The sequence below is a fragment of the Talpa europaea genome (genome assembly GCF_964194135.1).
Source record: "Talpa europaea genome assembly, chromosome: 12".
NCBI classification, from domain to species: domain Eukaryota; kingdom Metazoa; phylum Chordata; class Mammalia; order Eulipotyphla; family Talpidae; genus Talpa; species Talpa europaea.
This window is the reverse complement of record NC_140079.1, coordinates 22,590,723-22,662,811: the sequence shown is the minus strand read 5'-3', so window position 1 is coordinate 22,662,811 and position 72,089 is coordinate 22,590,723. Positions and strand designations below refer to the sequence as shown.

General features: G+C 43.9%; 1 pseudogene across 1 annotated transcript; it reads left to right on the top strand.

Annotated features, from left to right (window-relative positions):
- The first annotated feature begins 42,058 nt into the window (after window positions 1–42,058).
- LOC311181426 (E3 ubiquitin-protein ligase RNF138-like) lies at window positions 42,059–61,876 on the top strand (annotated as a pseudogene). The gene is made up of 3 exons: window positions 42,059–42,205; window positions 60,920–61,231; window positions 61,528–61,876. The product of its transcript is annotated as an E3 ubiquitin-protein ligase RNF138-like (transcript).
- The last annotated feature ends 10,213 nt before the right edge of the window (window positions 61,877–72,089 follow it).

The following is a 72,089-nucleotide window of genomic DNA, read 5'->3' as shown; positions in this document are numbered from 1 at the left end:
GCTTCTTCGCTTTAAGACATATGAGTTCCTCTTCTGCACTGTTGGTGGGAGTGCAAACTGGTCCAACCACTGTGGAAAGCTGTGTGGAGATTTCTGGACCTACTAAACATAGAGCTTCCATATGATCCAGCAATTCCACTCCTAGGTATTTACCCAAAGGACACAGAAACATCAATTCCAAAGAACACCTGCACCCCTATGTTTATAGCAGCACTGTTTACAATAGCTAAGCTTTGGAAACAACCCAAATGCCCAAAAATAGATGACTGGATCAAGAAGATGTGGTACATATATACCATGGAATATTACTCAGCATTCAAAAAAGATAAACACATGCAATTTGCAGCAACATGGATGGCGCTGGAAGGGATCATGCTCAGCGAAATAAGCCAAAAAGAAAAAGAAAAATACCGGATGGTCTCACTCATAGCAGGAATCTAGAAAACTTAAATAAGGGACCAGGAAAATGAATATAAGAAAGTGAAAATCAAAATCAACAAAAAACTATGAACCAGAGACACTTTTAGGGGGGCGGGGGCGGGAGGGGAGGGACTGGGGTCAGAATGGGGGGGCTGCAATTTATGGGGATATAACAGTAAAATTTATAAAAAAAAAAATAAAGTAGACCAATTTAAAAAAAAAAAAAAAAAGACATATGAGTTCCTAAAAGCACTTCATAGGAACACTCTACTTTTGGATAATGGGGAAATCTGTACTTTGAATTTTTCAATGATTTGAAGTAGGTAGTTACCTCATTTCTCTCTCTCTCTCTCTCTCTCTCTCTCTCTCTCTCTCTCACACACACACACACACACACACACACACACACACACACACACACACGACTGTCGTCTGTTCTTGGGAAAACATCTGCTTAAGGATGTGGAGAAAGAAGGCAGAGACCAAAAGCCTTAAACCCGGTGGCGCAGCGGTTGAGCGCTAGATTGCGAAGCTGCCCGCGGCCTCTGCGGCGCCAGTTCGATCCCCGGCTGCTCCCCGGCCACCGGAGGAGGGTCCCACATGGCTCACAGACCTCTCCTGCCGTGCCCGCTACTCCCCTCAGCAGTGTACTTCGGTCCTTCTGCCTGCTCTGCTCCCCGCTCTGGCTCTGGTGAATTCTCTCACCCTCCCGCGCTTCTGACTGTACCCAGTGCATGTATAAACAAACAAACAAACAAATAAAACATGCCTCTATTAAAAAAAAAAATCGCATGATTCTTTAAAAAAAAAAAAAGCCTTAAACCTGTCATCTGCAAGGGCCCGAGGGTCTGCAGATAGATGCCTGGACCGGCCACCAGGTGGCACCAGTGCTAAGCTAATGCAGGTTCTGGCCTTCTGCCCACCCTTGTGGAGAGGCCCCCCACATTTACCAACAGAGGCCTATAATCAGAGGTAAAATAAAAACGGGAGTGGGGAAATATGACTGCTCTTACAATCCCACAGCGAGCCTTTTATGTGATTGAAATTTTTATCATTAATAGCACATTTGTTCTGCACCAGAGGCATATATTAGCAGTGGTTTAAGAACTGAAACCAGCCTAATGTTTAGACTACTCTAAGCAAGGTCATGAGGGCTTTCAGTGAAATGACCTGAGCAATCTCTCAGCAGGATTAGTGTAAATGAAGCTTTTCTTTGATTAGCTTTGTTCTGCTGCCCTGGACTTTGAAAATTACAGGTTTTCTGAGGATCACAGTTTAATTACATAATTGTACAAAAATAATACTTAATAAAGCACCAAGCAAACATAAATGACAGCAACATTTTCTAAGCTATTACCAGCTCCTGGAGGCAGCCTGCTGTAAGTAAAGGAATTGGTCTTAAAATTGAACTTGGGTTTGAGTCATAGGTTGCCTTTCTCACTGCATATATTTAAGCAGGTTTTTAAATTTCTCACAGCTTGGTTTTTTTCTTTTAATCTATTAAAGGAGGATAGTGAGGTACACTAAGGTAATGAGAGAGAGGTTAATGATGTGCGGCACTCTCAATGCCAACAACGGTGAGTGGCTGCGTGTGGCTTGTGCAGTAAATGAAACCCAACCCCACTCTTAGGTTAGTTGAAGTGGATAGGGAGCCTGCTTGCTCAGGATTTTGTTCCTTTGAAGTCATTTCTCATCCACCATTCTATTTTGGTTTGCAGGTTTGGAAACAAAGCTACTTTGGGCAGAGAACTGTGTGGGAGGAGGGTTTTGTTGAAAATGCAGATAAAGGATAAATTTAATCTGCCATCACGGTCTGTCCTGGAGCCTCCTACATGGCTTACTTTCAAATGCCTTGTGCTGTCCTGAAGACAAGTTCTCTGCTGGGGCAGAGGAGATGGGTGTGTTTGCCAGCATCCTGACTGTGTAGGCTTTCTTATTGTCAGTGGACAGAAGTTGGATTGCGGGTTTGGTCTGGTTTCAGGTGGGCAAAGGGGAAAGACAGGATGTGGTTTTGAAATAGCTGAGACCTCTCCATGTCTTCCGGAGGTCAGAACATACCACGATTCCTCACCATCTCCTAAACTCACAGCTAGAAAGCCAGGCAGGAACAGGGCCCTCTTCTCTAGTATGGGGCTCAGGATGAAGCGCTTGACCAGGATTCTGCGGGCGCAGGTTCAAGACCTGGCTCTGCTACTGCTATGTACAGAATTTGTCTGCTCTTTGTTCTGGGTTCGGGGATAGAGCTTCTAAAACCCTGGGAATGTCCTGAGTTATGACTGTTACTCATGAGCCCTTAAAGTGATCCTCAGTTTATGGCAGTGAGATGGCACAGGATGTGGGCTGGCTACTAAAAAGACCACCCATCTATATGACTAGCATGTTGGGACTTGGAGCCTGGAGAGGGAGGGAGTCTGGAGATAGAGTCACCAGTCCTGCATAAGAGATAAACCCCAATAAAGGCTCTGGATCCGAACTCAGTGGCGCCCCCTGTTGGTGAACACATCCATGTGCCCAGGTGACTTCACAGGGAGAGGCACAGGAACTCCGCATGGGGACCCTCCTAGACCTCACCCCTTATGTCTCTTCATCTGGTTGATTCTGATTCATATCCTCTAGAATAAAACTAATTGCAAGTGAAGAGAAAAGTTTTCCTGAGTTTTGTGGCTTGGCTAACAAATTCGCAGACCTGAGGGAGTTCATGGAAATCCCCCAGATTTGTAGCTAGTAGGTTAGAAGTGTGGGTGGCCTAGATCCTACTTGCAAGTGAAATCGAAGAGAGGGCAATCTTATTGGGTGTCAGACCTTTAATTTGTAGGGGTCTGTGCTAACTCCCAGGGGCTAAGGCAAAATTGGCTTGAAGTTCACCATCTGGAATCAGAATAGAAATTAACAACTGGTCTCTAAGCAGTCACTTGTCAGTGACTTAACATCAGGTTAGTGATCCTTTCCCTCAAGTATGGATGGGCCAGTGGTTTTGTTTCTTCATCCCTAAAGTGAAACTGGCTGTGATCATTGCTGCAACTGCTCACCCTGACTGCCCAGTACTGTATGTGCCTGTTCCTGCTCCTGCTGATCCACCCTGGGGACTTTGATCAACCCTGGTCCAACCTCATTGGACCTCAGTTTCTGTATCAGGAGGATGAACCTCCCTATTCATTTACCTCACAGAGGTTTTAATGGGGTCAAACTACAATCATCAAGGTGTGAGAACTTTGGGAAATACTCCATATTTTATAATAGTAAAGTTTCTGATTTTTTCCTCTAATTTCTAAATACATGTCACAAAAGTCACTAAATTTATTTGCACTAAATCTGAAGTGTTTGGGATGGTCAGCTGATAAAAGATAAGCTCAAGGTAATAGGTGAAATTCACTTCAGACATCAGGAACTTTTCAAAGAGCTAGACGTCATCCTCCCACGGTTGATGGAAAATAAAGGCCAATGGAACCTACTGATTTGTGTGTTCAGGGTACCAAAGAGGTGGAGATGCCACGTCAGGAAAAAGCAAACAGGGGTTTTGAATTGATCCCCAAAAGGGTCAGACAGTTAAAAGTTACAAGAGTTAAATTGAAATTGGTTTGTTTTTTTACATGATGGTTAGCAGTTCTTTCCAGCAAGTCTGGGTAAACCAGTCAGCCAATAGATATGAATCTCATACAGTCACAGATTGGGATGGGTAGATTATAGAGTTCTCTAGATGTGAGATTTGTCAAAATTACAAGACTTTTGTGAAAAAATTAAGTCTCTTCCCCCTCGTTTCAGTTTGATTCTTCTTTTTTTTTTTTTAGAGGCATGTTTATTTATTTATTTATTATATTTGTTTGTTTGTTTGTTTTGTTTATACAAGCACTGGGTACAGTCAGAAGCGCGGGAGGGTGAGAGAATTCACCAGAGCCAGAGTGGGGAGCAGAGCAGGCAGAAGGACCGAAGTACACTGCTGAGGGGAGCAGCGGGTGGCAGGAGAGGTCTGCGCACCATGTGGGATCCTCCTCCGTTGGCCTGGGAGCAGCCGGGGATCGAACCAGCGCAGCAGAGGCCGCGGGCAGCTTCGCAACCCAGCGCTCAACCGCTGCGCCACCGGGGAGGCCCCAGTTTGATTCTTCTTAACGGCCAAGATGAAGGAAGGGTAGGGAGGTGGCTCTCCTTTCAATTTAGAAAAGCAGAATTGAAGTGGGCTGGTGTGTGCCCACATTTTGTGCTGGGACCTGTACATGCAAAGTGGAATCCTCTTCTGTCCCCTGCCAACCTGGTCTCCTCCTGAGGGAACTTGGAAACCTCTCCAGTCTGAGAGGGGTCTTAGCAAATGCCTCTCCTCTTGCTATTGCCTCAACATGTCCTGCTCATTCTACCTTTTTTTTTTTTAATTTTTTTTTATTAGAGGCATTTTATTTATTTATTTATTTATTTATTTATTTTGTTTTGTTTTTTGTTTATACATGCAGTGGGTACAGTCAGAAACGCGGGAGGGTGAGAGAATTCACCAGAGCCAGAGCAGGGAGCAGAACAGGCAGAAGGACCGAAGTACACTGCTGAGGGGAGCAGCGGGCGACAGGAGAGGTCTGCGCACCATGTGGGACCCTCCTCCGTTGGCCTGGGAGCAGCCGGGGATCGAACCGGAGCCGCAGAGGCTGCGGGCAGCTTCGCAACCCAGCGCTCAACCCCTGCGCCACCGGGGAGGCCCTCATTCTACCTCTTAAAGATTTTTCTCAAATCCATTTTCTCCTCTCCAGTCCTTGGTCTCTGACCCTCGTTCGGCCCAGGAAGGCCTGAGCCTGAGGTGAACTTCCAGTGAGAGGCAGTTTTGTTTGGGAGATTGGAGGGCTGAGACCACAGCTTTGGGTGACTTCACTGACTTTAGCTTGAGGGGCGAGAGTAGCTGGAGAGAAGCTATCAACATCCCTGTCTCTGTCAGATACATCTTGATGAAGCGAGAGGCTTCCTTGCATTCTGCATGAGCCTCAGATTTTGTACCTGCTTTATTCAGAGCATAAACCTTTGCTTTATATCCAATTATCCTTAAATCCACTCAAAGAATGGCACTACCCCTAGACATTTTTGGTTTGAAGTCATCCCAAAATAGATTAGGACTTATTGGGTGAAGGGTGTGAGTGTTGTGTGAGGAGATAGCAAGAAAATATTGGAGCCTCTGGCCTGCAGTGGTTGCCATGACGACTGCGGGAGCTCAGTCTCCACCCATTAAAAATCTGCCTGTTGGAATGGAAAGCCCGTTAATATAAGGGTTTAACCTAACATCTTCGCAATTACATTGATTATCTAAGCAACTTGCTAGAAAGTCAAAATGAGGTGTCAGAGGAACTTGGGCCTAAGGTACATTCTCAAAATATGCATCACCCCATGGAAATGAGTAAGAGGATTGAAATAGACTGGGGGTGGAAAGTGGCAGAAAACAAAAGGACACAATGAATAGGGGAGAGAAAGAGAGCAGGATGCAGCTCATTAGCCCAAGATTCCCCTGGATCCCAACCACAGGGACGTTCTTTTGTACCCTCGAGTCCTCCACCAACCTGTCCTGAACATCTACTAGATGTCTCACCCTAAGTTAGGTACTCAAGACGCAAAAATAAATAAAATTATCTCTGTTCTTACTGTGTTGTTTGGAGGAGAAGATAACTATCAAAAGAGTAAGAATCTATATGGAAGACACAGGACCCATCCATAGTTAAGTTCCCATATTTGGGACCAGTACTGCTACTGGGTACTTTCCATATATGTTACCAGCTGAATCCTCATAACATCTTAGTGAAATAATTATTTTATTCCCATTTTCCAGATGAGGTGCTGAGGGTGAGAAGTTATATTACTTGCCCAAGCCATACAACTATTAAGCAGAAGAGCTAGGATTCAATCAAGGAGGTTTTCAAAACCTCATGTTCTTTCATTACATCATTCTCCCTATAACATATTAAAACCTCCATTCAGTTTAACCCCATCTGTCCAGAAGTCTCTGCCCACACCCTCAGTCTTTGTGCCCATCCTCTTATTCCCAAGTATATCTCAGCACAGGTAATGCAGATTTGCTAGTTAGAAAGAGACCACAGTCATTCTCCAAGTAAAACTTTTCCTGGCACCAAAGTTTAGAAATGGAAGAGATGCCCCAAATCAACATTGTAAAGAATGGAGTTGACTTAATAAGACAAGCTTCTCCTGATACATGAGCCCTCCATTCTAAAAGAAAACTGCTCTGTCCTCTGTGAAATTGGAGCTAGTGACCAGAACCCAAATAGATGCTGCTGGAAACTGAGGCATAAAGGAAATCATACCCCTCTGGGTTCTAGACTAGCAAATAATCCAAACAAGCACCACACAGATTGATGATAGGAACAAGCCAAAAAGAAGTCCAATAATAGCATGTATTCCTCCTGTATCCATGGGAGACACCCAGCATGACTGATTAACTCACCCACGTGGCTTCATATGCCACCTTAAGTAGGTTAGTTAAGACAGGGAAGGTTGTGGGAACAAAAGGAAAGTCAGTGAGGGAGTTTACCCAAAAAGGAACAGTAAACAAAGGTATGCAGATTAAAGTCCTGACTTCTTCAAGAAAAAGAGGTAAGGAGATTAGGTCTTTGCAGTACCCTTAAATATCAATTGTCTTTTTTTAAAGATTTATTTATTTATGCATACAAGAACTGGGATGTAGGCTAGAGGTGCGAGAGGTGAGAGGAGTCACCAGACAGAGTGGGGAGCAGAACAGGAGGATCTACTGAAATACACTACTGAGAGGAGCAGCGGGTGAGACAGGAGAGGTCTGCTGCACCATGGGTTAGCTCCCTGGCCAGGGATTGAGCTCATTCTGCAGTGGCTGGTGATAGCTTGATAGTGCTGTGTCTTTAACTGATGCACCACCAGTGAGGCACAGTATTAATGTCTTTTTAAAAGCAATCTCCACCCAGACTTCAGAGCCTCTCCCAGTGGTGTTATCCTGGTGATATCCTTCGTGTCTCCCCAAATTAGCATAGGGTTGGTGAAAATGGTAATAGAAGCTTAGGGCAGGAGAAAGGAGAAAGAATAGAAAGGCAAGTCTTCTGCATTTCACTAGTGACCCTGGGGAAGTTTAGGGATAGCGAAAGCCTTTGTGCTCCCAACAGGAGCCAGTGACACCATTTGCCCACAAGAGGGCAGAGTCAAACCAGTTGCGAGTTCAGCCCAGAAGAGTGTGGCTCTAGGGAGAGTTGGAGACTGAACTCTGGAGCCATCCACCAGTTGATGTGTCTGTTTTGCTATCATTTTTGAAGCTTTATTTCAGGGCCACAAGAAGGTGGTGAGATGACATAGACTTAAAAGATCATCTGAACAGGGGGACAGCTGCTCCCCAGGGAAGAGAGGCCCCCCAAAGACAAAGAAGCCCATCTGGGGGCACCAGAGCTTGACGTTTGAGGCCAGAATTCAGGACTACTTCAAATCCTCAGGTCTCAACAGACCACAGAAACCATGCTCTATTTACTCCTAAATTCCTGGCCCCCAAAACTTAGCCTGAAAAGAAAGAGAAAAAAACAATGTGACCATAGACACGGAAGACACAATCTAAACAATTAAATTACTCTCCAATTCCACCTCCATGGTTGATTTCCTTCAGCTATATTTGTGAATAACAGAATAGTGAAACATATGTGCTCACACACAGAGCTTTTCCCTGGTTGTTCCCACAAACTCGCTATGCTGACCTTTACCTAGAGTCACCTAGAGTCAAGGGTCTCAGACTTCATTGTGCCTCAGGCTCACCTGGAAGGTCGTCACAACACGGATTGGTGGGCCCTACCACTAACGTTTCTGAGTTAGCAGGACTGAGGTGGATGTTGATGCTGCTGGTTGGGGGACCACACTTTGAAAATCGTTGTTATCGCTAGCACTGTACAGAAAGATTCGTCTCTATCTCTCTACACTACGTTTTCTTGGAGCACTAGAATGCTCAGAAACAAATACCCACCAAATAAGGGAAAGAAACGAATGTTTACTGAGACTGCCGGATGCCATTACATTCATTATCTCATTTTATTTAATCTGCACGAGTTCCTGGAATGTAGGTATTATTATCCCTGCTTTCAAGTGAGAAAACAAGACTCCAAGAGGTTATTTGACCAAGGTCATCTTTCTACCAAGGGTTGGAGCCTGGATGGGATGCGACTTTGACTTCAGTGTTCATGCTGATAGTCTGTCACCCCTTTGAAAAGTGGGTGAGTGGAAATGAACAGAAGTGTAAAACATAAGCAATGTTTAAACAAAGGTGGAAAAGCAAGCTGTGTGGGAAAGCTTTACAGTAACAATTAGTATACGAAGCAGACACTGGGGGTTGCCCCAGTACCCCCAGGAAATCTGCTGCTCCCAGAGGAAACTGACCCGACTCAGAAGAGAACTGGCCTGCCATGACAATGAAGTAGCTACTAGAGCCCTCACTGCCCCGTGGAATAGAACACTATATACATTATTCAGAATAGAGTCATTTCTATTTTTGTGTTCTCAGCAGAAGCAGTATTTGTATAAGAGGGTGTTGGGGAAGTTTGTTAAAAAGCTTTTTACAGATCAGAAATCCCCAAGCTGGAGCTTGATGAATTTAAAAAGTGGAAAAACAAAATGTGATGAAATACTTAAGTGCCAGAGAAACAGATTAACACCCCTTACAGCTTTTAGGTTTCTGCCTCAAAATGGAAGTATCTGCTTCCTTATGCATTTACTTTCTGTAACAATGGGTAAACAGTAAGCCTTTTGATTTGATTTCTTGAGTGTGTGTATGTGTGTGTGGGGGGGGTGCTAAATGGGGGGGAGTTCTATTCTAAGTAATACACCTTCAGGAAATACACCTTTTGCGTAAAATAACCTTGATATTCATAATGACTCATAGTTGCTATGTGTTAGAGAACAGCAAAACAGCATTAGTAGCAATAACCCTTGTGAAAAAAATCTAACTTCTACATATTTGGTTATACTTTATTTATTTATTTTTTATTGAGGTTACATGGGTTTACAATACTGTGTCTGATTCAGAGGTATAAGTTCATACCTCTTCAGATGTATGTTAACCACACCACATCCAGCCCCAAGGACACTTAGTCTTCCACCATAGTCCATTGGGCCCACTCCACACCCTGTTCTCTGTCCTCTTTCCCTTCTCTGCTCCCTGTCTGGCAGCCTATTTCTACTGTCAGATTTCTAGGGTTAGCTACAGGTTTCTTCTGTCTGGCCCTTTGTTTTGAGGTTACACACAATTTAATTCAACCAACAGACTTTAGGGACTTGCAATTTAATCAAAGTAGTATGATAGACTCATTAATAATGATGGTAACTGTTATGGACCTAATGTGCCATCTCAAAATTTGTGTGTTGCAATCCTAGCCTCTACTGTGATGATATTTGTAGATGAGGTCTTTGAGGGTGGTTGTGAGAATAGAATCCTTGTGAATGGGATTAGTACCTTTATAAGAAGCTCTACACAGTGTTTCTTGTCAGTGAGAATAGACATTGGGAAGACAGCTGTTTGCACAAGTGGATTCAGGCTCCCTGAATTCACAAGTCTCCCTGCTGCCTACAAGGTCCATGGAGACCTGTTAGCACCTTGCTCTTGGGCCTCCCATGCCCTAGAACTGTAAGAAATAAATGTCTATTGTTTAAGCCACCCTGTTACCTTATTATAACAGCTTCAGTTGACTAAAACAGTAACTACCATGCCACCAGGAAGAAAGCAAGCACCAAGAACTGCCTCTCCATAATCCCTCTCATCTGTCTCTTTCTAACCCTGTTCCAGCTTTTTCTCTGCTACTTGCCATTTAAGTTATTCAACTCTAATGGCCTTGTTACCTCTGACTCTAGTCCACCCAACACATTGCTATGAGACCTTTCTTCCTAAATTAAAGGCAACTTGATGTTCCCTCTGGAAGAACATCATAGTAGACTGCAAAGATGAAGTGATCCGGGCCATCAAATTCCTCCACAAGTCAGCTGCAAACAGCTGGCCAACCTCTCCCCCTTGCACTCCACTTGAGGCAAAGTAACATTGCCGGGGACCAGTCTCCGGCAAAACGTCGTGTTAGGGTTTTTGAAAGGATGAGACGGCCTAGGCGAAAACGAAAGAACTGAAAATTTAAGGTTTGAGGGGAGTAGTAAGTTAAAATTATAATAAGGCCAGTGAGTGTTTTATTACGTAATAAGGTAAGTAAGTGTTTTATTGTTGAAAAGTATTGGGCTATATTAAGTTTAAAAAAAAAATTTTTTTATTGATATAAGTATATTTGTTAAGAAAGGCCTTAAGGCCTTTTGTGTGTAATTGATTAGTTTTTTAAATTTTGTTGAAATGTATTATTTTTGGTTTTTAAAAGATAAAAAAAAATTATGGTTGTTTGTATGCCTAAAGGACATTAAAAAAAATTTAATTGACAGTTTTGTATTAACAAAATAGTATTAAAAAAAGTAATTAAGATTTTTAAAATAGTAAAATTGTTTTTTAAAAATTAAAAATTAATTCTAAAGCCAATAGTGACCTCTTTATAAAGACATCGGCTCCCAATTATGAGACCATTCCAAAATCCAGCCCAAATTTCCAGCCCTGACATGGCTAAAATTGTTAAAATAAAAATAAAAACTCAAAAACAAATAAGAGATAATGTGTCATAATCTTAAATAAAAAAAAAATACTAACACCTCACCAAATGTCAATGTCTCCTCATTCTACCTCATCCCCTTCCCCTCAGCCCTTAAGTTTCAGCCCTTTCGTTTTCGCCTAGGCCGTCTCATCCTTTCAAAAACCCCTGGCAAGACATTTTGCCAAAGACTGGTCCCCGACATAACATACACTCTCTATCCCTCAACACCATGCAAACCCTCCCACTTAAAACCTATCAACCCTGGCTGTATACTCTTCAGTATTTGATGTAGGCTGCCTTGAGATATTGTTTGCTTCAATGTGTCTGTCTCCTGGTTCTCACAGTTCCTAAAAGTTGAAAATGTGTGTTTGTCTTCATTGTCCTCAGTACTCAGCCCCGGCTGGGTACACAGCAGGCCCACAGTATGCCCGGCCAACTTTGATAAGGGCTTTCCCTGAAGCCCTTACAAACACTTGTTTACAATGATCCATTCTTACATCCATCCAAAATAAACCCAAATGTACAATACACAGCCACATCAACATTCCTTAGAGTGACATTAAACTAGAGTCAAGAGTTAAGCCACCAGTAAACTTTTCAAGTTGATGCCTCTGTTGCTCTCCAAAAGGATAATTGCCCTGCTCCTTTCAAAGTCCCATGTTTGATGTTACAAAACAATGTCACCACTGGGTAAGTCTACTCCTATGTGTTCCTTAGGTTAAGAAGGCTTGACCTCCAAGATGGGAATTATCTGAGGAGCTTCAGAGCACTAAAGTGATCTCAAATAGCTTGAGCTAACTGGGTGTGAAAAGCCTGCCAGTCTCTCCAGACTAATTAGCAATTCAACAAAGACCTCAACTCCAATGATCCTCATGATGATAAGATGATGATATGACTTGTTCCTCCTGCTCTGCCTCTTAATCTGTCGTGCTGTTAGGGCCAATCCAATCGGCTACTTCTTTATTACGTGAATAAAAAGTAAGATAGTTGTTTTCATCTGGTGTATAACTATAGGTTTTGGTTATTGTTTAGGATTGAATACAATAAATTAAAGTAGCAGAATGTACATATGCTATAAAATGCTTCTCCCTTTCTCTCTCCGCTCTCCCGCCTTCACCAAAATGGCTTATGAGCTGTTTATTTCAGTTTAGGAAAATGATTATATTAAATTAAGGGTTACTCTGAGAACCACAACAACATAATACTGCAAAGTGTCCGGGCAGGTTCCACCACCACACACCACTCACCACCAACAGCTGCATGGGGAAAATGTATTAATTATTCAAGAGCTGATGGGCCAGAGAAAACTTTAGCTGTTAATCAGTACTTTCACCTGTCATTGATTTCCAGCTTGGCAAAATGAGAGAATCACCATCATGCCGGGATTCTGGAATACCAAACAGTTGAATGATTCAGACAGGAACTGCTCAGAATTGTAGACTGGAGAATAGTGGAGGCGTCCTCATGGATTTTCAATGTTTTAAGTTTAGTATTTCAGATTTAGATTATTTTACATTTAGATTTCAGTATTTTAGTCTTTCAGGCTTTTCTTATTTTAGAAGTCTTGCTTTTACATATGTATTTCTCAAATTGTTGGAGACAAAATTCTTACTCACATGTGTGTAATAAGGAGATTCAGAGACTTGGCCCTCTCCTTCCACCCACAACTTCCGGTGCCTCAGCATGCATATTTTCCAAATTAGGAACTTCCAAAACCTGCTAGAAAATCATCAGTGCTGCCCTCTGCATCCCAGCCTACTGCTGAAAACCCAAACTCTTATCCAGACATCTCAGCCTCTCAACAGGTAACCTTTTAGGGGACCAATCTCTCTGACCTCATGTCCCTTCACTGGCTTTATGTCCCAATTAATAAGTCGTATCTCCCATCCCATATACTTATTTTGATCACTTTTATCAGTGGCTGCAGAGCTAAAAATTGTTGATGTGCATCAGACACCACACCAGACATTTTCATACGTTGCCCTTTAAATCCTCACAATAATGCCACCAGGTGTTTTTCAAATAAGAAATGAGACTCAGAATCTCGTAGCAGTATAGTAAGTGTTGAATTATTTGTGACTCTAAAAAACCTTCTAGATGGTACTTCCCCTCCCCCCAATGCTATTGATGTATTGTCCCTGCTCAGTTTCACCTTTATAAATTCTTTTTATGCTCCAGGCCCAGAACTAACTCTGCCTCCTGAAACCTTCCCTGCTCTTTAGAAACACTGTTCTCCTTGGAATTCACAGCACTTTTTGACACTTTAGAACTGTGCACAGGTCTTGAATCCTTTATGCATTTCATGCATGTGTGTGGTACTTCTCCAACTAGACTGAAGGCACCTTAGGCAGGCTTCATGAACTGTCAGTGGTGTTTACTTGTGAAATGCACAGAGTAGGTGCTGAATAATCACCAGTCAAGGAACATGACACCACTAGGTGTGTCTGATACCATTCCTGCTGCAGTCTGTCTCCTGCAGGTGAGCTAATTCAGGAAAACATCTAACTAGCTCAAGAGAAAGCAGACAGATGCTTAACAAACAAATTGAATCTTTTGAAGTGAAAACAGGGAAAGAGTCCTGGTTTGGAGGTGTCCTAGGGCCTTGATGAAGGCTTTGATGATGATTATAAAGGATACAAGTCAAAAGATATCCATGCTTCTAATCAAATGCTAAATGGAGATTTGGGCAAGAACAATGTGGCCCAAAGATTGTTCCAGTTCTTTTGGGAAAGTGCCCATCATAAATCATTATCTCTGAGAATATCACTCTTACTCTCATTTGCCTACAAACACATTAGAATCACTGAGGCTACAATGTGGTATTGGAGTTTGTTCAGAAAGGACCTACAACTTAAATGGCAAGAGAGGACAAATACCTACAAAGGAGAGCAAACATTCTAGCCACTGAACCAAGTACTATAAGTGCAGATGCTGATGGAGCTCAGAGGAGGAAGAGACCCTTGAGGTATCATGTCAGTAAGGCTTTAAGGAGATGGAACTAGAATTATATCTGGGATTAAGAGCAGGATACAGATAGGATATGGGCATTGGAAAGAAAATTCCAGGTGTAGGAGCTTTGGGATTTGATGAAGACTCAAGTTCCTCATGGAAGCCACATCAACATAGATTGACCAAGTACATAATCTTGCTAGGCTGTCTATATGATGACCCCAGGTAAAGTCTGCTTGATTACATTGCCTTTTAGATCATTGCCCTGGAGTCAAACAAACAAAATTGAACCAATCTTTGGTTACTAGTTTGTGGCACCTGACAGGTAGAGATTTAGTGATAGGTGTCCACTGGGGTGCTAGGGATTGCAGAAGAAACAAGACAAATTTAAAATGTGGCCCTTGCCCTCAAAAAGCTACATACCTACTTTTAGAGCATGACTAATTCCTATGGAAATGTTTAAACATGCTTAAAAAACAGTATGTTGGACCTCCCTGGTGGTGCAAGGGGTTAAGTCTCAGCACTATGAAGCTATCCGCAGCCACTGCAGCATGAGTTCAATCCCCAGCCAGGGATCTAATCCACATGGCACAGCAGACCTCTTCTGTCCCACCCACTGCTCCCCTCAGCAGTGTACTTCAGTAGATCTGCCTGTTCTGCTCCCCACTTTGTCTCTGGTGAACCCTCTCACCCCCCACACCTGTGATACATCCCAGTTCTTGTATGCATAAATAAATAAATATTTTTTAAAAACCAGTATGTCCATGCTAAATCATATCCTTCTGACTAAATAACATAACTGTATTTTAGATATTAAAAATATCAGTATGGGCAAGGGTATTTAGTAGAGATAACAGGAAAATTCCCTGAGACCATCCAAGAAAACACAAATCCAACCACAATTTAGCTTCTTCCAGGCACAGAGAATCTCTTATAAGCAATTTAGACATGCTCAATTTTAACCTGAAGCCTTTACAAAGGAGAACAATTTCAAGGCCAGGCCAGAGCCATCTGACTTGGCACTTGGGAAGTGGGAGAAGTCAGTGCTGTTCCCTTACTGGATTCCTTTTCTGCTGAGATCCACCAAGTGAGAGACGCCTGGCCAATTTACAGGATATTAAAAGTGATAGACAGAGTCACCCTGTGAGGGGCGTTCAGACTCGCAGAACTGAGTCAGTGTATTATTCATGAGGCATCTTCTCATTTCGTTATGGTTATAAAATCCACAAACCCAGCCTTTGGCAGAAGCAGCTGTGTGATGCTGCCATTTAAGTCACCGAAATTGTACATGTGTCTTATTTTAACATTTCCCAAAATGGTACAGCAACACTGAATTCCGCTCTTCAGCTTGCTAACAACTCTTCCCACACAGTTCTCTTCATCACCCCCATGATCTATAGGAATTCAACAGCCCAGCCAACATCTCCAGACTGAGTCAAGTGTGTAGGAACAGGATGCAGAGGACTCCCTCACCCCTAGGAGCGCGCTGGTTCCTGAGTGGCAACTTGACTTTTTCAGTTACAGTGACTTCTGGAGAAGAAATAATAATCTCTTCCAGTGACTGAAGGGAATGCAGAGTAGGTCTACAAGCAAAATGGATTCAACTGCTGAGATATTACTGATGTGTTGCTCTCTTACCGTGTGAGTGGAGCAGGAATGCAGCGTCTACACATGAGATAAATTTATGAATGAATGAATTCACAGTTCTCTACAAACTAGGTCCCAGGCTGAAACAGTGAAGAAGGCATCCATAATGATAAAAGCTACCATCATGGAAGACTACTCTGAACAGCCACTCTTCCAAGCACTTTTTCTGGATCACCTCATTTTGCCCTCACACACCTCTGGAAAATACACTATTATTACCCCCTTCATACAGAAAATAGAGAGATCGATTAGCTGGCTTGGCTCAACCTAGTAAGAGACAAAGGATTGGAAGTGTGACTTTCTCACCCAGGACCCAAGATCTTTAATTCAGTGCTTCACAGTCAGATGTACAAAAAACATTTAAGACACATACAGAGAAAGGAAACTACATGTTCAGCATTTCCCTTGAAAGCAGGGGTCCCAAGACACCTTGAGACCTGGTAGGAGCTAGTCAATGACTGCACCCATGACATGGCGTGGTGTAAGGAGAACTAGGAGTGCTGTCAGCCCTGATGCAACAGGAGCACAGCCCTGATGCAACAGGAGCACAGCCCTGATGCAACAGGAGCACAGGGGAGTTAGAGAAAGCTTCCTGGAAGAGGTAGTGAACTTTGAACTTTGAAACTTTGAACTTTGAAACACTGAACTTTGAAACATGAGTGTAAATTAGAATTAGAGAAGAAGCATATAGTAGAGTGATTATAAAATTGCCCATAAGTTTTCACTCTTTCCTTGCTTGGCCTTACCCTTTACAGTTGACTTTGCAGCTCTTCTTAGAATCTGTTGTCCATGCCTTGAATCTTGTAATTGGCTTTGGCCAGTGGAGTGTGATCGAAATGATTTTCAGCTAGTTCCAAACTTTGGAACAGGAAAGACCTCACATTTTTACTTTCTCTCTTGAGCCTTGTCACTGACATGTGCTAAGTCTGGGCTAACACACTGGATGGTGATAGGCCATGTGTTCCAGTCACTCTTGTCATCCTTGCCAGTGGTCCACTACCCATCAGATAGAAGAGTGAACCCTTGCTAGACAGCCAGCTCTCAGCCACCTACAGTAGACTGCAAAGTGAGTTCGGTCAAGGCAGCCAGACCTGGCCCAGATTAACAGAACTGCCTGACTGAGTGAGCCCTGGCCTTACAGGCAAACGCCAAAGTTTATTATTGTATGTAACTGAGGTTCTGTGGTTGTTTTATAGCAGTATTATCATAATAAAAGCAGTCTTTTAAAAGACCAAAACCAGTATGGGACAAAGTGCATTGTAATGCTGTTATACTTTGCTTGCTTTAGAAAATACAAGATTCTTTGATTCGTACAGCACAGGGTTTCTCATACTTAACACTATTGACATTTTAGGCCTAATCCTTTTTAGGGAGGACTGTTCTGTGCAATGTAGGATGTTTAGCATTATCAATGACTTCTTTTCACAGATGCTGGTAGCATCTCCAGTTGTGACAACCAAAATGTCTCTATACATTGCCAAATGACCTCTAGGGGGCAAAATTGCCCCCAAATGAGAAACACCCAGTCTAGAAACCAATGCAAGAAGTTTAGTTACCAAATACCCAAAGTGCCCCCAACTGGCGATCTAAAAAAGAGTTCCATTGTAGACTAAGTTCGCTCCCAGTGTGAACACAAGTGCCTTCCCTGGGAACATGTGGTATTGGAGTAGTCAGAGTCAGGGACTCAACAGAGAGATCTTCTAGGGGCAGTTTCCACTCATGTTACAGCTTGCTGAGTCTGGCAGGTGCTGGCTCAGCACATCACATGTTGCCCATACAGTGATGCTTAAAAATGAAAACGTAGGACAAGAGGCAGGTTTTTACAGGCCACCATATAGATCAGACAATTGTGTTCAGGACTTCTTCTAGTTTCCCTATGACTTAAACTTTTACTCCTAATGAATAGGTAGCAAGCAAAAGAGATAATCCTCTTTTTTATGTTTAGGTCATTGTGAAAAAGAGCAATACATCATCAGATTCCCATACATACCTGGATATTCTATATGAGGGATCCAAACTGCAACTCTACCATACTGTTAGACTTCCTTGGAGCTTAGAAAGACAGCATTTTGGAATAGAAATTCCAAAGTTAAAGTTTACATTTTCCCAAGAGCTAATTCCACCTCATGAGAGCATGCCCAATCCATGAAGAACCTGTGTTTTTTTTTTTTAAAGATTTATTTATGTATACAAGAACTGGGGTACAGGCCAGAAGTAGGGGTCGGGGGTGAGAGGATTCACCAGAGAGGATTCACCAGAGTGGGGAACAGAACAGGCAGATTGACTGAAATACACTGCTGAGGGGAGCAGCGGGTGAGTCAGGAGAGGTGCCATATGGGTAGCTCCCTGGCCAGCTGGGGATCAAACTCATGCTGCAGTGGCTGTGGACAGCTTCACAGGTTGTGTCTTAATGCCTTGCGCCACCAGGGAGGCCCAAACCTATGTTTTCTAAATACTACAGCTCAATCTGTCTCTTCATTCCTTCCAGAAGACAAAGGCAATAAAAGAAGGCTAGGCATTCTCTGACTTCTAACTCACCACCGATCTACACTTTCATTGATGAACATATTTGAGACATGTGTCCCTTGGGACTTCAAGCAAATTGCTTAGCTTCTACAGGCTTCCTTTTTCCTCTAATTAAGACAAATAATAATAATTTTTTTCTTTTCCTGCTCTAACAGAGGAAACTGATAGATGCAACCACAAATGATATGTTTCACAAAGCCATGGAAAATAAAGAGAACCTTAAAAAAAGAAGAGGAAGTCAAAGTTGAAAGTATCTTGAATTCTAAATTCTCCATGTCTCACAGGCCACTCTGCCTTCTGGATTTATTTAGTTTCTCAGGGAACCGTGCCCAGTCATGCATTTTAGGAGTAGGAGTGCTTCAGAAAAAAAGGTGAAGTCATAGATTCTTGGCACCTCAGTGTGGGATGAGGCCAGACTTTATGAAAATGAACTATTAATTCACCCTCTCTATAACTCAATTGTTATTTTTCCCACCAGGTTTTATGGTGATGGGTCAACTTTGTGAACACGCAAGTGTTTTGGGGTTGAGAAGAAGAAAGAGTTTAAGAGCAGGTGAGGTTTCCCCTAAGATTGCATCAAATTTAGATGTCAGATATGACCAATTAACAATAGGTTTCAACAGGTATGATTCCTTTGATAGAACTAAAAAATGCAAATCGTCTCCACGGCCAATGGCAAAGATGCTCCAGAATGTACCATTCATTAGAGGCAGCCAGCCACTATGTGAGGTTAAGGTGGCTTCAGGAAGTGTCCCTTGTCCCTGCACTTCCATCTGGGTCCCCCAGGTGATGCTGAAGAGGGTTTGAAACCCAGCCAGGTCATGTCCATGCAGAGACTATGGACTTTAAACTGGAAACAAAGAGGTAAAACTTAGGCCCTAACCCCTATGACACACATAGTCCAAAAGCCTGCTTCCTTGCTCCTGCCACCCTAATAAAATACACTGAGAAGAGGGAAAATGATGATTTCCAAGTTTGTTGTATCTTGCAGAGTTCACAGAACTTTTTCATAAATTACCTTGTTTACTGTACATAAGAGAGAGGTCATAACCCAGATTTTTTAAATAAGGCAATTGAGGATGGTAAAGTCCTGGCCTATGGGGAAAAAACATAGAGGGATCAGGGTTGGAGTCCAGTTTTTCTGACTCTGAATCTTGAGCTCTTTCGTCCACATTTGCTTCTCCAAGTAGATCTGGAACATTTGAAACTGTGGCCTCTTCAGGATGTTTCGCTGACCCTGCCACTTAGAGCAACACCATTCTTTGTGTGTGTGTGTGTGTGTGTGTGTGTGTGTGTGTGTGTGTGTGTGTGTGTTAACATTCACTTACACCAATGTTTGTGTTTTAGAACTCTAGGGTCTCCCCCTTCAGGTCTTCTTACTATACCACACCCACAGGCCATCCCCGTAGTCCACTGTGCGCTCTCTCCCTTCTTTGTTCTTGCTCCTCCTCCTCCACCTCTGGTAGCCTCAGTTCTACTGTCAGATTTCTAGGAGTTGTTACTAGTTTGACTTATCTGATCCTTTGCTTTGTTTCTCTATATGCCTCATATAAGTGACATCATCTGGTATTTGTCTTTCTCCCTCAGATTTATTTTGCATAGCATTTTCCCCTCCCGCTCCATCCATGTTTTAGCAAATGGCAAGTTTATCTTTTTTAATAGCTGAGGAGTATTCCACCATGTATATACTCCACATCTTCCTGATCTACTCATCTATTTTTGCTGCCCCTTTGTTCCCCCCATTCTTATTCCCAAACCAGCCCTAAGGAAGTTAGTGTCACAACAATCACCACCTCAGAAACAGAACCCAATTTTCCATCATTGATGGAAGTCCTTTTAGTCTTAGTTCTTTTAGTCTCATCCATTTCTTTGTGCATTGATGAACATACAGTAATTAATACTGATGACATTTAAATCCTTACTGATTAAATGTGGTAAACAAAACTAACCATGATTAACAAATCCTAACTGGTAAAAATCTGCCTCCAGATGGATTGCTGTGAATACTCAGAGGTGGCATTCTGTTGAGGGGGGTCAGTGGAAGCTGAAGTGAAGCCCCTCACTAAGCCTTGCCCTGGAAGGGCTGCCTTTATAGAAGTCTTTGCAGTGATCTGTGCCCTTGAAAGGTAGCATGTGCCAAGAGGGAGGCCATGGGCTGATTCATACCTAGCTGTTCTGTGGGCTAGAAGCAGGCTGGTACTACTGATATCACACTTACCAAAACCCTATGGGGTAGGTGGCATCCAGCATCATTTTACAAGAGAGGTAGGCAAAGCTTAAAGAGGTTAAACTCTTTGACAGAGAACTCACAGCTGGTACATGAAGAGCCTCTGCCCAGTCAGGAGGCAGCTATGCTCTCTGCCGTCCAGAGGATGATGCTCACTTTACCTCCCCCTGCGCATGTCAGCACTAGTCCCAGATGGGCAGGGAGCCATCCTGAGTGAGCTTCAGAAATGTAATTCGGGGATGCAACCTCAAAGTAATCATCAGAGGAAAAAAAAAAAAACCTACTTAAGTGCCTTATGCTTGCAGATCTGAGCCAAGATCCTGAGGCAACAAGTTTTCATAGGTGATGGAAGTTCATACTTTAGTATTATTTCCCTAGAGAACTAGGGACACTCAACTGGTGCCATTTTTCAATGCAATAAGGAGTCTGGGCTAAGAAGAATTAAAAATCATAATTACCTGGAGAGACAGAGAGAAGACTGGTTTCTTGACCCAAAAGTGTTCCAAGGGGCCTCCCAGGTGGCGCAGCGGTTGAGCGCTGGGTTGCGATGCTGCCCGCAGCCTCCGCGGCGCCAGTTCGATCCCTGGCTGCTCCCCGGCCACCGGAGGAGGGTCCCACATGGCACGCAGACCTCTCCTGCCGCCCGCTGCTCCCCTCAGCGGTGTACTTCGGTCCTTCTACCTGCTCTGCTCCCCGCTCTGGCTCTGGTGAATTCTCTCACCCTCCCGCGCTTCTGACTGTACCCAGTGCTTGTATAAACAAAAACAAACAAATAAATAAATAAATAAAACATGCCTCTATTTAAAAAAAAAAAAAAAAAGTGTTCCAAGGAAGACAATCCCTTCCCCTGCCCCCGCCCCATCTCCAGAATTGAATATTCTTTCTCCTGGGCTGTTGTCACAGTAACAGCTTGGGTCACATGGTTGTCACCTTACAACCTGCTTATGGAGCTGCTTGTAATTCTTACTCTGAGGCATAGTGACAGCACATTTAGAATCAATCAAACATTTATTAATAGAGAGAGAACCAAGGGGCAGAGTGTCTTGATTGAAATTCTCTGGTTGCTTGGCAAGGGCACGAGCAGAGGGAGATAACTCACAGGTGGGGGTTGGGGAGGCCTTATTGAGTAGGGGGAGGAGCCCCTACAAAAATTCAGAACTGCTGTTCTCTAGTTTCATGTTCTACTGCCCAGTCTCCATTTCTTTCAAGAGATTGTTGTGAGTCTTAGAGATGATGAAAATAAAGGCCTGACCCCTAGGGAGGACTTACTAACTAGCAGCCATGACAAGTGAGAGGACTGTAAGGATGGCAAGTGGCATGAAACCAGAAGAAAATCATGACTGAAGACTTTGAAGAAGTGGGGTTATTTAACCTCAAGCAGAAGTACTTTGAAGCACAGAGAGTGTGAGCAGGCAGAGGTGAAAATGGAAAGGCGGAATTGTAGAGAACTATAAGGAGGAACTCATGTAGGGGAGCTTTGTTTTTGTTTGGTTTGGTTACCAGAAACGTAACTAGGGGAAGGTCTTGCAATATCTTCTCCTTTGTTCTTTCATCCAGTGTGTGACATCATCTTTATGGCCTAGGTGGTCCTACAGGAAATCCAACAAACAGTACCCTGTACAGTGCCTGGGATATACCAAACCTTGTTAGATGGTGGTTGAATAAAAGAATGAATGAATGAAAAGTAAATTATTTAATGACCTAAGATCCCACAAGGAACACATGATGAAAAAGGGAGAAACTAATGCTAACACCCCATCTTCCCTCAGTGTCCTAGTTTCTTACATCTAAATATGTTAAATACTTTTCCTGGCAAAGGCATTAGGAAAAAATAAAAAGGCAGAAATATCCAGATGGATCTGACATGGGTGACAATCCCCAGAAGTGAAAAAGCTTGAAGATTGATGATAGATCTCCTCCTTCCAGACTGAGCCAGTGGCGTCTCATCCAACATTTTTCCATTTGAATTGTTTACAGCCAAAAAGATGGAACTGACTTGTCTCCTCTCAGTCAGCTCAAGAGACTGACTGAGGTCAGGGCAGGGCAGGCGACTATGGCCAGTGCTGGCCATGGCCCCCACTGTTACGGGAACCCAGCCGCCACAGCAGTGGGAGCCGGCAGTAGCACTGGTGTTCTTTCACCCTGCTGCTCCACCACAAGTCAGTTGTGGCAGTTGCTCCTCAGAGCCCAGTGACCACCCTTTTGTCAGTTGTGGCAGTTACTCCTCAGAGACCTTTTATGTAACAGTGTACTTCCTGGATTGTGGAGCGGACCAATCAGGTGCAAGATATATGCTGATTGGCACTAAATCGTCCAATCGGCCACAGGATTGAAAAATGGTCCAACCAGCCTTGTGGGTGGGACACCCTGAAAGAGGATATAAGCCAGGGTGGGAGGGAACTGAAGAGAGCACAGCCAGCTCCCCACCACCACCACCAACAGAAGAACCACTAGCAGCCCCCAAAGGAAGAATGAAGACAATTCAAGCCTCTGAAGGAAGAAGAAAGAAGGGAAAGACTCCATTCTTGGCCTCCAAAGAAAGAAGAAAAGAAGCATCCAGTAGCCAACCTCTGAAGAGGGAAGAGACACCAAAGCCCTTGGCAGAGACCGGGCCTCTGGTCCTGTCTCTGATGTTGCCTGAAAGAGCGCCAAAGACCCTGGGCCTGGTGTCTCAAAGAACTTGTTGTTGTTGGTATAGCCCAACAACTCACAAACTGCTGTTAACACTGGGTGTCTCCGACACCACCTAGGAGGTACCATTGGTGATCATCACTACTGACCAGTGCTGTCCAGCATGCCTGGTGACCAATGGGGACCATCACTGACACTATCTGGGTGAGGTTGCTGACACTTGTGGATACAGTGAGCTCTTTGTTTCCCTGTTTGTAAAATAAACCCCTTGGTTGTTGTTCGTGGAGCCTGAGGTCTCTTGTAATTGTGTGCAAAGGTGAGAACCCACAGACAGTGACCACTGTTATTGGGGCACTGTCCTTTGTTAGGCTATAGCCCACAAGCCCCTATCATGTGGATATTAATTGTATTGCTATAGCCCTTGGTTTTGGTTTTTGTCCTTTTGGGGCTTTTTGGTGGCTCTCTTATCTCAGAGCCCGGGCAGGTGGTTGGTCGTTCTGTCCTTCCATCTGCCTCCTGCCTTGTTGCCTCTGTCTGCCCGTTTTGCCACCAGTAGGACTTGCCCCAGCTATGACCCCACCTTACTGTCCCTTCTCATTTCTTCTCCCTAGATCCTTCCTCTTTTTAATCCCTTTCTTTCTTCTTTCCTCATTCCTTCATTTTCCTCTCCATTCTCATCTTTCTTTGCCTGTGCTCAGGGTTTGTTATTCAACATCAGTGTTCCTGAGGACCAAACAGCTTGCTGTTTTTTTGGCTAAAATAAGTTGTCTTGTCACCCGGGGTCCCTGAAGATTCCTACTGTAGGACCACATGGAAGGCCTTACATGGCTAATCCATTTAAATTCCACAGCAGTGAGAGCCAGAAATCCTTACGTGAGTTTCCTCCTGAAAATCTATCCTGAGTCATCGTGTCCTTCTCCTCCAATATGACTCCAGTCTCTGTCTCCCAAGACCGACTGTAAACTGCATTACAGAGAACATCAGCCCTTGCTCTGTAGCATCTGTACAGAATGATTTTAGTAAAGCCTGCTTCAGAGTCTATCCCAGAAATCTGTAGCCATCCTTTCTGAGTTGTAGCTACTAGTGACTTCTTCCACAGCTTGCCAGACAGAAATGTAAAACTTCTAAACCTACTATGGCTCTCCATTTTCCACAGGAAACCCAATTTACCTTCCCAGAGGCATCTTCCAAGTAAACCACCCCCCTTTCCATGCCTCCACATTCATTCCACCTTCCTGCCTCCTTGCCTTTGTCACCTTCATTTGCACTGCTTTTCCCTTTCCCTTCTCTGCCTGTGCCACTTGAGGACCCTCTTTCTAGGCCCTACTTAAAAATTCCTTCCCAGAAACCCTGTCTTGATTTCCCCAACACAAAAGAATTACATTTTTCTCTGCTATCCTATAGCTCTAAGGTTGGGCTTATATTGTCCCCGGTTGCCAATAACAGCAACCGCCACTGAACACCTGCTGTGGCTCAGGACTGCCCCAGAGAACTCACACAAATATTCTTTACCCCTCACATCAATCCCATTTTGCAGATGAAGTGACAGATATCCTGCCTAGGTTCACCCAGCTTGTAAATGATAGAGCTGGGAATTGAAACCAAGCTCACTGCTCTCCAAATCTTCACTTACATCACACTTGCTCAGATTTGCTCATTCTTATTCACATTCATTCATTCATTCATTCATTCAAAAGCATTTATGTGCATAGAATAGGTCCTAGGCATGATGCTGAGAGCCTAGTGTGGGAGATGGACAAGTAATCCAGGGCTTGGGAAAGAACCGAGATGTTGTTTTCAACAACATCTGTTTATCTTATATATGAGATAGTAAATTTCTTTGTGTGTGTGTATGTGTGTGTGTGTGTGTGTGTATACATATCCCATAATTCTTGTCCCTTTTTAAAAGTATGGAAACTTAGTTGGAAAGGATAAGTGAATATTAACTCAATTTCAGTGTGGGGTGTATGTGAAGCCTTTGCTCTTCCAACAATGCTTGGCCAGTAGCACAGTGTCTGGGGATCAACTTAATTTGGCTCTATTCTGACACTATCTACCTAGAGACAGCATCCAAATCCACAGTTTTGGGGCTAAGCCTCGCAAGATCATCACCCCCATTTCAGAAACCAGTTACAAGCCCAGACTGTTCCCTGTGCTTCTAACCAATTGGGTACAAATTGGAGGTTCCCAGGACTCCTCCTCAGGTTTGATTAATTTGCCAGAGCAGCTCACAGAACCTAGGAAACTCATTTACTCATTAGTTTACCAATTTATTACAAAGAATATTCAGGAACAGCAAGTTAGAAGAGATGCATAGGGCAAGAAATGAGAAGGCACAGAGCTTCCACGCTCTCTCTAAGTGTGCCATTCTCCCCAAATTTACAAAACTTCACCAACCCAGAAGGTCTCTGGACTCCCTCTTCTTAGTTTTTTGTGTAAGCTTAGTTATAGAGGCAAAATTTATTAAATCACTGACCATTGGCAATTAAATTCAATCTCTAGTCCTCTCCCCTCCCTGGAGGTTAGGGGGTGGGACAGGAAGTTCCAACCCTCTAATCATGTGGCTGATTCCCCTGGCAGCTAGCCCCCATCCTCAGGTGCTTCCAGGAGTCACCCCTTCACATAGCAAAAGACACCTTTATCTCTCTCACACTTAGGAAATCCCAAAGTTTTGGGATTAACTATGTACCAAGATGTGTGGATAAAGGCCAAATATGCTTGAGAAATATATTTTGGTTATCTGTATGGCCAAATATATTTTTCTTATAAATCATATTGTAGTAAGCCATTCATCTTCGTAGAGTCACACAACAAAATAATGGCAGGTCTTGGACCCTGGCTGGGCTATTTTCCACTTGCACACTGTAGGTAGAGTCTCATAGCTGCTATCTTGTTCAGGCACTTTGCATTCTTTCCCTCCCTTAGTTAGTTGTCAACATTTAATCCTGGCTTGTTTCCAGGCTGGAGCTTTCAAGTCCAGGTCAGCAGAAGCCTGTGAGTTGCAGTGAGAAATTTCAAATCTGACACTTGCCAGTTCCCATCAAGCTGCGGGTGGAAATGTCCCTGGTCTCGTCTATTTTTAATGTCACAGTCAGTCTAGCGGAAAAGATCACCTCCAGGTAAAGTCATTCAAAACAAGGATTTGTCACTTTAGTACCATTCAGCTGAGGTGGATCACAGAGCTGCTCTGGCTCAGGGACCCTGGGCTTCCTGGGGGGTGGGACTTGGGACCACGTCAAAGACCAGTTTTCCCTGCATGTCTCTCCCATCCCAGGATGCTCTGACAAATCCCCATGATGACAAAATTCTTAACAAGGTTTCCTGGACTCAACCCTCAAGAAAATCAGAATGGCAATTCTAGTCCTGGCTCTGCTGCTAACTAATTTTATAACCTTGAACCACTCAACGCTTCATATCCCCCCTTCCTCATCTTTAGAAGGAAATAGCTCTACATCACAGCTTGACTTTTGAGAATGAAATGAGATAATCATGAAAGTACAAACTATAAAGCACTATAGAAGCATAAAGTGGCACATTTGCAGGTTGTATTAGGCAAATGTCTGATTTCTTTCAGGATAAAAAATGTGGGGGCAGGGAGTTCAGGTTCTTGAAATAGAGAAAACAGGCTTCTTTGCAGATATCTGTTTAGATATATCTCGAAGTACCCAGTACACTTATATTTCTTAGAATGACCTACTTTTCTTCATTCTTGCAAAGAACAGAATGAAAGGAAAGTGTTGTCAGTCAAGTGTTACCATGTGTTCATTTATTCATTCCTTCAAAGTACATTTATTAAGAACTGAAGAAAAAAAAAAGAAATGAGATGCACCAGGCATTATAATAAGCTAAGTGCTAGGAACGCAGAGATTAATATTGACCTCTATGAATGAACATTTAGAAAAAAATCTGGTATGGTATCTACCAAAAGATCCCTCCCTCTCTCCTTGCTTTTTCTTCTTTTTTTTTTTTTAAAGATTTATTTATTTATGCATATAAGAGCTGGGGTACAAGCCAGAGATGCAGGGCGTGAGAGGATCCACCAGAGACAGAGTGGGGAACAGAACAGGCAGACTGACCAAAATACACTGCTGAGGGGAGCAGTGGGCGAGACAGGAGAGGTCTGCCTTGCCATGTGGGTTTCTCTCTGGCCGGCCGAGCATTGAAATCATGCTGCAGAGGCTGTGGATAGCTTCATAGTGTGATGCTTAACCTCTTGCACCACCAGGGAGGCCCATTTTTTTTTCCTTTCTTCCTTCCTTCCTTCCTTCCTTCCTTCCTTCCTTCCTGTCCCTCCTCCCTTCCTTCCTGTCCCTTCTCTCTCTCTCTCTCCCTCCCTCCCTTCTTAAAATTAATGTAACAAAACTGAAGTCCTGAGTCAAGATGACTCAAATGTGGTTAGTTCTGACTCAGCAGTGTCTGCTCTGCCATCTTCAGGCTACTAACTTTGCAAAGCCAAGACAAACACATTAACTTGACATTGATCACCAAAAGCGCCATAGCTTTGTCTTCCTAAAGACCCTTTTATCTTCAAGGAAACTTCTCCAAATCTGAAGAAGATTGAAGAAGGATTCCCTTCAGTTCTCCTTTGTCTGAATCGAAATCACGTCTTTCTGAAATCACTATAATGGGAATCGGTCACAAATTTAGTCCAGTGATTCTCTAATGTGCTCCAGGCATCCCTGTGAGACCCCAAAACCCTCTTGGGAGGGTCTATGAAAGCAAAACTATGTTCATATTTTGATGATTTCTCCCTTTTTATTCTCATTCTTTCACACAATGTGCATAAAGTATAAAAACTACATAGACATAAAACTACCACTTTTGTTGTGATGTAGTAGCAAATCAGATTATCAAATAACTATCAAAAACTACTCCCCCCTAAAATACTACTCCTTTTTCAAATTACCTATTTGCAAGACCAAATTTTCTTCATATAAAATATAGATATATTTTTTAACCAGAACAACATATCCCAACAGATTGAGTTAGCAGCAAATAGGACATAAAATGTCTGACAGACATTAAATCAAAAATGTGGAACAGTGCCACTTTCCCAAATATTTTTTTATATTGGGAAATACATTTATTACTTTCTCGTAAAAAGTTATTTGCGTTATTTTTTAATGATAATTTTTTAATAATCAGTAAAGATATAACAACTTTATTTTACCCTCCAATATGGTATAAATGTATAGATGTGACCTATACAAACTAAAGCCCTTTCAGTTTTTTTATACTCTCTCAGAGTATTAAGGAGTACTGAGACCAAAACGTTTGAGAATGCTTGCTTAAACAAGTCTAAATATGTCACTGCAACACCGGTAGGATGAAGCAGACATCTAAACTTTGCCAGAAGGAAGATGTAGGAAAATACCTTTGGTAAAGCACCCCACAACAGCAATGGCTGTAGCAGTTTTTTTTCTCAATTCTAAGGTTATTGATTATAATTTTTTCTTTGATTTTCTTTATATATTGTTTGAACATTTAAATGAGAACATACTGTTTTATGAACAAAAGAAAAATCAATAAGATGAAAAAATAGGACAAGAAAATTTTACTTTGAAATGAATATCTTAAAAACAAGGATGAATAAGATCCTTAGTTAGAGAAGCACAGAAGTAAACCTCTGAGGGTGGGCCAAGTGCAAGTGTGACTTTCTCTTCCAAAAAGCTTGAAGAGACTGGGAGGATTGTCGTGAGGTCGAGGTTGAGGACGGGTGCAATTCTTTTAAATGAGAGAAATATATGCATGAGCATATGCTGAGGGGAGGAGGAGAGGTGGAAGAAAGAAGAACATGGAGACAAGGAATGAAACTAGTTTGGGAGAAGGAGTTGTCCATGAGCAAAGGTGAAGGCAGAAGCTTTGGACCAGAAATGGAACCCTCCTGTTGAGATGGGTGGGAAAGAGAGACTGATAAGTGCCAGGCTGGAGGAATTAAGGACAGAGGGGAGAAGTTCTTAACCCCCCTGGAATAGAGGGGTTAAGAAACACAGAACTCATAACCTGATCAACCTTCCAAGAACACACAGCCTAATAACAGAGACCCAAGGGCCTCTCTGGCGGCACAAGGGGTTAATACGCAACCTATGAAGCTGTCCACAGCCACTGCAGCATGAGTTCGATCCCCTGCCAGGGAGCTGCCCACATGGTACAGCAGACCTCGCCTGACTCGCCTGCTGCTCCCCTCAGCAGTGTACTTTGTTAAATCTGCCTGTTCTGTTCCCCACTCTATCTCTGGTGAATTCTCTCTACCCCCCCCCCACACGTCTGGCCTGTACCCCAATTCTTGTATGCATAAATAAATCAATCTTTAAAAAAAAAACATAAGAGAGAGCCAAATAAAAAATCAGTAGGGCCTCCCAGGTGGCGCAGCGGTTAAGCGCTGGGTTGCAAAGCTGCCCATGGCCTCTGCGGCGCCGGTTCGATCCCCGGCTGCTCCCCGGCCACTGGAGGAGGGTCCCACATGGTGCGTAGACCTCTCCTGCTGCCCGCTGCTCCCCTCAGCAGTGTACTTCAGTCCTTCTGCCTGCTCTGCTCCCCGCTCTGGCTCTGGTGAATTCTCTCACCCTCCTGCACTTCTGACTGTACCCAGTGCATGTATAAACAAAAACAAACAAACAAACAAACAAATAAATAAATAAACAACATGCCTCTGTAAAAAAAAAAAAATCAGTAGGCACAAACACCACTTACTCTTCACTGTGAGAATGTAGATAATACCTTCATATGCTGTTCTCTTATGTAGACAGGTTCCTTTCAATTTTTCCCACCTTCAACTTTCAAGTCATATAGGATTTTGATCTATGTAATCAATATTTACTCAAAAAAGGAGGGCGGGAGTAATGATCAAGGCTGAAACTTTTCAGTATTCTGGAGCAAAATAAAACAAATTATAATCATTATTTGAAGGAAATGTTAGGCAAACTAAAGTTCCAGGACAAATCCTGCCCATTACCCACTGTTGTTGAACCTGAGAGTTACAAATGGTTTTCATGTATTTTTTGGGAATGTGACCACAATCACATTTAATCAATAGCAAGAGAAATGAGCAGTTACAAGCTGCTTCACATATTTTTAAATGGTTGGGGGTAGGGGTGATTAAATTCAAATTTCAGTGTACATAAATAAAATTTCATTGGAACACACATACACACTCTTAATAGGAATGTGCAGGTATGATCAAAAGTAAGCAAATTACAGCTTACACTTTTTTATTTGTATATATATTGGCATCTGGAAAGGCTTCAAGAAAAAGTGGAAGAAAATAAGGGTTATGGTTTGGCAGAAAATGGGAATGGTTAAACCAAGGTTAAAGTATCCATAGAACTTTCCATTCAAGCATGAATGCTGCACTGCCATGGGCTGAGCTTCCTCAAGAGGAATGTGGGCAGAAGGGAGAGAAGTGGGACTTCTTGACCTCCTCTGCCTTGGCCAGAGAGTCCATACAGGTGTCTTCAGCTGAGCCAGTGCTTCCTCTGTTGACCCCATTGTCTGCATGTTGTGGCCTGGTGGAAAGAATTATGAAGCTTTGCCCTGATGGAGGAAAGAATATAAAACTTAAAGGAAGCATCACAAGACTAAAACCTGGCTCACACAATGCCAAGAGCTGGTGGTGGGAGTGGAGGGGATTAATGTGACCATTAACCCAGCTGTAGAAATCAAGATCCTTAGGCACCAGAGCCTTATCACAAGGCATAAGACTCAAGCAGGTATTAGACTGCTATAGAGAGTGTCTGGAGCACAGACACTCTGATCTGAGGGTAAAGGCCCAATCTGGAGGTTGGGCCCATTGTAGAATCTCCATTCTATTTCAGGTCTCCAATATCAGCAGCAATCAGGCCCCTCCACAAAGGAATGAGCTCCTCCCAAACAGAAGAAGACTATATCAGTGCAGTCTCTGCACTGGCACAGGGCAGCAGTCCTTCTGCCCACCTGTGCCTATGCAGGTGCTTCCTTTCACCAACTCTCTCCCCATGAGGGCAGCAGCCTTCCTGCCTGCCCATGACCTATACCATGCTGGAGCTTCTCCTCACTGGCCTCCCTCAACAGAGGCAGCTCTCCTCAAGGCTGCCGGCCTGCAACCATGCAGGCCTCTCTCAGCAAAGCTGTCCCTTTCAGGGCAGCTCTTTCTGCATGCTTGTGTCTATGCAAGTGTCCTTCATTCTCCTGTCCCCTTTCCTAACAAACCTATTCTTTAAATATAACTAACATCTCTGTGTCATGGAGAAACTCTCCTGGGAAACTGGCCATGTGCCGCTCAAAGGGTTGCTCTGGAGAAACCTTTCCCAGAGTGAACCCAAGTATCCCGCACTCCAAATCTATCAAGTCCAAAACTACATCAGCAGGAAGAATGGAAGTGAAATGTGATGTGTGGCCCCGGATCCCGCAGGATACCACCATCTTCCTGGGGAGACAAGATTTATTCCCTGCAAAAAACAAAACAAAACAAAAAACAACTCACAGGCTACATTTTTTAGTGCAAGTTGAATGTGCAAGGGGACTGACTGGTTTAATCATAAAGAATACCTGAACTGGGCCTCTCTGGTGGTGCAGGCAGTTGAGCTCAGTGCTGTGAAGCTGTCCGCAGTCTCTGCAGTGTGGGTTCGATCCCAGTGAGAATCCTACATGGTGTGGCAGACCTCTCCTGTCTCTCCCGTTGCTCCCTTCAGCAGTGTTTTCGGTTGTCTGCCTGTTCTGCTCCCGACTCTGTCTCTGGTGAATCCTCTCACCCTCCCGCACATCTGGCCTGTAGCCCGGTTCTTGTATGCGTGAATAAATAAATCTTTAAAAAAAAAAAAAGGAATACCCGAACTAAATAAGGTCTCCCAAGTGCTTTCCTTCCTTTCTTGCTCTCCTCTGGTCATTTTTCTCTCCTCTTATTGAAAGGTTCGGTGAGGTAAAGAAAAGGAGAGCCAGGCTACATTTCTCAAAGGGAGGGAAAGTTTATTGCGCCCCGGGCGGACCTCAAGCACCGAAGGTGGGGGTCAGTGAAGCCGCGCACGTTGTTAGGGGGAAGCAGGGTTTTATAGGGTAAGGAGGGGTCAGGTGGGAAGTTGGGCTCCTACAGTGGGAAAAGTTTGTAGGGCGTGAAAAGGTTCATGGGGCAGGTAGAGGTTCTTTGTCTGAGAAGAGACTCCTAGTGGGAGGGGGGAGGCTCATTGCCTGAATCCTCCAGGCAGGTATCCACATTCCTGCCCCCAAGGTGGGCTTCCTGGCTGGCTTCTGCATTCAGGCCTCCAGCATGGACCTTTCACTTATCTTTCTGTTTTATCCTGATAGAGTTTTTACTTGCAACAGATTCCTACTAAATGAAAAGACAACTAACTCACAGAAAAAATAACCGTAAAGATCACTGATTTCTAACTGCTTTGGTAAGCAGTTTGACTAACTGCTTTTTAGTGAAAGTGCTTTGATATCGTCTTTCATCAAGCCGATATTTCAGCTTGCTGAAGGCAAAATTGGATGCCAGGATGTTCCATAAAGGGAAAAATACAAGCAAAACATCCACTCCCTAAAATGAATGCCACTGGATAGGAATGCTCTCAGGAGTCCCTTCTACCCTTACTGATCCAACCTGCCAAATTTTGAATCCATGAAGCTGGAGAAAGACCATCATTTATTCTTCCTTCCTTGTCCAATAACATGCTAAAAATAAGCCTATTCATTTCAAGACATGGGTTGCCCACATATTGTTACAGGGCAGGGAGAGGGGCAGCCCAGACCCCGCATGTCTGCCTGCTCTAAATAGGTTCTGCCATCCGCCACATCAACACAAAACATGTGAGACTTTAATGGGAAGGAACTTTAATGCAATTAGGAAACAATACAGGAAAGGCAAAAAATATAGTTTTTAAATCAGGCACCCAGAGTTACCCGTCCCCTCGTGGGTAAAAGTCCACCCAAGCAGGATTGGCCCAGAACAAGGGCCCAAAGCCTGCCACAAGTCTAAAGCATCTTCCAATGGGGACCCACAGAAAAGGATCAGAAACAACCAGACAAGTTTGTGAGGAAAAGAGCAAAATCAAAATCAAGACAAAAACCGCCATTGTCACCTCCCCACGGGTCTCTCACCCACATCTGTGTCACCCTGTCCACGACCAAAAGGCAAGCACAGTTTCTTCATGTTTCTCGCTCCATGTGCCTTCTCCAGGTCTCCTTCTGGCTCTCCATCCTGCTTCTGTTGTGCCCAAGATCAGCAGACTCAGCGAGCATAGCCTCCAAGAATCCAAAGACAGCTGATGCAAATGCAAAAGGGAGTTTATTACGGGCTCGAGACCGGGCCCTCGACACGCACTGATGCAACGGCAGAGGTCGAGAGCCCCAAACAGAGGAAGCAGGGGTATCTTATAGGGTCGCGAGTGGCGTGAACGTTGAAAGAAGCTGGCAATTATTCATTGGCTACTACAAAGGCATTTTGGCGCGTGCGGTTACAGTTTCAAACTGATTGGACGGTTAGAGATGCTGTCCCATTTATGGATAGGACTGCCCTCATTGGTGGCTGGGGTGGTCTGCTTTTTCATCACCAAGTGGAGTGAGGGTTGTGACTGCTGAAACTATCTCCGGAATGCGGCTGGACAAGGACTAACATAGCAAGGTGGAGGATATACAAAATGGCGAAACCTCGGCTAAGCTTGGTTCCACACTTCCTTCCTCAGTCTCCTCTGTAGCTTCTTCTCTCCCTTCTCAGCTCCACCCTCCCTTGGATGGGGCAGGAAACCTGGAACCTCCCCCTTTCTTGGGGGCCACCCTGTTACAATATCTGAAAGTTATTGTATATAAGTATCAATTTGGGAATCTGATCAACAACCTGCAAAATCACTTAGTTCAACTTTAGTATGTTTTAGAAAAAAGTTATCCTCTTAACCAGCTGATTTAAAATAAGAAATATATATTTTTTCATCTCTGTTTCTGGAACAGAAACCCTTGGAATTTCCTTAGTACTGAGAGCTATAAGGTGTCTTTTGTTATTGATGGAGGACAGGAATAGAAAACTAATGGAGGCACCATGAGAACAGAAACCTGGCTCACACAAAGAGGTGGGGGCAGAAGATATTAGCAAAACCATTGACACAGTTGTGGAAACCAGTATCCTGAGGTATCCCTAGGTACGGTCTATAGATATGGAGATTGAACCCATTGTAGAATCTCCCAGTCCCTTTCAAATTCTACATAATTACCCAAAATTAGCAACCAACTGACAACTAACAAAGATGAGGCCCTCCCTACCAAAAGGAGTCCATAAAACCTAATGCTGCCCCCACAGAGGGGCAGCTCTTTCTGCCTGCTTGTGTCTGTGCAAGTGTACTTTACTTTTCTAACCCTTTTCCTAATAAACCTGCTTTTAAAATATAATGACTGTCTCTGTCTCGTGGAGAAACTCATTGCGTGCCGCTGAAAGGGAAGCTCTGGTGAAACCTTTCCTAGAGTGAACCCAAGGAGCCCGCACTGACTCAAACCGCAACATTATGTCAATAAGATGACAGTAGGAAAGCACCTAAGGAGGGGGGGGGTGGCTGAAAAGGGGGAGCTGATTACCTGGAGAATCAACTCTGTGAATCCAGGGTTGGAGCTTCTGGTTCCTGTCCCTGACCTGCTGGGTAGGAATGAAGGCTAAAGATTGAGTCCAGTCATCGATATCCAATAAATTAGTCACTGTGATGTTGTAACAGGGTGGTCCCCAGGAAAGGGGGAGGTTCCAGCTTCCCTGCCCCACCCAAGGAAGGGTGGAGCTGAGCAGGGAGAGGAGAAGCTGCAGAAGAGACTGAGGAAGGAAGCAGGATGGAGCAAGGAGACCTGGAGGAGGCGCATGGAGCCTAGAGACACGTGAAGAAACTGCACTTGTCTTTTGGTCGTGGACTGGGTGACAAAGATGGGGGTGAGACCCGTGGGGAGGTGACAATGGCAGCTTTTATCTTAATGTTGATTTTGCTCTTTTCCTTCCGGGCTTGTCCAGTTGTTTGTGACCCTTTTCTGTGGGTCCCCACTGGAAGATGCTTTAGACTTGTAGCAGGCTTTGGGGCCTTTTTCTGGGCCAATCCCATTTGGATGGACTTTTACCCACGAGGGGACGGGTAACTCTGGATGCTTCATTTAGAAACTAGACTCTTTGCCTTACCTGTATTGTTTCCTAGTTTTATTAAAGTTCCTTCCCATTAAAGTCTCCTATGTTTTCTGTTGATGCGGCGGATGGCAGAACCCATTTAGAATAGGCAGGTTTGCGGGGTTTGGGCTGCCCCTCTCCCTGTCCTATAACAATGTGGCTTTTGGAGTCTGTGGGTTTGGAGTGTGGGGTCTTTGGGTTCACTCTGGGAAGGTGTTACCAGAGCTCCCGTTTCAGCGACATGCAGCAAAGTTTCCCAGGCAAGTTTCTCCATGAGACAGAGACGGTAGTTATATTAAAAGAGCAGGTTTATTAGAAAAGGAATAGAACAGTAAAAGACACTTGCGTAGACACAAGGGGGCAGAAAGAGCTGCCCCGAGAAAGGGACAGGTTTGCTGAGAGAGGCCTGCATGATTGCAGGCCGGCAGCCTTGAGGAGAGCTGCCTTTGTTGAGGGAGGCCAGTGAGGAGAAGCTCCAGCATGGTATAGGTCATGGGCAGGCAGGAAGGCTGCTGCCCTCATGGGGAGAGAGTTGGTGAAAGGAAGCACCTGCATAGGCACAGGTGGGCAGAAGGACTGCTGCCCTGTGCCAGTGCAGAGACTGCACTGATATAGTCTTCTTCTGTTTGGGAGGAGCTCATTCCTTTGTGGAGGGGCCTGTTTGCTGCTGATATTAGAGACCTGAAATAGAGTGGAGATTCCACAATGGGCCCAATCTCCATATCTTTACCCTCAGATCAGAGTGTCTTGTTCCAGACATTCCCTACAGCAGTCTGATACCTGTTTGGGTCTTATGCCTTGTGATAAGGCACTGGTGCCTAAGGCTTGATTTTACAGCTGGGTTAACGGTCATGTTATTTCTTTCTACCCCACCTCCTTGTATGAGTTAGGTTCTGGTCTTGTGATGCCTCCTTTTGGTTTTCTATTCTTTCCTCCATCAATTGGACTAATGCCTGTGTAGAAGCCTCCACAAAAACCTATAGAATTCATAGAGTTTCTGGGTCAGCGAGCACATAGAGTTTCCAGGAGAGTGGTGGTCTCCCGAGAAGGCCTCAAAGCCCCATTCCCTTTCCTCATACCCGGCCCTGTGCATCTCCTCCATCTGGTTATTCCTGGATTCTATCCTTTTATGATAAACCATTAATCCAGTGTGTAAAACATTTGTCTGGGTTCTGTGAACCACTTGAGCGAATAAATGGAAATGAAGGAGAGTGTCATTTAAATCTCTCGTTGATAGTGGTCACTTGGAAACAAAGGTAACAATCTGGACTTGTGACTGCTGCGTGAGTGTGGGTTTGTGCTGCAGAGTCTTGTAAGACTGATCCTTGTGGGATCTGAGGCGACCTCTAAGTAGACAGTATCACAATTGAATTGAATTGCAGGACATGCAGCTACTGTTGAAGAATAACTTGATGGTGTAGGAGAAACCCACACACATTGGAATTGGGTGCAGAATCTTTTTAACCAATCAACCCTTCCATTGAAGCCAACTTCTGGGGCTCTAAAGTTGAAAAATGAAAATCTACTCCTGGGTGAACCACAAGGCACTTTTACTTAAATCTTGAATAGAGACTCAATCTGGCACAGGAGATTTTCTCAATCTTTGTAACTTAATAATTGCATTTACAGAGGGTGATATCCGAGAGTCAGTAGGTATGAGAACTACACTAGCAGCTAATGTATTACATCCCAGCCAAGCAGTCTGATTCTAGTTTGTACTCTGAACCTGTATATCTTGCTCCTTCCTCAGATTTGTAACCTCCCTGCCCATAAGAGGCATGATGGTTCTTCTCTCCTCATAGAGCATCCCAAACAGATTTCTGTAGAATCCTATCACAGTTTTCATTTGTCCTCAAGGACAGGAAATATACCATTTGATCTTTGTAACCTCGGCTCCAAGGTATTTTTTCAATAGATCTTTACAGGTTGAGTCAATGCTCTACAAACTCATCCCCTGTTAGTGTAACAGAGTGGTCCCCAGGAAAGGGGGAGGTTCCAGGTTTCTTGCCCCACACAAGGGAGGGTGGAGCTGAACAGAGAGAGAAGAAGCTGCAGAGAAGACTGTGGAAGGAAGGAAGCAGGATGGAGAGCCAGAAGGAGACCTGGAGGAGGCACATGGAGTGGAGAGAAACATGAGAAACTATACTTGCCTTTTGGTCGTGGACAGGGTGACACAGATGTGGATGAGAGACCCGTGGGGAGGTGACAATGGCGATTTTTGTCTTGATTTTGATTTTGCTCTTTTCCTCACAAACTTGTCTGGTTGTTTCTGATCCTTTTCTGTGGGTCCCCATTGGAAGATGCTTTAGACTTGTGGCAGGCTTTGGGCCCTTGTTCTGGGCCAATCCTGCTTGGGTGGACTTTTACCCATGAGGGGACGGGTAACTTTGAGTGCTTGATTTAAAAACTATATTTTTTGCCTTTCCTGTATTGTTTCCTAATTGCATTAAAGTTCCTTCCTATTAAAGTCTCACATGTTTTGTGTTGATGTGGCGGATGGCAGAACCTATTTAGAGCAGGCAGATATGCGGGGTCTGGGCTGCCCTGCTCCCTGCCCTGTAACATTAGTATGCAGGGTATTACATGTGTGCTCTGTATGGCCCAGCTTGCTTTCTCAGCATTCAAAAACCATCCTTCTCTTATTCATTTCATCGTCCCTCCTCTTTGTTAGGCCTGAAACTCCTTTTCTTAACTGTAACCGCTATCACAATTACCTTTCTCTCCTTCATCCAACACATAAAATGTATTTTTTACTTTGGTTCAATGTGTTTTTCTTGGCAACTCTGTGTTCCTTTCATTGTTATTCCTTTTTTTTAATTAAAGACTCTAAATTCTAAGACAGAAGAGATTCTGTAATAAATTTTGACAGAGGACCTTGAATCTAGCAGGTGCTTAATAAATGAACACACACATAATTCCCCCAGTACATCTTTCCACTTAACACCACACATAACCCAATACCCTCTAGAGATTTGTACATTTACTCATTGAGTAAATAAATAAATGGCTATTACATACAAAGTCACATGTTACAGACTGAGAATGCAAGTTTGAAATAATATGAACTCAGCCTTTGGAAAGCACATGTGTACAAGGAGAAATAAGGTATGCTCAGACAAAGAGAAGTAGAGAATGTGCTGTAACTATTTCCGGCTGAACAGATTAGAGAAGACTTTACAGAGAAAAGGCTTTTGCACAAGGCCTTAAGAATCAGTAAGATTTGGAAACTTGGCAAAGATGGAAACAGACGGGCATTCCAGATGGAGCAAAGAATTTAAGAAAAGTAGGAAGGGCATTCCAGATGGGGCAAAGAATTTAAGAAAAGTAAGAAAGCCTGGGGCATGTACTTAGAACACAGCAAAGTTCATTTGTTGGGGAATGAAATAGAGTAAGAGTCAGGGTAGAATGGAGGTGGAAAACTTGTGAATAGTGGATGCAACCCAAACAAGACCTTGGATATCAAACCCCTAAGGGAATTCCTCCAATTACCTGTGCAATCTCTATACTAAACAAGGAAGGCTTCATGGGTTCTTTGCTCCCATGGCCTTGGCTGTTGAGCATTTTCTAGTACTAGTTAATTCTTAGCTGACTCGCCAATTAGTCAACTAGTCACGGTTATAGATACTTTTTTCCTTCTAGCACACTTTCACTTTCTGAAAATATCAACCATATCATAATCATATTTTTATTTTTTTTATTTTTTTTTTATAGAGGCATGCTTTATTTATTTGTTTGCTGGTTTGTTTGTTTGTTTTCTTTACACATGCACTGGGCACAGTCAGAAGCGCGGGAGGGCGAGAGAATCCACCAGAGCCAGAGCGGGGAGCAGAGCAGGCAGAAGGACCGAAGTACACTGCTGAGGGGAGCAGCGGGCGGCAGGAGAGGTCCGCGCACCATGCGGGACCCTCCTCCGGTGGCCGGGGAGCAGCCGGGGATCGAACCGGCGCCGCAGAGGCCGCGGGCAGCCTCGCAACCCAGCGCTCAACCGCTGCGCCACCGGGGAGGCCCTCATAATCATATTTTTAAATGCCTTTTACATTACATAGCCTGGTGCAGCAAGGAATCCATTTATTAACACTATTAGGAGCTCCATAGTTTCTCTTCTTCCCACCTACCACCAAAGCCTTTCCCATCACCCACCCTCATTACAAGAGAGAAGCGAAGCACAAGCATTTTGGGTAATACACAACAAATTCAAGGTATCCAGAGACCTGATCTCCTGTGTTGCAATTAGAGGTGATATTCTTGATATGGGAAGATGGTCTCATAGGAAAAATGTAACCAGATAGGGAAGCATCATGATTGACAATAAATTACCCATGACCGAAAGCCTGTTGTGCATTGCACAATGCTGGCTGCCGTTCACAAAAAAAATATTCTCTATGTACTTGAATGAATTTCCTTGCCTTCTTGGTTTCAGTTTCCTCATCTGTAATATGATGGAGCAGGGGAGAGGTTACTATCACCTGCCTTAAAGAATATATGAGAATATACAAGGATATTGGGACTCCCTGGTGGCACAAGGGTTGGGACGCAACCTATGAGGCTGTCCACAGCCACCGCAGCACGAATTCGATCCCCCGCCAACCAGGGAGCAACCCACATGGCGCAGCAGACCATTTCTGACTCACCCACTGCTCCCCTCAGCAGTGTGCTTTGGTCATTCTGGCTGTTCTGTTCCCCACTGTGTCTCTGGTGAATCTTCTCACCGCCCCCCCCCAACCTCTGGCCTGTACCCCAGCTCTTGTATGCATAAATGAATAAATCTTTAAAAAAAAAAAAAGAATATACAAGATATTGTGTGTAAAAGACAACACAGTGCCTGATGTGAAAGAGGTGCTCCTTAACTGGTAACTAAATATCATGAAAAATTTAAGCGTATATATGTCCATATATATCTTATTTTATATGTGTATTTATACATATTTATCTCTACAGTTGAGCTGTGAGGTCTCACAACACATTGATGTCTTGGATTAGAATCCAAGACCCCTTTTCTTCGCACCACGTTCTTTCTAGCATAACTTGATGAGCTGGACCACCTGTGCATAATTATAAATGAGAGGAAATCAGCTGAAAGGGTGAGATGACCAAAGAAGGCAGGGGCAGTATCCTGTCAGCTCCCCCTCAGGGTGCTACTTATTGATGAATATGTCCAGTTCTTCCACATTTAGACATTGAGGCTGCTTTGTAAGCCATAGTCATATTTCTCTCCTCTCGCCTTTCTGTAAATTCTTTTTAAGTTTCCTTCAAAGATGAGAGCCCCAAAATTGGGTTCACCCTCCCCAGTAAAGCTGGGCTGTGAGCAGAACCTCTAAGTCCAGGGCATGTATCTTTTTTTCTTTGACCCCACAGCACCCAGCATTCCATGAGCTCTCAATGTGTGTTCTCATGGCCCCGAGAGTAAGCCTAGTTTTAAGTGTCAAGGTCTGCAGGCAGAGTTGGGGCATTGAGGATGGAGCAGCAGGCAGCAAGGAAGAAATGGGCCAAACCAGTCATGAGCCAAAGGAACAGCCAGGAAAGCCAGGGGGCTCACACCAAGGGTGTGTCTGAAGCAGCACTGAGATAAACCAGAAGAAAAGAAAAAATGAGGGCCAGAAATCTCTGGCTGAATGATGGAATGGCAGTTATGCTGCCGCTATAGTTTGAATGAACCAGGCCAGGCCAGTGGGTATGATTTCCTTTGTGGCAGTCAGCTGATACAAACAGGTACCCATCGTGGCTTGCTCTTATCTGATGTGGCACTGTGCTTTAAGACACCAATAAAGAACTTAAAACTCCATCCCCAGGAGCTAATGAGATTCATTCAAGCCAAAGAAAAATCAGGTCACAGATGTAAGGAAGTTTTGTCCAAACTTTTATACTTAGATTTTTTTTCTTAACTAGCCTTTCAATAAAGAGTAGGGGGTGAGGGAAAGTGTGGGATGACTGCCTTGAGACCCTGTATTTAACCTTGCTCCCAGATGCTGCATAGTGAACCCCCATTCTCAAGCAAAATGGGGGAAATGAAGACAAAGCCAACCCACTCTTGTATTTTCTCCTGCTAAAACCCACCAAAGACTCTGGGATAATGGAGGCCCCAAAGTCACAACACAGAATCCAGCCTCTGCCTTCAGGGTGAGAAAAGTCAGAGGCTCAAATTAAAGTGTTAGCTTGCTGGCAAAAGAAGTGTGAAAACCTGCAGTGCCTTTTCTAGCAATCCCAATGAGCTCATGTATTTTCATTTTGAGGTGTTAAATATTGCCAGAGAGAGGGCATTCTATGGATATATAGGTCAAACACTAGGATTTCTTTTAAACATTTAGAATTCCAGTCAAATTCTGCTGATACCAAATTGAGATCCTCAAGCTGATGTAACAAACTTTTTCCTGAACTTTAACAGAGTAATCACTAATATCATTTGAAAAATAAAAACCCATCTGATATTGGACAGTTACTTTATCTCTTTCTGTCCCCCTAAAATCATCCCAAACTTTTCTGGTCACGCTAAGTGAGGTTAAAAAAAAGGTGAATTTTGGGCCTCCCTGGTGGCGCAGCGGTTGAGCGCTGGGTTGCGAAGCTCCCCGCAGCCTCTGCAGCGCTGGTTCGATCCCCGGCTGCTCCCCGGCCACTGGAGGAGGGTCCCATATGGCGCGCAGACCTCTCCTGCCGCCCGCTGCTCCCCTCAGCAGTGTACTTCGTCCATCTGCCTGTTCTACTCCCCGCTCTGGCTCTGGTGAATTCTCTCACCCTCCCGCGCTTCTGACTATAACCAGTGCTTATATAAATAAATAAATAAATCTTTTTTTAAAAAAAAAAAGGTGAATTTATTAATATATTTATTAATCCAACATATTAAAATTGTTATTTCAATATATGATCAATATTAAAATGATCCCACTCTTCTGTGTGTTTACACTTAGGCAGGATCCCTGACTGGAGAAGGATTACTTTCCCCAGAGAATTATTTCAGGTTTTAAGACAATGGGAAAGTCATCACTTCTAAGCGTTCTTACCCAGGCAGGTTTCCGAAGGCCCTTTGGAAGCCCTGAACCTCTCCTGAAAGAAGCCAGACTCACAGAAATAGAGTCAAGTGGTGGTTGCCAGGGCCTGAGGGATGCAGGAAACAAGGTGAGGTCGTGAAAGGATACAAATTCCCAGCTGTGAGACAAATAAGATCTGGGAATGTAGTGCACAGCTTGGTTTTCTAATTAACAATTATATACGTGAAAGTTGTTGAGGGAGTAGATCTTGAGTGTTATCACCAGACACACACTGCAGTTGAAATTATATGAGGAGATAGAAGTATTAACTAATTTTATTGCCTAAGCAGTTTGCAAGAAATACATGAATCAAATCAGCACATTGCACATCTTAAATGTATGTACATTATGTCAATAATATCTCAGTATAGCTGGAAAAAAGCAAAAATAAATAAAGACCAAAATTGAAAGAAAACCCAAGTGGACAAGGATAATTTCTGGGGCTGCTTCTTAGAGATGCTCAGTGAAGAGAAATCACTTAAGTTAGAGTTAAAATATACAGAGCAGATTTGTTTGAGGGGGAACCTATGGTTTCTAGTAAACCATGTTTTTAGCTACAGGGGCAATTCACCTGCCAAGTGAACTGAATGTGTGTGTTAGTGCCGTGGTAGTTAAGGCAGGGAGGCAGATTCAATATTGTGTGCATCCTAAAAAATATGAACCAGTCTTCCAAGACTTTTAGCAACTTATTATTCATCCCAGAAATATCAATGAAATCTACCCTCTCTGTTTCTCCACTTGCACCAACTGTCACTAAGAAGCCCTAGGAAGCCCCAACTCCCAAAAAGGCACATGAAAAACCTCCCTGTCACCAGTTATCTTAGATGCTTGGTATGAGATGTTAGAGTAAAGGAAATTAGCAAACAGGATCATACACAATTATATTCAGAAACTAGTAACTTTCATATAGACCAACAAATAAAAGATAATATGAAAGAAAAGAACTATTTTGAGGCCTCCCTGGTGGCCCAAGGGGTTAAGATGCAACCTAAGAAGCAATCCACAGCCACTGCAGGACCAGTTCAATCCCCTGGTGGGCCAGGGAGCAATCCACATGATGCTGCAGACCTCTCCTGATGATACAGTTAACAAGTTTGTCTTTTCCCATTTCTTGTAATTCCCCCTTATCTAGCATTAACAGGATTAATAGCTTGTCTTTCCCATTTGTTGCAGCTTCCCCCTCCCCTTGAGAAGAAAAACAAGCTGGTGCCCACCGGTTTTCCCTAAAGAAAACAAGCAGGTGATCATCCTTCTTTCTGCTGACACCTTCCCCTTCCCTTAAGATGAATGAGTTGACACCCATCAACCTCTGTGAAAATCAGCTGGTACCCATCCATCTTCCTGTTGAGCTGGTGCCCACTTGTCTCCGTGAGGACCCCTTTCCCCTCCCCTTCGCGAACCTCCGCCCATCTCCCCCTAGTATAAATACCTCTGCCTATGGCTAAAGAGCAGGACCGTGGTCTTTTGGACATGAGTCTGCCACCCTCCTCATTTGTTGACAAATAAAACCACTTTCCTTTTCCTCAAACTGGTTTCCTTTTATTGGCTGAGGGAAACTGAGGCCGGCATTCAGTAATACTGACTCGCCTCTGCTCCCTTCAGCAGTGTATTTTGGTCAATCTGCCTGTTCTGTTCCCCACTCTGTCTCTGGTGGGTCCTCTCACCCCCCCACACCTCTGGCCTATACCCCAGCTCTTGTATGCATAAAGAAATCTTAAAAAAAAAAGAAAAGAAAAGAACTATTTTATAACAATTAGGGAAAAAAACCACAAAAATTCCTGGAAACAAAGTTAAGAATTATCAAAGATTTATCAAAGATAAATATAAAATAAATAAATAAATAAAATAAAAAACACTAAAAGGCTGAAACTAAACTAAATGGGTTATTTGATTAACTGGAAAGGCTTTTAATCCTCTTTGGTAGCCAGACAGCATTATTAAAAAGTCAATTCTCCTGAATATATCTAAGAATTTAATGTACTTTCAATGAAATACTCAGTTTTTTTTTAACCAGTCAAACTGATTCTAGAATACCCTAGAAATATTTTTAAAGAACTGTAATGAAGAGTACCTAGCCGGCAGATACTAATTGTATTCTAAAGTTCCATTAACATAAATCTTGCAGTACTCCTACAATAGATAGACAGATTATGGAAAAGAAGAGGAAATTTAAAAATTAACACAAATACATATGACAAATTGATGTATAATCAGGCTGGGCTCTCCATGAGTAGAGAAAGACAGACTATAAGTTAAAATAACATTTAACTTATTAACCAATGAGAAATGAGTCAGGTAGAAATGCTGATTCTAAGGGCAATTATGGAAGTGGGATATATATAATAGCTCAGAGGGAAAGGCACACTAAAATAAGTTTGTTTGCTTTTTAAGTTAGAGAAAAATCTAATGTTCCACAGGGCATTAAAAATACAGGGTATCTTTCTAATAGACAAATCATTTGCATCTCTACTGGACCATATCTACAAATTAATGTGTAACTTCATAGAGTCTGACCCCCTAATTAATTGTGAATAACAAACACTAGTTAATGGCTACCTAATTTGCTGAACCTTGAGCAAATGAAAATTCAGGGTCCTTGGTTCAAAATTACTAAGAATTTCAAGACAGCAATAACAGAGCATTAAGCCATATTGGGAGGCCTTCTAAGACTGGCTACTGGGAGACAGAACAGTTTGCAGGCCAAGAGCTGACCTTCCTGCACTAAACTAAATAAATGTTAGGAGAGCTTCTAAACGTTGCCCAATAATGACATGAGAGGACACACAGTCACCTTCTTGCTTTATTTCCAACTTTTGAAAAAAAGATTTATTTATTTATGCATACAAGAACTGGGGTACAGGCCAGAAATGTGGGGGGATGGGGTGAGAGGATTCGCCAGAGACAGAGTGGGGAACAGAACAGGCAGAATGACTGATATATACTGCTGAGGGGAGCAGCAGGCAAGACAGGAGAGGTCTGCTGTACCATCACCTCCCTGGCCGGGGTTCGAAATGGTGCTGCAGTAGTTGTGGATAGCTTCATAGATTGCATCTTAACCCTTGTGCCACCAGGGAGGACCCTATTTCCAACTTTTGAGTAATTTTTCTCTATAGAGTTGAAAGAACCCTTCCTATTTATGTGGTTCGGGGTGAGTTACTTAACTTCTGTAAAGCACTTGGGGTGAGTTACTTAACTTCTGTAAAGCATTATGGCCTGAAGCCTGATCGCAAAGGGGATTAAAAATAATTCTTGCCCTGGGTTGGGGTGTGGAGGGGGTTAGGAGTGAAGAAGGTCAAAACTTTCAGTAATAAAATTAAAAAGACCTGAGGATGTAATGTATAGCACGGAAGCTATAATTAACAATCCTTATTGTGTATTTGAAAGTTGCTAAGAGGGGAGTCCTTGCCACACACACACAAAATTATAACCATGTGGTGATGGATTTTAACAAAACTTATTGTGGTAACCATTTTGCATGCGTGCTCTCTGTCTGTCTGTCTCTCTCTCTCTCTCTAGATATAATCTTTCTCTCTCTATAATCTCTCTCTCTATATATATATCACTTAATATATATCTCTCTCTATATATATCAAAACTAAGTCATACGCCTGAAACAGATATAATGCTACATTAGTTATATCTCAATTAAAAAACAAACTTTTCTAATCACACTAAGTGAAGTAAAGAAAGGTGAATTTATTAATGTATTTATTTAACCCAATATATTAAAATGGTCATTTCAATCCATAATCAATATTAAAATTATTAATGAAAACTCCTTGGAATGAACTGGAATGATTACCTGATGAGTGTGTGACAGTTTCACAAACCATTGGATCCTATACAAAATCATACAAATATTTCGTATCAGAATCTAGTGTCAGCATCTCAGCATGGCAGAGTTTCCAGATTATCTTTTGAGAGTCACTTCTCTTAACATAGTCAGGCAAACTATCTTGAGAAGAACAACCATTGTAACAGGGTGGTCCCCAGGAAAGGGGGAGGTTCCCTGCCCCACCCAAGGGAGGGTGGAGCTGAGCAGGAAGAGAAGAAGATGCAGAGGAGACTGAGGAAGGAAGGAAGCAGGATGGCGCCAGGAGACCTGGAGGAGGCGCATGGAGCCTAGAGACACGTGAAGAAACTGCGCTTGTCTTTTGGTCGTGGACTGGGTGACACAGATGTGGGTGAGACCCGTGGGGAGGTGACAATGGCAGCTTTTATCTTGATGTTGATTTTGCTCTTTTCCTTCCGGGCTTGTCTGGTTGTTTCTGACCCTTTTCTGTGGGTCCCCACTGGAAGGTGCTTTAGACTTGTGGCAGGCTTTGGGGCCTTGTTCTGGGCCAATCCCATATGGATGGACTTTTACCCACGAGGGGACGGGTAACTTTGGGTGCTTTATTTAGAAACTAGACTCTTTGCCTTACCTGTATTGTTTCCTAGTTTTATTAAAGTTCCTTCCCATTAAAGTCTCATATGTTTTGTGTTGATGCGGCGGATGGCAGAACCCATTTAGAATAGGCAATAGACAGATTTGGCGATAACACCTTGACTTGCATTGTAGGGAGAGGAAGAGATGTGATGTGGCTGACAGGAGGTGGAAGGCTGTCTCAGACATAAGTGATAGTTTGGACAGAGGCTCAGAGGAGGGTCAGGCTGAGCCCATCGCAGGAGACAAAAAAGCTGCCATCCTCGCCAGCTAACAGGAATCAAGAGCCTACTGGTTTGAGGGCAACACCGCCAAATCATAACTTACCTGTCCCATGAAATATCAGGATTGTGCCTGTCAAATTTTCCCCAAAATGCCACTAAAAGCAGAAGAAAGAAAATAACTCTCCAAACAGGCCACTACAGTTGGGAGTCTTCTTTAAATTTTTATATTCAGAAATTTGTGATGATTGTACATTCTGTTCCATCAAATACCCAAGACATTTGTTTATTTATGTTTATTTGTTTATTTTTAAACATTTGTTTATTTATGCATACAAGATCTGGGGTATAGACCAGAGGTGTAGAGAGAATTCACCAGAGAGAGTGGGGAGCCAAACAGGCAGATCTACTGAAATACACTGTTGAGAGGAGCAGCAGGGCAAGACGGGAGAGGTCTGCTGCACCATGTGGCCAGCCGGGGATCGAACTCCTGCTGTAGTGGCTGGGAATAGCTTGATAGAGCTGTGTCTTTAACCCCTGTGCCACTAGGAAGGTCCCCCAAGATTATTTTAATATTAAAATATCTTTCCCCCATGAAAAAAATCTTTGGTAAAACTGAATTCCATAAATGCTTTCCATTTTTATTCTGTGGTTCCCATAATCAAAGGGGCCTTACTATAGCATTGTTCATGACACCTCAGTAATAAAGGCTACTTCACAGAGGATCCACACTTGACTGAAGTCCTTTTGGCACTCAAGGCACCAGAACTGCTTGAATGGAGTCCAAAAGAGGACTCCACTCCTCAGCAGCCTTTTCTCTTTACATGGATCCCACCTCCCATGAACCTCTAGCCTGATCCCTTTTTGACTCTCAGAGCACCAACTGATTTAGGGAGATTTATGACTATATGAGTTTTCCCCAAATTCTTTCATGTTCATTCTCTTGCCCTGCCTCTTTAGTTTTTCTTCTCCCTACTTGGGCTCAAAGGCTGAGCAACAGAAGGAGCAGGGCAGGTGTGTTGTAGACCAGAACAGAGAGATGCCGTGGGAAAGAAGAGCAATCTGTGACTTGGCGACCACCCAGGTTCAATTGTTCCTACATACTGAACTGAGCCCCTTGGGCCAGGCACGTATTTCTGATCTCCAGAGTCTTACCCTGCCCTCAGAACAGAATTATTGTTTGTTTATGATTAGGATGAGGCTGCTGGATGCAAAGCATACTCTGGTAAACTCAAATTGTAGCCCTTCTCTTTTTAACTGGGCCAGGAAAGAGATTCTTGTGGATTTCTCTTGTTAGGTTCTGTATATGTTGCTCAGAGACTTGGTGACAATTTGAAGGAGCAAAATTGATGACCATTCTTTATGATTAAAAGAGGAATTACAGGTAAACTGGTGGTTCTTTCCTATGCCTTCTTCCCATCCTCAGAGCTTGTATTATGACCAACAAAGGGGCTGCTGGATTGCAAAATAGGAAATCAGAAGAACATGCAAATAGTCTTTCCCATTTGCTTCAAAATGATAGGGCTTGGGGAAGAGAGTGCCCAGCGGGTATAGATGAATTAAGTGATACAGATTAGCTTGCTGTGGCTGATTGTTAAAGGCAGGTGATGGAAACATGGAGGTTCATTCAATATACTATTCTCTTTACTTTTTAGGTTGAAAATTTTCCATAAGATTTTTAGGAAATCCCTATCCCCATGGAGCTTACATTCTTTTTTTTTTTTTAAAGATGTATTTATTTATGCATACAAGAGTTGGGATACAGGCCAGAGATGCAGGAGTGTGAGAGGATTCACCAGAGACAGAGTGGGGAGCAGAACAGGCAGATTGACCGAAATACACTGTTGAGGGGAACTGCGGGCGAGTCAGGAGAGGTCTGCTGCGCCATGTGGGCCGCTCCCTGGCAGGCTTGGGATTGAACTCTTGCTGCAGAGGCTGGGGATTGCTTCATAGTGCTGTGCTTAACCCCTTACTCCAGGGAGGCCCTGGAGCTTACATTCTTTCTAAAAGGAAGATGGTGTAAGAGAACCGACAAGAGCAGGATACCCAGTGCTTATGCACAGTCTTCTTGTTCTCTCTTTGCTGTTCATTGGTGCTTGGCCCACGATCTTTACTTTCACTTCTCTGTTGAGGGACTTCCTGGCAGGACCCTCTCTTGCACCTCTCTGCTGACTTCTTGCCAATCTGAGAGCTAATTTCTCTATGTAGTTCTCTTCTCACCCATGCAGGAGGAGGTGGAGAGAGAGGAGAAGGAGAAGTGTGGGAACCAGTACACCAGGCCGGCACTTAGCCACAAGTTGCTGGGGCTGCCAGTCTGACCTAGAAGATTTGACTCTAAAGTTTGGTTCAATGTGCTGTTCCACTGATGGTGCCCTGGTGGTGTCTGGAGATCTCTGCATTCCCTTAAGCACCCCATTTGCTCTTTACTTTTCACTGCTGTTTCGAAGTTTGACCCAGTGGGCAATTCTGCCTCTCGCATGCAGCCCCTGCTTTGCTGCCCTTTTCTGATGTAGATAGTCTATAATCCAAATTCAAGCTTGAACACCAGTGAACTTTCCACCAGAGGGAGGTCCTGGAGGGTCCTCTAACTCATCATGTGAACTCACTGGGCTTTCTCCCAATGAACTGCCTATCCCGGCTTCTAGAATTCTTTCTGATCCTAGCACCAAAATTTTTCTTGTTGTCCTGGCTTGAAATCAACCTTATGGCTGACTTCTCTCTATCCCTCCCTCATTTGGTAATGAGATCACCAAGTCTCCTTACTCTATTCACAAATTACACCCCTTCTCTCTTCCTTTTAGGCACATGGCCTCTGTCCCAGCTCAGCCCTCTTTACCTCTCACCTGGAACATCAAATGTCTTTAAGGAGAAATTTCCAAATCCAGTTGTTTCCAACCACCCCCTTAACCATTTCCAATCCCTCCCCCTTCCTTTCAATGTTTACAACTAAATATGACCAACCTTCCTAAAGACTATGTTGCTCCCTAGATCAAAAACCTTTAACAGGTTTCTTTACACACTGGTTAATATCTAGACATTTTTGCAATGATTTGGCCCAATTCCACCCTATGGCCTTAGAGCCACCCACGTGCTTCTTATGTTCCAGCTAAATGTTACCACTCACAGATCCTTCCAAACCACTCCCTTTCCCATCCTGAGCCTCTGCTCTTGGCATTTCCTCCATCTGGATTCCACCCCCTTCTCACTCGTGTACCGAAATCTGATCCATCCTTCAAGGCCCTAACTCAGAAGTCACCTTCTCCCTCAAGACTTCCATAATCCAGTGCGAGGTGACTTTGTGGTCCTGACCCCCAGACAAGTATACTTTTCATATGACAGTTTTCATGTACGGTTCTTACTGATGCTATTTGATTATTAGCCATCCATTCTCACTCGATCATAGGTTTCTTTAGGTTGTGTTTCTGTACTCTAGGGACTTGCACAGAGGAGCTGCTTGAACAATGTAGGTGTTGACAGACTGAATAAATGAAGAAATTAATAATAGATTCTACTGGGGTGAGGAAGGCTGATTTTAGTAGGTTCATTATTAAATATTGGAATATTTCCTTTCTGATTGGTAAGTTTAATCAGTGGCCCAGTGGCCTCCTGCTGAGAGCCCCTGAACAGGATCCAGCAACTAAAGAGGTGATACTTTACTTGGCAGTTTTACAAATTAGTTGATGCCTCCTCAGTAATTCCAAATCTCACCCATGGGGAGAAGCAGCATCACAATCAAACAGGTTTAACAAAATTGACTTTTAGGCAGGATATTGTACTTGCCTTGGCATAAAGAGATGGAAAAACAGAGACATGGTTCTGTAGAAGATAACTGTCCCAGTAGATAGAAGTCATGTCAATGTTTATATAAAGATTAGTGATATATGAGTGGTTATTATGACTAGTAGTAATAAAACTAAAAACAATCAGCATTTTGACATTTCTAATCTAACTTAATTTTCACAAGAATGCTTGGAAACCACTGTTATCATCTCATTTTACAAATGGATAGATCATACCAGAGGACCACATAGATAGTGCAGGCCTACTTTGGTTTATTGCACATTGCTTTACTGTACTTTGCAAAAATTACGTTTTTTCCACCAGCAAAAAAAAGGTTACAACTCACTAAAGGGCTCATGGTTACAACTCACTAAAGGGCTCATCGCTCAAGGCAATGGTTAGAATTTTTTGTCATTAAAATATTTTTTAATTAAGGTATATACATAGGTTTCTTTAGACATAATGACACTGCATTCTTTTATTTTTTTTAAAGATTTATTTATTTATGCATACAAGACCTGGGGTAGAGGCCAGAGGTGTGGCGGGTGAGGGGATTCACTAGAGACAGAGTGGGGAGCAGAACAGGTGGATTGACTGAAATATACTGCTGAGGGGAGCAGCGGGTAAGTCAGGAGAGGTCTGCTGTGTCATGTGGGTTGCTCCCTGGCCGGCCAGGGGATCGAACTCATGCTGCAGTGGCTGCGGATTGCTTCATAGGTTGCATCTTAACCCCTTGTGCCACCGGGGAGACCCCTGACACTGCATTCTTAATAGGCTACAACATAGTATAAATAAAATTTTCATAGGCACTGAGGAACCAAAAAATTTGTGTAACTCACTTTATTGTGATATTTGCTTTATTTTGATGATCTGAAACCAAATCCACAATATCTCCAAGGCGTGGGGCCTCTCTGGTGGTGCAAGGGGTTAGGACACAGCACTGTGAAGCTACCAGGAGCCTCTGCAGTACTTGTTCGCTCCCTGGCCAGGGAGGTGACCCACATGGCGCAGTAAATCTCTCCTGTCTTGCCCACTGCTCCCCTCAGCAGTGTACTTCATCGGTCTGCCTGTTCTGCTCCCCACTCTGTCTCTGGTGAATCCTCTCCCCCCTCCCCCCCCCACCTCTGGCCTCTACCCCAGCTCTTGTATGCATAAATAAATAAATCTTTAAAAAAATGTATCTCCAAGGTTTGCCTGGAATGTGGTACCTGTAGTGAAAACACAAGCCCTTGAGTTCATAGAGCTTCTCCACTATTTCATCCTGTTTGCATATAAGGCTACAACAATATGGTGCCTGTTAATAGAGGGCAAGATGAGAGAGGGAGAGAAGAGCAAGGTAGGGGATGGAGGGAAAGAGGGGAGGGAGAAGAAAAGTGAGGAAAGAGAAAGAAGAGAGGTGAGAAGAAACAGAAGATGACAATGAAGAAGAGGGAGGAAAAGATGGGCAAGAGGGAGGAGGAAGAGGAAAAAGAGAAACATAAACATTTTGAGACTGACTGTCACAGGCCTTTTGGAAACCCTACATCACATCATATTAAGCATATTAAAATATATCCAGTCTCCAGCATTTTTTTTTAACAATTACAATATTTTTATAATTTTTTCTTTGAAATTTGATCTAACAATGATTTCTTGGCAATCACTGCACATAATCAGGAATTCTGCCAATGATGAAAAACTAGCCCATGAATCATTTTCAAGGAGGTAAAATCTTGTTATGATAAATGTAACAATTAAAGAAAATGACATAATAACATTTGTAGATTTAATGAGGCACTTATTCATTTCATTTTCACAGTTTTCTTTTTACATTTTGAAGCCAATTATGTTTTTCAGATTTGCAACATTTTTAGGTCTCCAACACCAGCAAAAAGTCCTGGTTGCAAATGTTTGAAGGTTTTGCAGAGCAGGGATATTGGAAGTGCTGTCAGTTACCCCTTCCTCAAGCTGCCTTCCTACCTCTTCACAAGGGCTATAGACTTCTGCTTCTACTCTGTCCTAATTCCCTCCCCAACAGAGTTCTTCTGGAAACTCCCTCCCCACTCTGGATCTGGCAGTGCCACTGGGAGAAGAGCAGCAGATGGAGAACTGATGCAGCCGGAGGGCTTAAGACTGGGAAGCTCCCTGCCTCGCCCATCCTGGACCTAGAGGCAGAGTGATTACCAGTGAACACTACTCTGGTCAACCTGAGTGCATTCCCAGCCCCAGCTACAGTCAAAGATGACACTAACCAGTCCTTCTTTGCTTTTGGGGTTGCTATGACAGTCAGGAATTTGCAAACCAAACTGGACCTGCAGAAGAATTCTGTCCTTGGCCCCAAAACTTAGTGTTTCCAAATGGTTCTGCTAACGGTTCCTGCTGTCCCCTTTGACACCTGCCAGATGGAAGACTCTCTAAACTGGGAATTTGGAAATGTCCCTGCATAAAGGCTGTTTTCAAGCTGGCTGAAGTTGTGTTAGAAAGAATTTAGGTGTGATCGAAGGAACTTCTTGGCAAGAAAAGTTGGAAAATATTACAATAGGTCCTAACCTCTTGACACATCCTTCATATTTGTTTAGTGCCTATGATTTGTTAAGCACATTCACATAAATAATTTCACTGGAGTTCACATCTACTCAGTGAAGCAGTCAAAGTAGACATTATTATATGTGACCAAAGACAAGGAAGGTAAGGCTCAGTAAGAATAAGATTGAACAGCTAATAAGCAACAGAACCAAGAGTCTGGGCTCAATTACTAATTTCAATTTGTGGTTAAACCCTTTTAATTATACCATGATGCACTCCAAAAAATAAAATAAGTCACAGTTAATCTGGATGGTTTAGGAGCAGATTTTTTTTTTAAAGACAGTAATATTGTACTTGTTTTTATTTATTTATTTATTTGTTTGTTTGTTTATTTATTTTCACTTTGGGTAAAATACACATACCATAAAATTTATTAATTAACCATTTTTTAAAAAAGATTTATTTATTTATTTATATAAGCACTGGGTACTGTCAGAAGCGTGGGAAGGTGAGAGAATTCACCAGAGCCAGAGTAGGGAACAGAATAGGCAGATTGATGAAATACACTGCTGAGGGGAGCAGCAGGCACGGCAGGAGAGGTCTGTACACCATGTGGGACCTTCGCTGGCTGCCGGGATCGAACCGGCGCTGCAGAGGCTGCAGGCAGCTTCGCAGTCCAGCGCTCAACCACTGCGCCACCAGGGGAGGCCCAATGTAACCATTTTTAAATGTATATTTCAGTGGCATTAAATATGTTCAGATTGTTGTGCAATCATTTCACTGCCATCAACTCCACAACTCTTTTCATTCTTTTTTGTGGGGTGGATGGGAGGTGACAGAGCGGGGGTCTAGATGCTTTATGTTTTTTGCTTTAACTTTGGTTTCTTTTTATTGAGGTAACATGGTTTTTAAACTGAATACATTTCAGGTGTGCAGCTTCACACCTTGACAGATGTATATACCACACAACACCTACCACCAAAGGCCTAGCTGCCATCCCCTCCTGACTCCTCTACCAGTCCCGCCCACCCCCCAACCCTTCCCCATTTTGTTGTCAGAATCTAAGGACTTGGTTTCATTTTTCCACTTGCTTGGTTTCTTTAATTTTCCACATATGATTGAAACCATATGGTATTTATCTTCTTCTTTCTGACTTCTGTGACTTTGCAGGACCCCCATAAAGTCCACCCATGCTGTCACAAATAGCAAGATTTCAACTTTATTTTAGTTGAGCAGTATTCCAGTGTGACTAAAGAGCACATCTTCCTTACCCTCTTGTCCATAGAAGGGTACTTAGATTGTCTCTGTATCTTGGCTATTTTTTGAAAAAGATTTATTTTATTTATACAAGAACCGTGGTACAAGCCAGATTTGCGGGAGGGTGAGAGGATTCACCAGAGACAGAGTGGGGAACAGAATAGGCAGAATGACCGAAATACACTTCTGAGGGGAGCAGTGGGTTCGAGACAGGAGAGGTCTGCCGTACCATGTGGGTTGCTCTGCGACTGGCGGGGATCGAATCGGCACTGCAGAGGCTGCAGACAGCTTCACAGCGCTGCGCTCAACTGCCTGTGCCACCAGGGAGGCCCTATATCTTGGCTATTATGAATAGTGCTGCAATGAACATAGGCATGCATATATCTTTTCACATGAATTCTTTTCATCTTGCACACCTAAAACTCTATACCCATTCAATACCATTCTCCTCTGCCTCCAGTCCTGGAAATCACCATTCTTTCTGCCTCTCTAAATTTGACTACTCTGCATATTTCTTATGAGTGGAATCATGCAATACTTGTTCTTTTGTCTCTGATTGATGCCTCTTAGTGTTAAGTCCTCAAGGTTCATCCATGTTGTACTATATGTCGGAATTTCTTTCCATTTAAGACTAAATAATATTCCAGGGGGGTTGCAATTGTATGGGGAATATAAAAATAAAATTTATTATTTAAAAAAAAACAGTTCAAATACAAAAAAAAAAAGACTAAATAATATTCCATTGTATGTATAAGCCACATTTTGTTTATTCGTTTATCAATGGAAAGTTTGAATGTTTTCTAACCTTGGCTATTGTAAATTCTGCTGCTATGAACATGGTTGTAAAAATATCTTTTTGAGTCCCTGGCTTCAGTTCTTTTGAGCATATCCTCAGAAGTGGGTTTGCTGGGTCATAGTAGTTGTTTGTTTGTTTTTTGTTTTTTTTTTTGAGGAATCATCATACTATTTTCCATAACAGCTACACTATTTTACATTCCTACCAACAGTGCAACAGTGCACAAGGGTCTTAATCTCCCTATATTCTTGCCAACACATTATTTTATGGTGTTCAAAAAAAACAGCTATTAACTCTTTCAGTCCTAGTGGGTATACAGATGGATAAGTTTCAAACACATAGTTGTCTGGGTCAGTTTATTCAGAGGGCTTAAAATGGTCCTAGTGAAACCAAGTTCAATTGACAGTCCAGCCCTAAGCCCAACCGGAAATCTTACAAAAACATTCTACTAGTCACCAGGGAAAGCTCCTGAGTAATTTGAGCAAATACATGACTGGGTCTTAGGGCTAATGGATCTGAACTGCTCATCCTCCTCATAGGAATTTCCTGTACCTTCACCCTGAGTGCAAATTCATTAGAAGGTGCGTGTTAGCTAAAGGCACCTGCTGCCGTAACTGGAGGGTATATGCACCTTCTTACATGGAGGATGATGAAGGTGGGTGCTTCCAAGTAGGTGACAAGGTTTTTGTTTTTTTTTGTTTTTTTATTTATTTATTTTTTATTTTTTTTTTAAATTTTTTTTCTAGAGGCATGTCTTATTTATTTATTTATTATTTGTTTGTTTGTTTGGTTTTATACATGCACTGGGTACAGTCAGAAGCGCGGGAGGGTGAGAGAATTCACCAGAGCCAGAGCGGGGAGCAGAGCAGGCAGAAGGACCGAAGTACACTGCTGAGGGGAGCAGCGGGCGGCAGGAGAGGTCTGCGCACCATGTGGGACCCTCCTCCGGTGGCCGGGGAGCAGCCGGGGATCGAACCGGCACCGCAGAGGCTGCGGGCAGCTTCGCAACCCAGCGCTCAACCGCTGCGCCACTGGGGAGGCCCCTGTTTTTTTTTGTTTTTTTAATAGAGGCATGTTTATTTATTTATTTGTTTGTTTGTTTGTTCTGTTTACACATGCACTGGGTACAGTCAGAAGCGCCGGAGGGTGAGAGAATTCACCAGAGCCAGAGCGGGGAGCAGAGCAGGCAGAAGGACCGAAGTACACTGCTGAGGGGAGCAGCGGGCAGCAGGAGAGGTCTGCGCGCCATGTGGGACCCTCCTCTGGTGGCCGGGGAGCAGCCGGGGATCGAACCGGCGCCGCAGAGGCCGCGGGCAGCCTCGCAACCCAGCGCTCAACCGCTGCGCCACCGGGGAGGCCCGGTGACAAGGTTTTGGGACCTCATTTGCATTTTGTGAGCTTCCTTCTTTATTCTTTTTTTTTTTTTGATACTTTTTTTTATACAAGAACCAGGGTACAGGCCAGATGTGCAGAAGGGTGAGAGGACTCACCAGAGACAGAGTGGGGAACAGAACAGGCAGACTGACTGAAATACACTGCTGAGGGGAGCAGCGGGCAAGACAGGAGAGGTCTGCTGTGCCATGTGGGTATCTCCACGGCCGGCAGGGATCGAACCAGCACTGTAGAGGCTGTGGACAGCTTCACAGTGCTGCGCTCAACCGCCTGTGCCACCAGTGAGGCCCCCTTCTTTATTTTTTATCCACTCTGCCCACTTCAGAGGGATGAGTTAGATTGTAACTTTAAATGATTTTGAAGAAAGTGCTTTATGAGTACAAGATGCAATTATATCCTGTTCTGTTCAGAGTTATAATTACCTCACTTGGCAAGAACTGTTGGGTACCCTAACGTGATTTAAAATTGTGAGGAAGCTTGGGGCTGGTGAGATAGGGACTGGGAACCTTGTCTGAATGTCCTAACCTTGGGTGCTTAAGCCCTACCCAACCGAAATGTCATCTCCTCCATGAAGTAGTCCCTGATCACTATGTAGGAAGAAGTTGTTTCTTGTTTTTAAATTCGATAGCACTTCACCTATGCCTTTTTCAGGCCAGTGTTTATGTTTTATCTTTGGCTTATGGTTGTTTATGAGCAATCATGTATCTCCCACCAATTTCAACTGGATGGCCCGTAGAGGCAAAACTACTTCTGATTTGCACATAAGATAAAAACAAATGTTTACCAAAGTTCCCTAAGGGAAAAGAAACCTAGTAAAAGGAAACTGAAAGTTTCTCTTATGCCTGAATTATTGGCTAGAAAAGGGTTTCAATTTTTAAGCCTCTCTGGTCACAGAGTGTTGACAATGGACCCTGGTGAGCCAGTGAACAGGGTCTTCCCACACCTCCTGGTGCTCATCCTCAGGAGGTCAGGAGACACCACCCTGAGTACTGTGCCCAGGTTCTGCTTCTCCCATGAGTCCTGCGGTGTCTTTTATGAGCACGCAGCAAACACTTCTGAATCAACTAATTCTTTACTTCAACTGAGAAACAAGAAACAGAAAGGAATGACCAACACAAAGTAGGTCATGCCACTTTACCTACAGTTTACACTTCCAGTAACATAAACAACCTGAGTTTACAAAGCCCTGGCATCCCTGTTTTTTTTCATATGAAAAACTGAGGCTCAGAGATGTTAAAAAATTTGTTCCAGGTAACTCAGTAAGTGATAGTGCTCAAGGGCTCACTCTGATGTCACACATCTTACTCTGTCCACCACTCTCCACTGCCTCTGGGACACAGGCTCCAGGCCACATCTGTCCTGTGCTTTACCCCACCCTCTGGGAAAAGGATAGTCAAGGAAGACACGAAACAAAAGGCTGCAAAACACTGGCCTGAGTTTGTGTCACGCGTTTGTGTGGGTGTGCTGGTAAGGAAGGTGGAAACGTTTCTCCCCCTTCTCATCTCTGCATCCGCACCACCACAGACATCCGTCTCATCACCCGCCAGCTGCAAGCAGCTGCTGACAGCTCCCAGCATCTCAGCCCATTAAAGATATGAGTTCCCCAAAGGACACCAGGAAATAATCAGCCTTTTCTTATATTGTCCTTGGTTTTATCCTATAGCTTCAACTGAGCTTCATTCTGTACTGAGGGTAACATGCCAGTTCTTCCCTGGACCTTATCCCACCTGTTTCTGTCAGGAACCACCAAAGAGTTTGCTGTTCTCATTCTTGACCTTTTAGGAAGGGACAGAGCTGCTCTGGCTGTTAATCTTCCACACTGCTGGAAAGAGAATGGTCTGGTCACTAGGCAACTGGTTCCAAGCTTGGCTCTGCCTCTGATTTGAGTGACCCAGAGATAGCACAGCCCCTGGCTGCATCTCAGTCTACAAAATGAGGAAGTTAGAGCAAAAGGAACTGGACAGACTCATCCAACCCCACAGTGGGGATAGCAGCTGCACAGTGGTGGAACTAATGCAGGCTTATAGGCTGGAACTCATGTTTTAGGTCTGAATGAATGGGGGGAAAATACATGTTGCTATTCCCCAGCCGAGGAGATAGGAACTACTTCTGTTTCCTGGTTTGCCAGTTTGTATTCTTTGCACTGTGCTTACATGTCAGAGAGAAACATGCTGCTGGATTCTCAGAAAAAAATCACATAGATCTCTCTTGACTGCGAAATAAAGCCAGCCGTGGATCTGTGGGGAGAGCTCCCTCAGGAGACAGAGAGGCCCACGAGAGATAGTGGCAAGAAGCCTGAGCTAGAATCAGACCAGGGGTCTCAGAACTTCCTCACTACCAACTAGCTGTGTGGCCCTAGACAGGTTGCTGTTCCTCTCTGAGCTTGTGTCTGCTTCATCCTGTAAAACATGGAAGTTAGATTAGATATCTAACGACTGCAATTTAGCTTCAGCTTATTCCGCTCTCATATGGCTTCCTGTGGCATTTTGTCCTGTGGATAATTCTGAGTATACTTAAGCTAAGATCTTCTGATGTGGATCTCAACTCAGAGGTGGGGGGGGGAGGGATGATGTGCAGAAGGGGGAAAGCACAGGGATACTCTGACTCCTTTGGCTGTGTGTGCATCTAAGGAAGTAGCTAGGTCTCAGCTCCTCTTAGGAAAAGGAGATACTATCTCCCCCTTCTTGCTAAGAGATGAAAGACCCCTTGCTGATCTGATCACAATGTATTTCAGAGTCCTGAGCTGTCTTGTTGCATAAATTCAGGAGAAACAGAGACAGGAGTTAACTATTGCTGAATACCAGTGTGCTGGTGCTAGCGGCTTTCTTTACATAATCTTGTGTATCATCTTCTCAGCAAGTATGTGAGAAATCTTATGGATGAAATGATGTAAACTGAGGGAGGTTAAGAAACTTGCCCAGACTCCAGAGTCAAGATTCATCAACAGGGCCTCCCCGTTGGCGCAGCGGTTGAGCGCTGGGTTGCGAAGCTGCCCGCAGTCTCTGCAGCGCCAGTTCAATCCCCAGCTGCTCCCCGGCCACCGGAGGAGGGTCCCACATGGCGCGCAGACCTCTCCTGCCGCCCGCTGCTCCCCTCAGCAGTGTACTTCGGTCCTTCTGCCTGTTCTGCTCCCTGCTCTGGCTCTGGTGAATTCTCTCACCCTCCCACACCTCTGGCCTGTACCCAGTGCTTGTATAAATAAATAAATAAATAAATAAATAAATAAATAAATAAATAAATAAATAAATAAATCTTAAAATAAAAGAAAGTTTCATCAACTTTTTATTCAATCAAATATTATTGATATACCATTTGTTTCTGAAGCTATATAACTTGAGGGGGATAATTTCATACCTCAACATGTATACATGCTTCACTCACTCTCCACCAAAGCTCCAGTGCTAGTCCCCCATCACCTTACCTTGCTCCACACCCTCCTGTCTGGTAAACTTCGTAGTTTTCAGATTCTAAGAATTATTTTTTTGTTTTGCCAGTTCAGTTTCTTTGGTTATTTGTATTCCATAAATGAGTGAAACCATCCAATAATTGTCTTTTACCTTCTGATTTAGCACAATCACCTCAAGATTTGTCCACTTTGTTCCAAAAACACTACTTCATCTTTTTAAATAGCTACGTAGTATTCCATTGAGTACATATACCACAATTTCTTTATCTAATCATCTGTTGATGGGCATTGAGGTTGATTTGGCTATTGTGGAATAAGCTGCTATGAACGTAGGGGTGTATAATTCTTTTCATATTAATGTTCTCATAGTCTTCATATATTGATAAATACCTAGAAGTAGATCATACAGTATTTCCGATTTTAGTTTTTATTTATTTATTTATTTATTTATTTATTTATTTATTTATTTTCTGTGGGACTCTCGCTGGTGGCTGGGGAACGAACCGGAGCTGCAGAGGCTGCGGGCAGCCTCGCAGCCCAGCGCTCAACCTCTGCGCCACCAGGGGAGGCCCACCGATTTTAGTTTTTAAAGGAATTTTCCATAGAGGCTGCACCGATTTACGTTCCTACCAACTGTGGGTGAGCTTTTCTTTTTCTCCATGTCCTTGCCAACATTTGTTGTTTCTAGTCTTTTAGATATGGGCCATTCTCCCAGGGGTGAGGGGACATTTCATTGTGGTTTTGATAGGCATTTCCTTCATATTAAGTGCTGTGAAGTTTTCTTTTTTCTATGCACTTGTGGGCCATCTCTATGTCTTCTTTGGATAAATGGCTATTTAGCAGGTCCCGTTCATCCTTGATCCCACATCTGCCCACCATCACCAGGAGGTCTCTGCAACCACATCCTTCACCAAAAATAATGTCTACCTCCCCAACTGTCAGGAGGGGCTCAAATACCCATGCAGACCCTGCCAGTCAGCATGTTGCCCATGGAAAATATTTCCTGACCTTCACCACAGAAAGTAGGATACACTGTCTCCTGTGTGGTAGAAATAGGACTTGACGAGAGAGCCCATTCTGAATGGGCTTTAGACCTTAACAACATCACGAGGAAGTTTTCTGGCAGCTGCAGATACTCTGCAAAACAGATTAAATTCTTTCTCAGGGGACATCCTTATAAATTTTATAAGAAGTGTCAAGATAAACATGGTGCTCCTTCTATCATTCCAAACTTCAGCTCTCTTAAGATTCAATAGGAGTGAAACATCCTCGTCTGATAATACAGAAGCTTATCAAGAGAATCTAGTTCTTCTGGGCCTCCCACCTTTAAGTGTCCCTGTGTCAGGGCCTCCCTGGTGGTGCAAGGAGTTAAGTCTCAGCACTATGAAGCTATCACCAGCCACTGCATCATGAGTTCAATCCCTGGCCAGGGAAGTGACCCACATAGCATAGCAGAGCTCTTCTGTCTCTCCCACTGCTCCTCTCAGCAGTGGATTTCAATGGATCTGCCTGTTCTCCTCCCCACTCTGTCTCTGGTGAATCCTCTCATCCCCCACACCCCACAACTCTGGCCTAAACCCCGGCTCTTGTATGAATAAATAAACAAAATCTTTTTTTTTTTTTAAAGTGTCCCTTGTGTCAAGAGTCAAATCTTAGCAGACAGCTGACTGGCAGCCTGGAGGCAATCACCTGTTTCAGACTGTGCCTCTGACATGTCCTGTTGTGGGTCTCTCCCTTGGGGACATCCTAGCCAGATTATTAAAAATCCTCTTAGTCATCTAAATGAAAGCCTTCAGTTTGATTATGGAGAATTTTTGAATCTTCAGCTAGATGAGAAAATGCAACATGAACCTGTTGTTGAAGAATCTTTTTCAAGCAAACATCTGAAGACCACAGACATCTCAGCATCTTTGTACACACAAGGGCCATTTTTTTTAACTCACCAATTTTATTTATTTATTATAGCTTTTTATTAAACTTTTAAATTTTTTACATCATTGTTCATTTTTGACAGTATTTGATTTCTCCACTCAGGTATAGTCCCCTGTCCATCTCCCATCACCACATCACCACATCACCTGTGAACCCTCACCATGGTCCCTGGAGCTCTTCCCTGCAAGGGCTATGTTTAAGGAGAAACTCCATGAAATCACTGTTTCAATACCTTGATGTGTCTATTAGTAAAAGTAGTTCAGTCTAGAACTTCAGAAAAAAATTTGCCCAAGTAGCAGTAATCCAAAATCAGTCTGTCTTGCCCTTCAGCTATGTGAAGACACATCAAGAACCCCAGTCTATAATCCAGAATTGGGCTTTATTTCACAAGAACCCAAACCTGATCTTGGGGTTTCATCAGCCTCATTCCAGAAATAAATTTCTGTTGTTCATTTATTACATATTTTTAAAGATTTATTTTTATTTATGCATACAAGAGCTGGGGTACAGGCCAGAAGTGTGGAGGGTGAGAGGATTCACCTGAGACAGAGTGGGGAACAGAACAGGCAGATTAACCAAAGTACACTGCTGAGGGGAGCATGGGAATGGCAGGAGAGGTCTGCTGCACCATGTGGATTGCTCCCTGGCTGGGGATCAAACTCATGCTGCAGTGGCTGCGGACAGCTTCATAGGTTGCATCTTAACCCTTTGCGCCACTCGGGAGGCCCATTTATTATTATTTTTTAAATCAAACTCTGGACTGCCTCTCTGAGGGTGTTACTTTAGCAGGAATTGAAGGTAAGAAGTAGGGAGGAGCTGGGAAACCCCAGTTCTAGCAGACCTCAGGGAATAAGGTGATATGTAGGGCAGGGACTCAATTGTAAATCCTTAGGTATAGCAGCTATATCATCCTTCTTTGCTTTTCATCTCAGCTCTTGATTCTCCCACTGCCCCCTTAAAATTCTGCCTGTGCATCCTGGATCCTGGCAGCCAGATGGAGGCAGAGTTTGTTTCTTCATCAGTTAATGTCCTACAAGAAACCCCAGTCCCACAAAATCCCGGCCGCCTCAGTTATCCACATAGATCAAAGTGGGAGACAGGCATCTCCTGGTGTGGGATAGAGCAGGGCAACTATTCTCACCTCTTCCCCCCCAGTACTTTACAAAGAGAACACCTGTTTTCTCTACCTTGGGAAGAACTCTTTATTCCTTAGCCCCCATGAGCATACAGGGTTCCTCAGAGACAATCTCCATAAAGGTCGTCCAATCAAGACCCTGAAAGTCAGCCGGGACCTCTTACTGTCCATCCTTAAAAAGAAACACACTGAAGAGGCAAGTCAAAAAGTGTCCTTGCGAAATAAGTCAGAAGGAGAAAGACAAACACCAGATGGCTTCACTTAAAGGTGGAATATAGAAAAACAAAACAAAGGGTGAGATAAACCAAACCAATAATAAGCCCTGAAAAAAAAAAAGTGGAATCAAGGCTATAAGAGAGGAATGGGGGAAACACAGTGAGGAAGGGGCACAGCAGACTGTGGTGGAGGATTAGCGTGCCATGTTGTATAAGGACATGATGCTGAGGAGGTGAGGTCATGGGCCTCTGGATCATATACAATGTTGTAAACCAACGTCACCTCAGAAAAGAAAGAAGGGAGGAAGGAAGAGAAAAGAAAGGAAGAAAAAAAGAAAGGAAAAGAAGAGAAAAAAGTCCTTGTGGAACAGTTGAACATATAAAGATAACCTTATTTTAATAGAAAGAGGAAATAAGGCAGAAGTTGATTTTTTTTAATTGCAAGGAATAGAATTCAGTGAACTCAACTTGAGTTTTAGTTGAAACAAATATTTACTGAATCTCCTGTGTTAAATACTGTGATAGGCAGGTCTGTCCTCATCTCATTCCTTCCTCATGAGGATGGTGAGAAGAGAAAAGGAAGATTTACTAAGTCAAGTGACAAAGTCACTAAGAACCCAAACTATCTGTCTCCTAACCCAGAGCTCCATCACCTGCAGCAGCATGTTTGTAAATATCCTTAGTAGTGTGGTTCTTCATTTGAGAGAACTGGGCAGAGGTGGATACTAGCACTCAAAGGAATTGAAAGACATGGTCCAGAGTTCCCACTTGTCCTACACAACAAGGCAACAGTACAGATCTCCCTCCTCCTTATTGTGCTTCCCTCCCAGGGAATTTGTAGGACTTTCCCCCAGGACATCCTTGATATGTTTTCCACGTGGGCCTCCCTGGTGACACAAGGGGTTAAGCACAGCACTGTGAAGCTACCTGGAACCTCTGCAGCATGAGTTCAATCCTGGCCAGGGAGGTGACCCACATGGTGCAGCAGACCTCTCCTGTCTCGCCCGCTGCTCCTCTTAGCAGTGTATTTCAGTCAATCTGCCTCTTCTGCTCCCCACTCTGCCTCTGGTGAATCCTCTCACTCCCCCATCCCACATCTCTGGCCTGTACCCCAGTTCTTGTACGCATAAATAAATCTTTTAAAAAATGTCTTCCACGTGGTACAGGGTCCTGCTGCAACCTCCCTGGTACTCTGCACTTTCCCTTTTGGAGTGCTTTCCACTCCACCTTCTGATTGTTTGTTTGTTGTCCATCTTTAACTCACCATATGTTTCCGAAGGGTAAAGACAGCTTTTGCTTTGTTTGTCATTGATTTCCTAATACTTGGAGCATTGTAGCTATAGAACATTCACTGAATTATTGACTGACAGGAAAAAAGAGAAAGATAAGTGGCGGGATGAGTTAATGGATAAATGGATGATCAGATAGCATCCCCTCAAAGTTACTATGCCTCAAATTAAAATGTGTCTCCCTTCCTGACAAGTTAACTTGACTTTCCTTGGTTAATAGTACCATTAAAAGAGAGTGAGTTAGAAGGGTTTTCAACATTCTGACTTGAAATCTTGCCTCAATCTCTTACTAACCATGGAATAATGTGTCATTTATTTAATCTCTGTGAACCTTAGCTTTCTCATTGTAATGTGGTATTGTGAGGTTTATTGGTGATCCTTATAATCTCTGGAATATACTAGGAGGCGTATGGCCACTATGAATCTTCCCATGTGTAAGCCGTGTTAGAACATTTATACTTAACTTTCATGCTTCTTTTGTCTTCTCTTCCTCTCCACCCACAATAACCACTAGAAATATAACCTGTCTGATCTTTTTTCCAAACATCTCCCATGTTTCACCAGCCCAACCTCATCTTCCCATTTAATGCAATAGGTTCTAACCAATTCCTGCTTTGGGTTTCTCTTCTGATGCTTCACATACACCCGTGGTGGCTCTTGATTTTCTATAGAGAAGAGGTTTAGGAACACTTTTTGGCTCCCCATAGCGAGGGAGGATAAGGGAATTGTCTTGTAGTTTCATATGCATATTGCTTTATAGACTATTGACAAACTGTCAGTTGTCCTTATTAAAGTGTGGGGATACAAAAGCTCTCCACTCTTGCCTAATTCCTGGGGTCCCCTCTGGGTAGAAGCTGTCAACTTTCTTTCCCTAAAATATGGCTCTCGTCAAGGTCCTTTTTTGTTAAAATGTCTTCAATGAATCTGGAAAAGCTGCTACGCAAGTTCCAGGATCCTTGCCCCACATCCAGGATTCCACAATTTCATCTCCACACAATTCTTCCAGGGCGGTCAGCTCCACACTAATTTTTCATTTCATGTGTTTCATTTCACTCAAAACTCCCCAATACACACAAGCCATTCTTAACTCCATGTTTTTGTCCAGGAGTGCCTCTGGCCCCCAAAGGTCCTCCCAGGTCCTCTCATCTAAAGAAATTCTGTTTATCCCCCAAGTCCTGGCTCAAGAACTGTTTCCCAAGGAGCCTTTGCAACCACCCCGGCCTAAAGTACCCCCTCCTTTCCTGGAATTTCCAGTGTTTCTTACTGTCAGCATAATTTATTCTGGCACTTAACTGTGTAACTTTCTTGCACTGTTGTTGAAACATTTCACATGTTGATGTTTTCTCTCAGACTGGACTGTGAGGGCCATTTGGGGTAAGGACTGGTACATACCTCCAAGGGGCCCCATGACACCCAGCCCAATCAATCAGTGTGGGGCGCAGTGGAGGTGGGCAATGCGTTCCTGGGCTAAAGACCTATCCCCAGAGATACTCCCTTTTCCTGATCCACAGATATGGACAGTAAAAAAGAGGCTGCAGATTTAGGAACACTGTCTCTAGGACTCTCCCCAAAGAATATATGCCAAATATCCCCTGGCTAGAAAACATTGGACCTAGGAAAAGTGAGTTAAGTTTATGACCTAATCTCACTTTGAGTGTCTAATGACTTGAAGCTGAAAGTATCTTGTTACTTTCAACTTGAGCAATGTGGGTTTAAACACACATCTGCCTACAGCCAAACACCTCTTCGTGGGCACACCAGACCTCAAGCAATAAACAAAGTCACCAGGTTCATGAGAAAGGCCAACAGAGGTGGCGGATCAAGGATGGGGATTGAAGATATTTTCAAAAATATTTCCTTTGGAAAAAAATACTGAAGAATAGGAATCTGAACAAAGAATATCCAAGAATTGTCTGTACTATTTTAAAGATTTATTTACTTATGCATACAAGAACAGGGGTATAGGCCAGAGGTGTGGGGGTAAGAGGATTCACCAGAGACAGAGCGGGGAGTAGAACAGGCAGACTGACTGAAATACACTGCGGAGGGGAGCAGCAGGCAAGTCAGGAGAGGTCTGCTGCACCATGGGGGTAACTCCCTGGCTGGGGATTGAACTTGTGCTGCGTGGCTGCAGACAGCTTCATAGGTTGCGTCTTAACCCCTTGTGCCACCAGGGAGGCCCCTGTCTGTACTATTTTTGCAGCTGTTTTGTAAGTCTGAAATTATCTCAAAATATTAAGTAAAAATTTTAAAGCAGAAATAACAAAAAATCATCTCCTGATATTTTTGCCCTCCTGTCTTCCTGAGTCTTCAGAGGAATTAACAATTTTTCCATTTTACATTCATTTAAGAATTATAGTGGGGCCTCCCCGGTGGCGCAGCGGTTGAGCGCTGGGTTGCGGAAGTTGCCCGCGGCCTCTGCGGCACCGGTTCGATCCCCGACTGCTCCCCGGCCACCGGAGGAGGGTCCCACATGGCGCCAGACCTCTCCTGCCACCCGCTGCTCCCCTCAGCAGTGTACTTCGATCCTTCTGCCTGCTCTGCTCCCTGCTCTGGCTCTGGTGAATTCTCTCACCCTCCCGCGCTTCTGACTGTACCCAGTGCATGTATAAACCAAAAACAAACAAACAAATAATAAATAAATAAATAAATAAGACATGCCTCTAGAAAAATTAAAAAAAAAAAAAAGAATTATAGTGGTGAACAATGAGATTACCACCTCACACCAGTGAGAATGGCACATATAAAAAAACTGGTAACAACAAATGCTGGTGAGGATGTGGAGAAAAAAGAACCCTTTTACACTGCTGGTGGGAATGCAAACTGGTCCAACCACTATGGAAAGCAGTGTGGAGTTTCCTCAAATTACTAAAAATGGAGCTACCATGTGAACCAGCAATTCCATTCCTAGGAATCTAACCAAAGGACACAAAAACATTAATTCAAAAGGAAACCAGCACTCTTGTTTATTGCAACACTATTTACAATAGCTAAGATATGGGAACAACCTAAATGCCCCCAAACAGATGACTGGATCAAGATCTGGTGTATATACACAATGGAATACTACTTAGTAATCAAAAAGATAAACTTATGCCACTTGAGCAACTTGGATGGAGCTGGAAGGGATTATGCTCAGTGACATAAGTCAGAAGAAAAAAGAAAAAAATTGGATAGTTTCATTTATAGGAGGAATATAGGGAAACTAAATAAGGGATCAGAGGGAAAAAAAAAACAAAACTAGGAGGCAACTATACATCAGAGACATTCAGCAGGGGAGAGGGAGGGAAAGGGATTAAAACAGGGAAGGGAAGAGCACAAGAGTCTATGGTGATGGTTCACAGGTTACTTGATGGTGGGAATTTTATGGGGATTACACCTGAGAGGACAAAGCAAACAGTACAAAAATGAATAATGATGTAAAAAATATATATTTACAAATTAAAAACAAAAGAATTATAGTGTTGAATATTTCTATTTCCCTTATTAGACAAGGAGTATAAAATGAAAAGAAAAGTACTCAGAGTAAGAGACCTTTTAAACATTTTATAATATAAAAATAATAATATTTTAGAATATTAAATTCAACTGTTAATATTAGAACCAAGTGGTTTTAATGTTTTGTGGTGTAGGGTAAGATATTTGACCTCTCTAGGTTACAGTGTCCTCCTTTTTATTTTATTTATTTTAATTTTATTTTTTTTATAGAGGCATGTTTTATTTGTTTATTTATTTGTTTGTTTGTTTATACATGCACTGGGTACAGTCAGAAGTGCGGGAGGGTGAGAGAATTCACCAGAGCCAGAGCGGGGAGCAGAGCAGGCAGAAGGACTGAAGTACACTGCTGAGGGGAGCAGCTGGCGTCAGGAGAGATCTGCGCGCCATGTGGGACCCTCCTCCGGTGGCCGGGGAGCAGCCGGGGATCGAACCAGCACCGCAGAGGCTGCGGGCAGCCTCGCAACCCAGCGCTCAACCGCTGCGCCACCAGGGAAGCCCAGTGTCCTCCTTTTTAAATAAAAAATACATTGGTAATAAAAAATACATTGTCATAAGAATTAAATTAAAAAATAAGTAGTAAATAATTAATGTTTTTTAGTCCACCATTGGTGCCATGAACAACTGTTCTAAATGTTTAAAAAACATTCTAGTCCCTTTGTGTCCTCCACACCTGAAAAAAAAGTACCTGCCCCCTAGCAGATGCATAAAAAACAGGCATTTAAGAAGCAGGGAGGGAAGGGATACATCCTGGCGCTGGGCTGCAGCAACTCTTCAGCTAATCCCAACGCTTGCTTTTGCTGTTTCTTCTGAGCCACCTCAGGACCCACAACCTTATCTGGGCTCTGCTTTCCTCATCTGTGAAATGGGCTGGTTTTCACAGCAACCAGGAAGAAGTAGATAATTAGAGGACACTGTAGCCCAGGGGATATAACCCCTGGAGCTGCCACGTAGAAACCAAAGTGACTGGGCTGGGCGTTGGAGGGACCTGGGGCACCTCTGCCTCTCTGTGACTCTGTCTCATCCAACAACATAATGAAAATGTTTGAGGGGACAACAGAAGAAATGGACTGAATAAGCTTTTAGAATACGAATGCAGTATGTTCCAGAGTGATTCTAGCAGCTCCTCTGGATTCTGTTATATGTCAAGTCAGTGTTTGTATTTTACATCATTACATGAAAAAGTGTAAAAGACTTCTGTTTTCTAAGAAAGAGAGAGAGAGAGAGGGAGGGAGGGAGGGAGGAAGGAAAGAGCCCTGGAGAGAGAGGACTGGAAAGATGGGGTGAATGTTGGCCATTTCTGGAGGGGTCCATCTCTTTATAGGCACCCCGTTTCTCAGAGCACTGTCCCCAGCCTCCAGTGTAGGCATGGGTGTGATTTAAGGTGCAAGGCTCCTCATGCCTCAGTGTGGCCAAGGAGAAACCACTGCTCCAGGGAGATCCAGAGGCTGCATCCGGAGTTCAGGCCCAGGGTTTCTTAGGACCCCAGAACACACAGCAGCGTTGCTCCAGGAAGCTGCAACCTGAGCATGGTCATCACAGCTTTCTTTCTCTAGTCCTCACTGGCCACCACTGAGCTGAGGGGACTTAAGGGTAGACCCCAAATCACCCATCCTCAGTGGGCTGAAGAGGTCTGAGGGGCTACTCAGCTCCCCAAACTCAGCCCTCTGGCCCTCTCCTGCCCCTCCTCCCCTGTGGCCCCTTCCTTCAGCCAACCTCCCAGACTGGGTTCTTGGCTCTCTGTTTTCCTTTCTTTTGTTAGGGGGAAATGATGTCCTGAGCTAATCCCATACAGGCTTTGTGGACCCCACCCCCACTCCAGACTAAAGCCTTCAAGACATTGGGAAAGACAAATCCCATCACCACCAAGGGAGGGTGGCTGGGACCTGAGGGTGGAGTTGGGTAGCCAGGTTGGATAGAAAAACCAAACACGTGGGCCTTGGGCTCTCGCTGGCTCACGATCGCTGGCCTCCTGGCTTCACCGCTCCTGGCTGGCGGCCAACTCTGAGAGCGCCATTTTGGGATTCCTGATAGGCGGATCAGGTAGGACTCATTTAAAACTTTGTCTCCCACTTTTCTCCCAGAGCTGTACATTTCCTCATTTGCCCTTCCCTTGTAAATAAACCTTTTATTAACCTTTCGCGTGTGCCTGCAGTAGAGCATTGATAAGTCATTTTAAGCGCAGGGGTGAGGACCCACAGTCAGGCACCCCGTTTTGTATTGGGGTTGCTCTACAACACTTTCTTTTTTTTTTTTAAAGATTTATTTATTTATACAAGAACTGGGGTACAGGTCAGCGGCGCGGGAGGGTGAGAGAATTCACCAGAGACAGAGCAAAGAGCAGAACTGGCAGACGGGACCAAAGACACTGCTGAGGGGAGCAGCGGGCGAGTCAGGAGAGGTCTGCCATGCCATGTGGGTTTTTCCCTGGCAGGCCAGGAGTCAAACCCGCACTGCAGAGGCTGCGGGACAGCTTCACAGCATGGCTCTCAACCCTCTGCTCCACCTGGGAAGCCCCTGTTTTCCTTTCTTTCTGAGGGACTGGTACATATTTTGGCCAAGACCATGTGCAGTGCAGTTTGCTCCAATGCTTCCTAACAGACCAGTTGCACTTAACTCTGGATTGTCACTCCCCTGGGGAGATGGCTAGTCTAGCACTGCCTGGATCTGCTATGCATACCGCAAAAAGAAAAAGAGTGAATGTGAAAGGCTAAGGCAAAGATGGCTGTGAGGTGTCAAGTCAGGCGGCACAGTCAGGATGTTAGGGGGAAAAGGCTGTCCTAAAGCTAATTCCATACAGGCTTTGTGGACTCCACCCCCACCCCAGGCCAAAGCCAAAGACACTGGGAACTCCAAATCCCATCCCCACCAAAGGGAAGTTGGCTGGGACCTGAGGGTGGGGTTAAGCAGCCAGGTGGATATAAAAGGCAGACACGTGGGCTTTGGGGGGACCCCATTTTGGCTCTCCGCCAGCTCGCAGCGTCTGGCCAGCTCTGAGAGTGACTTTGGGTTTCCAGGTCGTCGGATCGGGTAGGACGCATTAAAGACTTTATTTCCCTATTTTCTCCCTGAGTTGTACATTTTCCTTATTTCCTTTTCCCTTGTAAATAAACCTTTTATCAACCTTTTGTGTGTGTCTGTAGTGGAGTATTCATAAGTCCCTTGTAAGCGCGCAGGTGAGGACCCACAGCCAGGCAACCCGTTCAATATCGGGGCTGCCCTATCACAAGGAGAGCAACCAGCAGAAGCCTGGTGCTTGGCTGTCCTGTCCCTTCCACGCTGCATTGTCCCTACGGTCAGCCTGCAGTGTCATGGGGACAGCGCCAGACAGCTAGGCCAGAGGAGCAAAGGAAAGAGTGAAGAAAGAGAGAAAAAGGAGGAGATGAGAAAGAAGCAGCAAAAAGAATGTAAATGGTGTGTGGGGAGGGGGGAGAGAAGACAGACAGACTTGTGAGAGAAATGGAAATGGCAGCAGCGAGAGTAGGAGCTAGAAAAAGATGCACAAGAGAAGTGGAGAGAAGGGCTAGGTGAGAGCAGAGACTGAGAAGACTCCAGAAGGCCTCATCCTTCCCCCCTGGCTCAAGTGTCCCCGATTCTCTCCTCCCGGCGATCAATCCTACATCCAACGCTTCTGCAGGGCCCGAATCCCCCTTCGCACTCCCTGCGCCCCGCGCCCCCCAGGGTGGAGCCCCGCCCGGGCCAACTCCAGCTTCACCCCGGGCGGGTCGGCCCCGCGGCTCATCCCAAACGCAGGAGGGAGGGAGCGAGCGAGCGAGCGAGAGAGGGAGGGGCTGCCGGTGGGAGGCAACCATGTGGTTCCAGCTCACTCTATTTTTTTCCCCTTCTCTCTTTCTTCACTCCCTTTTCTTTCCAAACAGGGAAAAGTGTTCCACGAAGCGGTAGAGCCTTCTCGCCTCGCCTTTCCCTCCCGGACCCTGGTCCCCGCTCCCGCCCCGCAGCGAGCTGGTGGGGCGAGCACTGGAAGCCCCTCTGCGCCGGGGAGCTCGGGGCGCCAGCACCGGGGAGCGGGGCGCGGGGCCGTCTCCCGCGCCCGCACATGGCTGTGGCCACCCCGCGCGCACCCCGAGGCGCGGCGCCCAGCTAGCCGGAGGCGCGTCGGCTG